Source organism: Sus scrofa, chromosome 12 (assembly GCF_000003025.6).
Source record: "Sus scrofa isolate TJ Tabasco breed Duroc chromosome 12, Sscrofa11.1, whole genome shotgun sequence".
In the NCBI taxonomy this organism is placed as follows: domain Eukaryota; kingdom Metazoa; phylum Chordata; class Mammalia; order Artiodactyla; family Suidae; genus Sus; species Sus scrofa.
The window spans coordinates 23,730,029-23,793,494 of NC_010454.4; the positions used below are offsets into that span (position 1 = coordinate 23,730,029).

The following is a 63,466-nucleotide window of genomic DNA, read 5'->3' on the forward strand; positions in this document are numbered from 1 at the left end:
TGGTTGTTAATTCTGTGGGGCAGGAAAAACAAGACTGCCCTTCGGGGGGTGGGGAAGGGGAGACCTGATGGAGGCTCCTGCTCTGTCACAAGCAACAGTGTGGTCCTAGGAAGTCCCTTGAGCTCTCTGGGACTGGCTTTACCCCTCTATAATGAGACTTTCTTGAGCTCTTTAAGGATGAATAATAGGGTGATTGATGGGGCAGTGTAGGGGAAGCAGAACTCTGGAATTTTTGTTGTTGTTGTTGTTTGTCTTTTTAGGGCCACACCCACGGCACATGGAGGTTCCCAGGCGAGGGGTCGAATCGGAGCTGTAGCTGCCGACCTACACCACAGACACAGCAACGCCGGATCCGAGCCTCGTCTGCGACCTACAGCACAGCTCACAGAAACGCTGGATCCTTAACCCACTGAGCGAGGGCAGGGATTGAACCCACGTCCTCATGGACACTAGTCAGGTTTGTTAACAGCTGAGCCACAATGGGCACTCAAGAGCTCTGGGTTTGAGTCTCAAAGGGAGCTGCCATGTGATCTTGGGTCCGAGTCTCAGAGCCTCACTGTCTGCATCTGTGAAATGGGGATGCGAATATTCAGCACAGGTCACTGTGGGGAAGATTTATTCAGATAACGCACATGAAAAACACTTTGAAAAACTGCCGCAGTCTGTACAGATATCAGTTATGGTTCTGCTGGGCCCTCTTGCCCACCCCTCGCCAGCCCCAATCTCAAGTTCCGGTTCCGCAGCATGGTGTCAGGGGGGTAGAGACAGCTCGAGCAGATTGCCAGGAGCTGCAGCTTGGCCCTTTATCATACCCGTCGAAATTGCTGCCAGGAGGCTGAGTGGAGCAGAGGGGTGGAGAGAGGGGCACAGGCTCATCTGCGGTTGCTATGGCGCCCCGTCCTGGATTTGCCCATCTCTCCTAATGGAGCAAAGGGCAGCGGGAGGGAGGGAGGAAGAGAGAGAGCGACGGGTCCCGTCCCCTCCCCTCCCCTCTATTCCTCTCTGGAGCAGATGTGGGGTAGGGAGTTGGGGGGAGGGAAGAGTGGTGTGCCAGGATTAAGAGGGTTTGCGATGGGGTGCCACACAGAGAGAGGAGGGAGCACAACCCTCATGCCTACGTCCAGAAGCCAGCTGATGACGTTAGAAGAAAAAAACAGGCAAGACAGCCTGAGCATGAGAGGGAGAGAGGAAGAGAGAAGAAGAGGGTAGGAGGCGTGGAAGCAGGCAGCCCCAGACTGCGGCCAGCCTCTGCTCGGGATCTCCTGAGAGCTGCCCTGAGGATGGGCACCTGGGCAGCAGTCATGCCTCTTCCTATGTGGGGGTTGCTGGGCTGCTCTTTCCTCTTTGGCTGGGCTCTGGGGGGTCCGAGGCCCCTCCGCTCCCTGCCTGCTCTGTCCTCCCAAGTCAAGCCAGGATCTGTACCCGTGCGGGTCCCCCCGGAGGGGGCTGAGGCAGCCCTGGCTTTCCTCTACTCTGGAGATGCCCAACAGCTGTCGGGGGCTAATTGCAGTGAGCGCTATGAAGCCCACGGGGCAGGAGCCAGACCACAGCTCCCCCCGATCCTTTGGAGGGCAGCGGGCACCGTTAGCCAGGCTGCCAATTTCCTCAACATGCTGCTACAAGCCAATGACATCCGGGAGTCCAGCGTGGAGGAGGACGTGGAGTGGTACCAGGCTCTGGTCCGCAGCGTGGCTGAGGGGGACCCAAGAGCATACCGGGCTTTGCTGACCTTTAACCCTCCACCAGGGGCCAGTCACCTGCAGCTGGCCCTACAGGCCACCCGGATGGGGGAGGAGACCATCCTTCAGGACCTGTCCGGAAACAGGGTGCAGGAGGAAAGCCCCACCGGGGCCCTGGACACCGCTGACCTGCGGAAGCGGCTGCTGACCAATGACCTAGGGAGCCTTGGCAGCCCCAAGTGGCCACAGGGGGATGGCTATGTGGGGGACACGCAGCACGTGAGGCTGTCTCCTCCCTTCCTGGAATGCCAGGAGGGTCGGCTCCGTCCTGGCTGGCTCATCACACTCTCAGCCACCTTCTATGGACTCAAGCCCGACCTCAGCCCAGAGGTCAGGTAAGTGGGTTTGTGCAAGATGTGACGCTATTGTGGATTTGTGGGGGCAGGGAGGGGGCCCAAGTCCAGTCAGCTCTGCATAGGCCCCTGGGCATGCCCCTGCGTGTCGGGGGGTGGGGTGCAAATGTGCATTCAGCCGTGTGTGTTTACAGTTGACTCTGGGAATCTCTAACTATGTGTTAACCTATACGGGTGTGTGTCTGCCCTGTATCAATCCATTTACACGTAGGTATATTCATGTGTGCACAGATGTGTGCACGTAGCTGGGCCTAGGTCTTGGCCCCCAGGTCTGAGTAGTGGGTACAAGGCAGGAGAGGGCTTGTGTGGATGACACGTTACATGTGACAAGTGACAGCCATGACAGTGATCATCCATGCACCGGCTGCTCGGAGGAGTCAGGGGGGCTCTCCAGGCGTGAAACCCACCGCTCTCTAGCCATCTAGAACTATAAAAGGAGGCTTCTGCGGGGGAAGGAAGACACTTGGTGCGGGGGAGCAGGGGGGAGCTTGGAACCATTGCCCTTTTTGTCCTGGCGTTGGCCGGACACCCAGGGTCACTCCTAATGGCTCTGTTCTCACTTCAAGTCCTGACCCAGAAGCTTATAATTCTCCTCAAATAACTGACCTCCTCCCTCAGCCAAGTGAAAAGGTGATGGGCAGCCCTGATGGGAAGGAGGGTGCAAATGGGTACTGTACTGCCAGGCATTCAACCAGCAACGTTGTTTTCCCAGCTCTGTGTTCCCCATTCATTGTCCCCAGCAGAGTTCCTCTCCCGGCCACAGGCAGCCTGGCTCCTTGCCAGCTGTCTCCCCACTCAGCCCAGAGCAGCTCTGACTCTGGGCTCCTCTGTTTTGTTTTATTTTATTTTATTTTATTTTATTTTTTTGCTTTTTAGAGCCGCACCTCTGGCATATGGAGGTTCCCAGGGCCCAGGGTAGGGGGCAAATCAGAGCTGCAGTTGCTGGCTTACACCACAGCCACAGCAACATGGGGTCCATGTCTCGTCTGTGACCTACACCACAGCTCACGGCAACACCGGATCCTTGACCCCCTGATCGAAGTCGGGGATTGAACCTACATCCTTATGGATACCAGTCAGGTTCATGACCACTGAACCATGATGGGAACTCCTGGGCTCCTCTATTTTATATCTGCTTTGCTGTGATCAATTCAGACCTGGCTTGGGCAAAGAGAGGGGGTGGTTAATAGCTGAGCTTTATGTGTGTGCGTGCGTGCATGCGTGCACATGTGTGTGTGCGTGTGTGTGTGTGTGTGTATGCCAGTGGGTAAGTGTGAAAATGCTTTTCAGAGAGATCATCAGAGCCACAGCACCCACATGTCTTGCCCCCTCCCTTCACCCATTGATAGAAATCGGGAAATGCTAGGATGTTGAAAAGTTGAGGGGGGGCTGGCGGGGCAGGGAGAACCTAGCGGGAGGATTGTTACAGAGGAGACGGTGTGGGTTAACAGCATGAGAAGATGGAACGCCTGTGTGCCCTCTCTCCTGGCATACTGCAGCCACTGTGCTAAATAAAGTTTGTACAGCTTGCATTGCCCCGTGATTTGCGGTCCAGGGACACAAGGCTGCCTTAGCATCCTTCACTATACCCCTAACTGCCAATTCACTGCCCTAGGGGGCAGGTGCAGATGGACGTAGATCTTCAGAGTGTGGACATCAACCAGTGTGCCAGCGGCCCAGGCTGGTACTCCAACACACACCTCTGTGATCTCAACAGCACTCAGGTAAGGATAAAGAGGGTGGAGGTGCTGGGGTCCTGCCTCCCCACCCCATCCCCCCACACACTTCCCCATCACTGCTGTCACTCAGCTCTCAGGAGAAACCGACAGAGGCACACCAGCCTCCCAGGGCTACAGGGGAGTCCCTGTTGATGAGATTAATAGAGATGGGCTTTTAAAAAGTAAGGACAGGGAGTTCCCGTCGTGGCACAGTGGTTAACAAATCCAACTAGGAACCATGAGGTTGCGGGTTCGGTCCCTGCCCTTGCTCAGTGGGTTAACGATCCGGTGTTGCCGTGAACTGTGGTGTAGGTTGCAGACTCGGCTCGGATCCCGAGTTGCTGTGGCTCTGGCATAGACCGGCGGCTACAGCTCCGATTCGACCCCTAGCCTGGGAACCTCCATATGCTGTGGGAGTGGCCCAAGAAATAGCAAAAAGACAAAAAAAAAAAAAAAAAAAGTAAGGACAGGAGTTCCTGTTGTGGCTCAGCGGTACTGAACCTGACTAGTATCCATCAAGATGTGGGCTTGATCCCTGGCCTCACTTAGTGGGTTAAGGATCCAGCATTGCCTGGAGCTGCAGCTCAGATCCTGAGTTGCTCTGGCTGTGGCATAGGCTCAGCTCCGATTCGACCCCTAGTCTGGAAACTTCCATATGCCTTCGGTGTGGCCCTTAAAAGCAAAAAAAAAAAAAAAAAAAAAAAAAAAGTGAGGACACTTACAGCTTAGCCCCATCCCCCACCCAAGACAGCCACCTTCGTTCCTTTGAAATGACAGCGTGCCTCCCTGTCTGCTCTCCCACTGGTACTGGGGCCCCAGGATCACTTCCCAGGACCACCTTCTCATCCCCTTTCCTTCTCCTGGACCACATCCTCCATGTCAACAGAGCTCTGGGCTCCTTCTGGCCCGCAAAGGATGCTCTGTTGGGTGTTTGTTGAAATAAGTGGCATTACTGGTTGGGGTGTAGGAGACTAACCAAAGAAGGAGCTTGAAGAGCTCTGGGACTGGGAGGGATGATGGAATCCAGGCCAGATGCTGGCAAAAAGCAAAGCCATGGATGCAGGAGAATCTGGATAATGGAAAGCAATGGTTGGTAATCCTGCAAGCCCCACTGGGAAACTGGGAGGCCCATGAACTAATCCGCACTGACTAAATTCCTGAGCCGAAGCAAAGCCAAGGCGAGCCCTGCAGCTTGGTGGGAGGTGGGGTGGGTTTGGGCATCTGTTTCTCTTCAGGCCCAGGGGTTTGGAGCTACAAGTCCAGGAATGGAAAAGGACTCCCATTGTCCAGTGTACTTTTAAACCCATTCATATCTCTGGAGATGCATTTGTCTGATTATACAGACGGTGGCAGGAACAGGGAGCTTTCCAGTGTTCTGAGCAGGAGAGGAAGTGGGGCCATGATTGCAGAAGCACCTTATGGGTGAGGTCAGGGGCGGGCTATGGAAGTTCCCTTCCTTTGCCCCTCGGCTGTCTGTTCCCAAGGACTCCCTATAGTAGATCTGACCTCATCCATGTGCTCCTCCTCCCTGCCTGGCTCTGAGGTCGGCTCTGTCCCCTGCTGGGAGAACATCAATAGGCAGAGGTGGAATAAAGAGCTGGCCTTGGCATCCCACCAGCCTGGCATTAGGGCTGGGGAGAGCGGTCCTGCGCCAAAGCCAGACAGCCCTGGGGAAGGAAGCTGCTCATCCGTGGGGGCCTTTTCAACCCACCTGTCTGCCCAAGAGGGAGCCGATGGGGACCCTCTGAAGTAGGATGTAAACACACAGGTGCGGTTGAGTTCAGAGTTCTCCTTGCTTCCACCTCCCCAGCACCTCGCTCTAGCAACTGCTGGGCGCTGGGAAACGGGATCTGTGAGGCTCCTGTCATGGGCAGTCTGAATCAAAGGGCCATCCATCTCCCTACCCTTTGCTTAGAGGTCTCTTGGAGAAGAGAGGCACTGGTAAGGGGCCGAACAAGGTTTCCAGGGAGGGGAGGCATCCCCAGGACTGGGGAAACTTTCTGGTGGATTCTCTAGTGTAGCCCCCAGTGCTGCCGATAAGAAGGTAGAGGGATCCTCTATTTCTTCCCAGAAGGGAAAGCCTCATACGAATCCCTATGGCATTTGTCATCCCCACAGTGCATCCCCCTGGAGAGTCAGGGCTTTGTCCTTGGCCACTATCTCTGCCGCTGCCGACCTGGCTTCTACGGGGCAAGCAGCTCCGGGGGTATGTAACGATGGTGAGGGCCCAGGCAGGTGTGTTACAGGCTGAGCTGATGGGGGTAGGGGTGGGCACCTGGGGAAGAAAAGCAGGTTGGGTGAGATACCGGGAGAAAACTTGTAGGGTAAGGTCAGAAAGTCAAGAGAAGCAGGGGAGGCAGGCTGAGTTGAATTTCGGGGTGTCTGTGCCTTCTGAGAATGAGCCTATAATGTGCCAATGTGATGTAAGCTGACCTTGCAATGGGTCCTAGCCTGGCATCACCTCTGTAACCATGCCTTCCCCTGAAAATACCCACTTCCTATTCCTACCCCTCCTGACCCTATCCCAGGGGCCATGGACCATAGGAGAGGAGGGAGAGAGAGCTGCAGGGACCGCTGGGAGAAAAGGCTGGGGTCTCAGCCATGCCCCTCTCCCCACATCTGTCTTGTTCTTCATAGGCTCAGAGGAGAGTGCTGTCCGGTCTACAGGGCAATTCGGGTCCAATCAGGGCAGCTCCGGGAGGCTGCTGCGGTGCCAACCGTGTGCTGAGGGCTGCACCAGCTGCCTGGATGCCACGCCATGCCTGGCAGAGGAAGCCCCAGTGCTGCGGGCAGCGGTGCTGTCCTGTCAGACCTGCTGCATGCTGGCCGTCTTCCTAAGCATGCTGGCCTCCTACCGCTGCCGCCAGAGCAAGGCAAGGAAGGCCCCACATCTCTCTTCTGCACACGTGTCCTACCCGTCTTGGGTCTCTGGCATCACCAGAGACCAGAGACTACCTAGGACCAGAACTTGGGAGAAAATGGTCTGGTCCTGATTCTTTTTTTTTTTTTTTTTGTCTTTTTGTCCTTTTAGGGCCATGCTCATGGCATATGGAGGTTCCCAGGCTAGGGGTCTAATCAGAGCTGAAGCTGCCGGCCTACGCCAGAGCCACAGCAACGCCAGATCTGAGACACCACAGCTCATGGCAACGCCAGATCCTTAACCCACTGAGCGAAGCCAGGGATTGAACCCACAACCTCATGGTTCCTAGTCGGATTCATTAACCACTGAGCCACAACGGGAACTCCTGGTCCTGATTCTTCATCTAACTTGCTATGTGACATCAGGCAGGTGATGTCATCACCTTAGGTCTGTTTCCTTACCTGTAAAATGAAGGCATCGGACTTGATTCGGAACACCATGGGGGCCCCAGGGGAAATGATCTGAACCCTCACGGAGCTCCTGGTTGAATGGAAGGAGCAGACATGTAAATAAAATGACAGCACAGCAACACGAGGGCCAGGGTGGAGATGTCAGTTGCTATGGCAACTGGGAGGGGAGGACCAATCATCCTGTTTGAGATGGCAGGGGAAGGCTTTCTGGAGAATGGGACATGTGAGCCAAGGTCAACTGACAGAGGATGGAGTTTCTAGAGAAGGAAGCAGTCTGACCCAAAGTTGGAGGAAAGCCTGAGATCCCTTCTCGCTCCAGGAACCTCTGATTCTAGCCCAGGTCTGTAGCAAGGCCCAGGCTGGGACTGGGAGGGGCACGGGGCTGGGGTGGCAGGGGCTGTGTGAACCCTGGGCCTTAGGCTTAGTGCCAGTGGAGCTAAGAGCCTGTGGTAGGAGAGGCTGTGTGGATGGAGAGGGCAGGGCTAATGTTACAGGGCGAAGCTTTTAGCCCAGGGCCACTGAGTGACAACCCCCCCACCGCAAAGCAGGCCCGAGACCCTCCAGCACCACCATCCAGTCTCTGTCCTCTTGCCGCCCTGCTTACATGCCTCTCTCTTTCCTGGGTTTGCAGAGGATCCGGGCATCTGGAGTGGTACTGCTGGAAACCATTCTTTTTGGATCCCTGCTGCTCTACTTCCCTGTGAGTTTGTAGCTAGCGGCGGACCCCATCTCCCCTACAGGATCCCCCACAGTCCTAACCTGGCACCCACCAAACCCCAGAATCCTTCCTTTCTGCCCTGTTGGGGGGAATTCAGAGACCTCGAAATCCCCCTATTCATATCCACAAATGTTAGACTGGCCTAGTGAGCGCTGGAGCCAAAGAGTCCAGGTTTAAAAGAGCTCCATGACCTGCTCTGTGACCCAGGACAAGTTAGCTAACCTCTCTGATAACAAAACTGCTCCTTGGCAGAAAGGAGGCGATGGTGCCTCTATGACAAAGGCCCAGCAATGTGCTTAGCTTGGGCCTGACGCATTAGCGGACGCACAGTGGACAGCAGCTATTTTTGTCCCCTCCCCGCCAGGTCTTCATCCTCTACTTCAAGCCCAGTGTATTCCGCTGCATCGCCCTCCGCTGGGTCCGGCTGCTGGGTTTTGCCATTGTCTACGGCACCATTATACTCAAGCTTTACAGGTAGGGTCTCGGGCAGACCTTGCTCTCTCGCTGCTCATGCCAGGCCACCCCAGCTCATCTAGGGAATGAGCTCTTCACAGCCAGACCCCTAGCAGCTCTGCTCCTCTGTGCCCCCAAGGCCCGCTCCCATCATTATAGCCCTCCCACCCATGCAACCTTTTTGGGGGGGAGGGGGTGGTGGTAAGAGGAGGCAGTGAACCATGGAAGGGATGGGAGGACAGGTCTGAGTGAACAGGAGGGAAGCAATGCACAGAGGCCTCTCCCCTCCCTGCATCCACAACCCACACTCTAACCCTGGCAGAGTGCTCCAGCTCTTTCTGTCTCGATCGGCCCAGCGGGGCCCCCACCTGAGCAGCGGGCGGCTGCTGCGGCGTCTGGGGCTGCTCCTGCTGCTCGTGCTGGGCTTCCTGGCTGTATGGACGGCGGGGGTCCTAGAGCGAGGCATTCAGCACACATCCCTGGTGATTCGAGGCCACACTCCCACAGGCCGCCACTTCTACCTCTGCCACCACGACCGCTGGGACTACATCATGGTTGTGGGTGAGCTGCTTCCACTGAGCCCCGCGTCACTCTGATCCCTGGCTGTGTACCTGTGGGGGTCCCGCTTTGTACCCAGACCCCTGGTCCAGGCTCCACCCCACCCCACACCACCCCAGCACGGCCCTCAGAGAAAAGGGTGGTGTGGCTGCTGGGTGAGGTGGTACGTGGCTCTGTCCCTTCTGATTCCCCCACAGCTGAGATGCTGCTCCTGTGCTGGGGCAGCTTCCTCTGCTACGCCACCCGGGCTGTCCCCTCGGCTTTCCACGAGCCTCGGTACCTGGGCATCGCCCTGCATAATGAACTGCTGCTTTCTGCCGCCTTCCATGCAGCCAGGTGAGGACGGACCCTCCCACCTACCGCTCTTCCCACTCTCTCCCAGGTGAGGGTCCCACCATCCCAGCCCTCCTTGCATCACCTGCTATGCCTCAGCAAGGTGGGGAAGGCCCCCCACCTGCAGCTCTCTCCCTGCCCCACAGGTACCTTTCCTGTACCCCGTGTCACAACCAATACCCAAGAAGAGGAAGCATGCCACACTCCTTCTTTTTTTGGGGGGGGGTGGCCCGAACCTGCAGCATATGGAGGTTCCCAGGCTAGGGGTTGAATTGGAACTGCAGCTGCCGGCCTACACCACAGCCACAGCAACGCGGGATCCAAGACTCGCCTGCGACCTATATACACCACGGCTCATGGCAACGCTGGATCCTTAACCCACTGAGTGAGGTCAGGGATCGAACCTGCATCCTGGATGCTAGTCAGATTCGTTTCCACTGAGTCACAACGGGAACTCCGAGGAAGCATGCCACACTTCTAATTCCTCTCCCATTCCACCCCCACCACTTTCCTCCCAAGACAGACTCCATTCTCCCTGCCTTCCTCCCCTTCACGCCTCAGCCGTCCCAGTAGCAGGCCTGCCATGAGGGTCCACAGGGACCTGGCCCTGTGGTGAAGGCAGAAGCCACCCGCAGGGCTGTCCGTAACCTGTGGTCCTTAGACTGTCAGAGGAAGCCAGCTGGGGAGCTCCCGTCATGGCACAGCAGAAATGAATCCGACTAGTATCCATGAGGATGCGGGTTCATTCCCTGCCCTCGCTCAGTGGGTCAGGGATCCGACGTTGCCTTGAGTGTGGTGTGGGTCACAGCAGAGGCAGCTCGGATCTGGCATTGCCGCGGCAGTGCTGTAGGCCAGCAGCTTTAGCTCTGATCTGCCCCCTAGCCTGGGAACCTCCATGTGCCATGGATGTGGCCTTAAAAAGGAAAGAGAGAGGGAAGGTGAGCTGGAGTAGTCTAGGAGAGCTTCTCGGAAGTGGGGATTAATGTGAGACCTGATGTGGGCCCTATATCCTAGAGAGGGTAGGAAGAAGAGTGCCCTTCTCACTCCACTGAGCACCTCTAGGAGATCAGGGCTGGGACAGAGGGGCAGAGCCTGTGAGATGGGTGAGGGGGTAAGAGGCTGCTCCCACCGGCCTCTGCAACTAACCATCCCTCTCCCGCCTAACCCTCAGGTTTGTGCTGGTTCCCTCCCTGCACCCGGACTGGACGCTCCTCCTCTTCTTCTTTCACACCCACAGCACGGTTACTGCCACACTGGCTCTGATCTTCACCCCTAAGGTGAGGTCTTCCCCCTGTGAGGCCAACCCCAGCCCTTTTGCCAGGGGCACTGTGGCTCTGCTGTAGCGGCAGCGCCCTCTCCAGCTCAGAGTGAGAACGACACCCTGGGGGTGAGTGGGCCCTGCTGGACTTGGACCTAAGCAAGGAGTCCACCTTGGAGTCGGGGAAGAAAGCTCTGTCTCCAATTCCTGAGCAAGGGAAATAAGAGCTAGAGCTGGAGGGGCCCTTGAAACACAACTGGGAAGTTGGTGACCTCTGAAAATCAACTGGAAGCAGGTACACATTTCCTTACGGAGAGACAGGTGAGGAGGCTGAAGGACATGGCTAGGAATTGCAGGAGTGGGGAGTTGAGACCCCAATCTCTGAGCTGGAGAAAATCAACAAAACTCCTTGACTGGAGTTTCCATCATTGCTCAGCAGTAACAAACCCGACTAGTATCCATGGGGACGCAGGTTTGATCCCTGGCCTCCCTCAGTGGGTCAAGGATCCGGCGTTGCCGTGAGCTGTGGTGTAGGTCAAAGATGCGACTTGGATCTGGCGTTTCTGTGGCTGTGGTGTAGGCCAGTGGCTACAGCTCTGATTCGACCCCTAGCCTGGGAATTTCCATATGCCTCGGGTGTGGCCCTAAAAAGACAAAACAAAAACCAAAAACCAAAACCAACTCCTTGACTCCCCAGAATTCCAAATTAGAGAGGGGGGTAAAGATTTATGGAGGAAGTAATTCCACTTATTTATGAGGCAGGGAGCCAGGTGAGTCTTTTTTCTCAATCATGCCCGCCCCCGCCAGTTCCGGAAGCCTGGAGCTCCCCCCCGAGAGGAGATCTTGGACGAAGTGTACGAGGACGAACTGAACCTGCAGCGCTCGGGCTCCTACCTCAACAGCAGCATTGCCTCGGCCTGGAGCGATCGCAGCCTGGACCCTGGAGACATTCGGGTAGGTACCAGTCTCCCCGCCTCCTCTTGATGCTTAGCTTAGGAACGGGACAGCGGGCACTGCTGCCCTGCCCCTTGGGCTGTGTGCTCCTGCGGGTCCTCTCCGCTCCCCCAGCTCTTCCTCTCTCTTAAGATCTGCCTGTCTTCTCCACCCTTGCCCTAAGCTGCTTCCCCTGACTCTCCTCGAAGGAGGCCACACAAGTGGAAAGACCCCCAAACAGCAGAAGCCAGATTCCTGAGGCCCACCTGGCAAGGCAGAGGCAGAACCATGAGTGGAGCTGGAATCGCTCATGTCCTCCACTCCCACTCAGCAGGGCCATCGTGAGAGGCAGACTAAGGAGTCTCTCAGTCTCCAACAGACCAGGGCAGTTAGCGACCTTAGGGCCATTGGGGCTGGGGAGTTGAGGCAGCTAGTGGCCATCAGGGATTCCACACGAGGATCCCCTTTCCCTAGACTGTCAGTCTTCGAGAAAGAAAGTTCTTCCTGAGTCTTACATCAGGAGAGAATCCTTACCTTATTTTTCTGCTTAAGGCTATTTGTATAGTCATGGGAACCCTACGTAGAGGCTAAGACCTGGTGGGGAGTTCCTGCTGCGGCTCAGCGGGTTAAGAACCGTACTAGTCTCTGTGAGGATGCAGCCTCCATCCCTGGCCTGGCTCAGTGGGTTAAGGATACAGAGTTGCCCTGAGCCCTGGTGTGGGTGGGAAGATGAGGCTCCGATCTGGGCGTTGCTGTGGCTGTGGCGTTGGCCAGCAGCTGCAGCTCCGATTCCACCCCTAGCCTGGGAACCTCCATCTGACCTGGGGTCCCACAACGAAAAAGGAAAACCGGCAGGGAAAGGACACAGCTGGTGAGAAAGAGACCCCCCAGAGAATGATGGTCTCAGCAAGGGCCGAGGGGCAGAGGAGCCAGCAGGTGGAGAGGCTTAGCCCTCAAGGTCAGCTCTGCTCTCCGGGTCCCTCCCTGCCCCCAGGACGAGCTGAAGAAGCTCTACGCGCAGCTCGAGGTCCACAAGACGAAGGAAATGGCCGCGAACAACCCGCACCTGCCCAAGAAGCGGGGCAGCTGGCGCCAGGGCCTGGGCCGCTCCTTCATGAGGTACCTGGCCGAGTTCCCCGAGGCCCTGGCCCGCCAGCACTCCCGGGACGCGGGCTCCCCGGGCCGCAGCAGCCTGCCCGGCTCCTCCCGCCGCCGGCTGCTCAGCGCCAGCCTCCGGGAGCCCGCCGCGCCGCCGGGCCTGCGCAAGTCCCGCAGCTCCTGCGAGCCGGCGCGCGAGCCGCGCGCCGAGCCGGCCCCGCCTCTGCTCGACTCGCTGCTGAGGCGGAAGCTGGCCAGGAAGGGCCCGCGGACCGAGAGCCACGAGTCGGTGGCGGCGGCGGCGGCGGCGGCGGCGGGGCCGCCCGCGCTGGGCTTCAGGTCGGCCAGCGCCCACAACCTGACCGTGGGCGAGCGGCTCCCGCGGGCCCGGGCCGCCTCGCTGCACAAGTCGCTCAGCGTGGTGGCGGGCTCCAGGGAGAAGGCCCTGCTCCTGGCCAGCCAGGCCTACCTGGAGGAGACCTACCGGCTGGCCAAGGAGCGCGAGGAGAGAAGGAAGGCGGAGGCGGCCGCGGCAAGCCCCGCGCGGCGGCCGTCAACCAGGCGGCTGGAGCGAGCCCGAGGCGCCCCGTTGTCCGCGCCCCCTTCCCCGGCCAAGAGCAGCAGCGTGGACAGCTCGCACGCCTCCGGAAAGCTGCACGAGGCTGCGAGGAGGCTGCCCCACCCGCCCATCCGGCACCAGGTCTCCACCCCCGTCATGGTCACGTCTGGGGCCGGACTGGGGGAGCCGGGGATGCTGTCTCCCACGGCCACCTTGGCCCCAGCGCTGATGCCAGCTCCCGCCCCCGCCCCTGTCCCGGCACCTGTCCCAGTTCCCCCCCAAAGCCCCAGCCTGCTCAGCTACATCTGCCCCTGGGAGAATGCAGAACTGCCAGCGAAGAAAGAAAAGGTGGCTCAAGAAGGCCCCTCTGGACCGGAGCGGGACACCCACTCGCCCGCCCCAGCTCGGGCCAGGCTCTGGAGGGCCCTCTCTGTGGCAGTAGAGAGAAGGGGGGCTGGGGAGAACGGGATGGATACAGATGCGGGGCGCCTGCCAGGGGAGGCTGCTGATGGGGGTGAGGACAAGCCCAAGACTGTCTCTAAATCCCACAGCCTCAAGGCCCCTGTTCAGCAGGGTTCCATGCGCAGCCTGGGACTGGCTATAAGAGTTCTGACTCGTTCTCGGAGCACGTACAGAGAGAAGGAGAGCAGGGAAGAGAGTCCTGAGGAGGAGAAGGGCCGAGCTTCGGGTGAGGGTGTGGGGGCGCGCCCCAGGTCTCCCCGGCCAGGCCGGCCTGAGGTGGTGGGTAGGCAGGCTGCGCTTGCCCCCTGTGATAATGAGGAGTCCCTGCAGAACCAGCAGAACGCTCACACCAGCAGGCTGCTCCAGGTCTGTCACCAGGAGGGCAGCAGGGAACAGGAAGACAGAGGCAGGAAGACCTCCCTAGGGCAGGGGAAAGTTGAGAGCAGGGGTAAAACAGGGACTGCTCCACTGAAGCAGGTCAGGCAGGGCACAGTTGGGGACCAAATGGCTAAGCAAGCAAAAGGGGCCCCAGTGGGGTGTGGAGAACCACCCAAAGTTGGCCTCCAGCCCCTGGGCAGGGCTGAGCACAGGGTGACAGAAGTATGTCCCTGGGAAGTCACCGAATCAGAAACGTGTCAGCCTGGCAGTAGCAGCAAGGCTGAAATTTGCCCCTGGGAGGTGAGTGAAGGAGCCCCTGAGGAGGGGGCTCTGAGGCAAGATCCAGATGCCTCCCAAGACGAGAGGGGAAAAGCCTCAGAAAAATCAAAGCCCAAAGAGATGTTTGCCGCTGCTCGGAAAAAGCCAGAGAGGCTGGTCAGGGGGCAGGAGGCAGTGTGTCCCTGGGAGGGTGCCGATCCCGGGAGTCTGTACCCTGGATCAGCCCCTCAGGACTCTGAGAGAACCGAGGGCAGGTCCGAGGCAGTGGGCAGTAGGGACCCTGGAGAGGTGGAGACGCATCGTTGGGAAGCTACTGGGCCCAGACCTCAGACACCTGCCATCGGCCAGACAGAGCTCTGTCCCTGGGAGGCAGGTCAAGGAGGTGAGAATGAGAAACCGTCCCAGGAGGGAGTAGAGAAGCTTCCCCAGGAAAAGCAGAAGAGCCCCAAGAAAGCAGTCTTCTGGAAAGAACAGAAACCAGGTGAAGGCTTGGAGTCTCTTTGTCAGTGGGAGAGGACAGATTTCCGCGGCCCTTCAGCAGTCTCTGCACAGGTGCCAGGAACCCCTGGATGCTTGGAGCGTTTGGGCAGCAGCCTTTCTGAGGTGCACCCGTGGGAGGCAGGAGATCCTTTTGCTCACGGGAATGCAGAGATCTGTCCCTGGGAGCTTGGTGACAAAGCAATGGGGAAGGAAACACGGCATCAGGAGCCAAGTAGAGAATCTTTCCAGGAAAAGGGGGAAACCTCCAGCAAAGGGAGCTCCGGAGAGATGGGGGAGCAAACTGGGAAAGCAGTGCCAAAATTTAGCCCACAGCAGGAGTCGGTGTGTCCTTGGGAGAGCACAGCCCCTGGGCACTCCGGCCCCCATCTCGACAATTCTTCATCCAAAACCAGTGGCCAGCTCCTCAGCAGCAGAGGAAGCAGCGTGGATCGGACATGTCCACGGGAGGATCTCAGGTCAGAGGTAAAGGAAGCAACACCTGCCAAGGCAGAAATCTGTCCCTGGGAGGTGGATGAAAGGACAACAGAGGACAGGATGTCGGGACAGGCACCAAAAGGAGGAGAATCGCAAAAGGACAAGGAGATGATGCCTGGAACATCAGCGAGCAAAGATAGCACAACTTGGGAAAAGCCTGAGGGGCAGATCCAAAAGCAGGCAGCAGTCTGCCCCTGGGAGAGCATGAACCCTGGCAGCTTCTCCCTACCGCCAGGTCCTCAAGACACAGATCAGCTCAAAGCCAGTTTCCAGGTGTCAGGCAGTGTGGGAAGCAAAACTGATGAGGTCTGTCCGTGGGATGCAGAGGAACCGCTTCCTGCTGAGAAAGCAGAGATCTGTCCCTGGGAGGTGGGTGATGGAGCAGGGGAGGAAAGGGCTTTGGGAGTTGAGGCCATTAGGCAACTTCCAAACAATACAGGAAAGGCCTCTGCAGACTCCGGACCTGGCAAGATAGCTGCTACTGCTCCAGAAAAGCCAGAGAAGCCGCCGCCTGGAGAGCGAGAGGTGGCCTGTCCTTGGGAGAGCTTGGATCCGGGGGGCTTCTATCAGCCTTCAGACCCTCTGGGCACTGACAAGCCCAAAGTGGGGCTCCAGGAACTGGACCGTGGTGGGTGCAAGACAGCGGAGGTGTGTCCTTGGGAAGCAGAGGGAGTGCCTATCAGTGAAAAAGCCAAGATCTGTCCCTGGGAGGTGAACGAAGGAGCCACTGGGAAGGGCCTGGAACAAGAGGTGGGGACTGATTCAGTGGGGCAGAGGGAGACAACTCTAGAAAAGGAAATACCTGCCTCCCTGGGAGAAGACATACCAAAATGGGAGACAAAACTGAGTCCAGAGCAGGAAGCTACATGTCCTTGGGAGAAGGACTCGAGGGCACCCTCTGCGCAGGCCCCTGAGGGCTCAGACCTGTCCAGCAGCAGGAGGGGCAGGGGGGCAGAGGGGCATTCCTTGCAAGCGAGTGAGGAGGCAGCAGAGAAAGGGGACCTGACACAAGACCTAAAGATGGACTCCTTCCTGGAACACGTAACCCCAGAAAAAGCTCTATCTTCAAAAGCAGGAGAATTTGCCGCTGAAGATGGGGGCAAAGCGAACGATGAGCCACAACCTATCTATCTACTGGAGAGCATGGCCCCAGCAGGCACTTTCTCCCACCCTGGCAGCCAGTGCCCTGCCCAACCTCAGGTCGGCTCTCAGCTGCCCCTCGGTATTGGGGGCAGACTCACTGAGGTCTGCCCGTGGGATGCTCACACTGTGGATGCTCACAAACCCGACAGCAGTGCCAAGATCTGTCCCTGGGAGGTGACTGGAAGAATCCCTGAAGAAGGGGTGTCAAGACAGGATGGAGAAGGGGAGCCTCAAGAGGACAAGGAGAAAGCTCCAGGAAAACCAGAGCACAAAGTTGTGGTTGTTCAGGAAAAGTCAGAGAGGGCGGATGGAAAGCGGGAGGCTGTGTGTCCCTGGGACAGTCAAGATCTGTTTCCACAACCAGCCCCACAAGCTTCTGACAGAAGCAATGGCAGTTCTGAGGCGGCGGGCAGGGCCAGGGCCAGGGTAGCAGAAGTATGTCCATGGGAAGCAGAAGAGGCTCCTTCTGATAAGAAAACAGAAATCTGCCCTTGGGAGGTGAGCCAGGGAGCAGCAGAGGAAGAGGGACTGGAACAAGAGGTGGATAGAGAGTTCCAAGGGCAAGGAGAGATGTTCCAGCAAAAGGCAGGAGCCGGCGTGATGGAAGAACACTTTTCAGAAGAAGTAGCGAAAGTCAGTGGCGAGCAGGAGACTGTCTGCCCCCGGGAAGGTGCAAGATCAGGGGGGCTCCCCCCACAGTCAGAGGCTCCAGATGTTGACCAACCCGAAGTCAGTCCCCACGGGGCAAGTGGTGTGGGGAGCAGGATGGCAGAGCTGTGTCAATGGGAAGTCACAGATCCTGAAGGAAATAAAATAAGGGGGACCATGGCAGACATCGACATCCATCTCTGGGAGGGAACTGGAGCCCCATCTGAGGGATCTGGCCTCCCAGCTTTAAGAACAACTCAGACAGAAATACTTTCCCCCATGGCCCCTGAGAACCCACCATGCCTTCTAGTCCACAGACCTCTGGGTGGCCTCCTTCCAGAAAGCAAAAGCCCCCGCCCCAAAGGGAGCAAGCCAGCCAGTGCTTTTACTCTGGAAGGCGTCAGAGAACTCCAAGTACCTTCAGAACCTGGGCCAAGAATCAGCTTAATCCCAGAGCTAACACTCCAAGAAACTGAGGCTCAGAAGTCTTCCTCCTTAACCGAAGACCAAGGGGAAGTAGCTTCTATAGCTCAACAGGAAGAACTCAGCCCTCCCAGTGTCTATCCTTGGGACAGGGAGTAGCAACTCCCTTGGGTGAGGTCAAACATGGGGTGGCTAGCCTACCAAAGCCAAGGTCCTTTCCAAGGGCCAGGTGTTTCCAAAAACAACTGAATCAAACACACTTCGCCACTTTCCCTCTCCAAGAAGGCCAGACGTCATCTCGTTCCAAAGACAAATTGTACAAGAAGAGTGAAGCTCAGAAATCCCATCCTCTCTTTACCTCCAACTCTCCTTCTTGCTCCAGGGAATAAAGGCTGGACCTTCTACTTCTAATAACACCTCCCATCCAGCTAGAGTTCTCAACACAGGCCACCCGTGACAGGACACTCATTTGTAAAGCCAATAGTGATAAAAGGAAGTCAGTGGTCTGTGTCCAGCCCACATTTTCTCAAAGGAAGACCCATCCCTCTTGGAATTCTACAAAGGACATTTTTTGAAAAGAAACTAAACCACATAAGGTATCGGCAACATAGAGGCTGAAGATTACAGAAGGTTATAAAGGTCACCATAGGGGATGCCCTGGTGGCCTAGTGAATTAGTGGATCATTGTCACTGATGTGGCTTGAATCATTGCTGTGGCATGGGTTCACTCCTTGGTCCAGGAACTTCCGCATGCTACAGGTGTGGCCAAAAAAAGTCACCATAGGAAGTTTAGAAATGATTTAATTCAAGGAGTTCCCATCCTGACGCAGCAGAAACGAATCCCACTAGGAACCATCAGGTTGTGGGTTCCATCCCTGGCCTTGCTTGGTGGATTAAGGATCCAGCATTGCCATGAGCTGTGGTGTAGTTTGCAGATGCAGCTCAGATCTAGCATTGCTGTGGTTCCCCTAGCATGGGAACCTCCATATGCTGCTGGTACAGCCCTAAAAAAAAAAAAAAAAAGAGAGAGAGAGATGATTTAATTCAAGATGAATTGGGTGGGGGGGGAGCACTTAAATGGCTCAAAAGAGGAGCCTGAAATGCCTTAAAGACCTTGTCATTTTGTCTTTGGATCTCCAGTTTCTGCTTTATTGGTCCTCATAACTGTCCTGCTTGACTGCTAAAGTAGAGCAACTAAGCACTCACATCCATAGGAACCGTATCTTCAATAACTGGCATTCGAAGCAACCTGAGTCAGACAGCTTAAAGGGAGAGGCAGGCCCAGGGAGAGCTCTCCCTTCCAGAAGCCCGCTCATGGTTTAAGAAGCATGCCTCTTGCTGGCTTTTTTAGACCATCTTCCCTTCTGCCTGCCCGTCTTTTGCCAGTCTGCAGAGTTCATCCCACTGGCTCATTCTCTTTCTCTTCCTAGCCTTTCAGTGCTGTCATCAAAGGAAACTCTGTTTGTCATCTCTGTTGTCAAATGCAACCAGAAGCAGGGGGAGTTTCTGGTTCTGATGCAAGAACCGCTCCGATTCACTTGCTTGGTAACAAGAGGCCCACATTAGTCTCTTTCCCTAGAAGCCAAAAGAAAGGAGGTCCTGTTTACAGCCAGCACTTTAACTGCCCTCAGAAAGAGTGCTGCGGGGCAGGTTAGGGGCCTGGAGGCCAGGGGAAGGGTAACTACAAAGCCTCCTTTCTTAGGGAGCGCTTTCTTCTTAGATCAGCTCCATTCTCTCAAGTCAGTTCAGGCTACCTTTAAATCGGTCCCAGATAAGAGTGCTAGAATTAGGTGACACTACCCGAGGGAAATGAGGAAGGAGAAAAAACACTGTGTCACAGATGTCCCAGGATTGGCAGGGTGGTAACAGGCAGACCAAACATGGCAGGAACCCACACTCTAATGGGACAGATACAGATGTCATTCAGGAAAAGAAAAGCAAGGGGGACCAGGAGTTCCTCTGTGCTGCAGCAGGTTAAGGATCCAGTGTTGCCACAGCTGCGGCTCCGATTCCAACCCTGGCCTGGAAACCTTCATATGCCTCGGGTGTGGCCAAGCAGGTGGGGTGGGGTGGGGATCAAACACTCAAAGGGAAAAAGATGAGGCTGCATGTAAATACTCTGGGCAGCTATAGGACTTGACAGGAAAAGCAGCAAAGTGGTCCATTTCCAAAAAGGAGAAAGAGGAATGGAGTAACCCATTTCCAGGGGCCAGATGGCCTTGTTCCGGTATCTAGGCCCTCCTCCTTCCTAGGTCTCTTCCCCTTGGCTTTCAGAGCAGTAACGGAAGTGTGTTGTTGCTCTGGGCTCTGCGTTAGCCTCACAGCTTCTGAACCAATGCAAACTCTGCCCTCAGAACAATCTCATTGGGTCTGGACTAGTTAGGAATAGAAAAGTTGGCCCTCTACCCACGGTTGTGAAATAAACCACAAGTTAAAAATAAAGAGTGCTGGAGTTCCCGTCGTGGCGCAGTGGTTAATGAATCCAACTAGGAACCATGAGGTTGCGGGTTCGATCCCTGGCCTTGCTCAGTGGGTTAAAGATCCGGCGTTGCCATGAGCTGTGGTGTAGGTTGCAGATGTGGCTCGGATCCTGTGTTGCTGTGGCTGTGGCGAAGGCCAGTGGCTATAGCTCTGACTGGACCCATAGCCTGGGAACCTCCATATGCCACAGGAGTGGCCCTAGAAAAGGCAAAAAGTCAAAAAAAATAGAGTGCTTTTTTCTTGACTGTGGCAGTTATTTCTAATTTATTCATGATGGTAACTTTCTTTTCTCAATGTTTCTAAACATTAATTGTAGGTTAAGAAAGGAAAGAACAAGGCCTGTTCTAAAGCCACACTGCAGTGAGTTCCCATCCTGGCTCAGTGGAAATGAATCTGACTAGCATCCCTGAGCACGCAGGTCTGATCCCTGGCCGTGCTCAGTGGGTGAAGGATCCAGCGTTGCCATGAGCTGCGGTGTAGGTTGCAGACGCGGCTCAGATCTGGCATTGCTGTGGCTGTGGTGTAGGCCAGCAGCTACAAAGACTAAATAAATAAAGCCACGCTGTGGCCTTCAGGACCGTGGGATGGTCTGGCCAATTCTGCCAGTGCCCAGCTACATGGCGGGCAGTCAATGGTCTCTGCCAGGCCCGTCAAGCCAATCCTGTACATCTGGGCCATTTGCTCAGCTGGATTTGATTCCAAGGGGAAATGAAAACTGCACTTATCCTCTGGCTCCCTGGTGGAAGCTATTGCTTAGCTGCTATTTGGGATTATCTAGAGACCCCTGAGACAGACCGGGGGAATGGGGTGAAACGGCTTATTCAAAACATTGTTTTTTCACATACCCAGAGAAATGAAGGTGTTGTGTCGTCATTAAGTGTGCTTTTCTTATTTCTCTGCTTCCCCACCCTCCCAAGATTCCCTCCCCTTGTTCCATATTCCCCTTTGATCCTACTCAAAGCACTTCCCTTCTCATTTTGCCTTAATCCACAGCTCAGGCAAATAGGATATGAACAAACCTCACTTGGGCAGCAGTGCTGGAAACTGATGTACATTTTAAGCAAAAAGGGTTGCGACTAAGTAGCACGATGAGTGGCTGCTTTGGATTTACCCACCAGCACCGCCCTGCCTCTAAGAACACACACCTTGCTTCCATGGTCAGCACTCGGCAGCTGTTACGAAAACATCAGTTTCCCCCAGTGAGGCCTGGTCTGTTTGCTGCTTTGCTGAGATGGTAGCTTTACAGAGACTGAGGAGTCAGGTTATTCTCAGCCTGATTCTAGTTCCTTGGCCTCTCCTCTTAAGTCAAGGTCAGAACAGATTAATCCTTAACCGAAGTGATAAGTTCCTTAAAAAAAAATTCTAGACTTGAAAAACAGAAACACGAGAATTTAGGTCCTGATTTTTACAGGGAGCCCTCATGGGTGGATCAAAATAACAGTACTGTAAGCCAAGCTTGCTGCAGGGCAGAGTGATTTCCCTGGTCATACCTCCGATGACCCATGAGCATGGAAGGGCCCACATCCTCCTCCCGACAGCCCAGCTGGAGCTAAGGAACAAGGAGGGTAGCTGCACTGTTTGACACTACACAGGTCCATAGTCCGGTACCTTTGCTTCCAGTGCAGTCTGGAAAAATAGCCACCATCTCCAAAAGGTGCTAGAAATCAGGAAACCAAGTCTCACTGATGGATCTTCCAAATGCATCAACACTTCCCTGATCCCTGCCTCCCCCAATGTTTCCTGGGATCACACCAGAATGGAGCTGATAATTAAGAAAAAAATACAGAGTTCCTGTCGTGGCGCAGGAGAAACGAATCCTACCAGGAACCATGAGGTTGCGGGTTTGATATCTGGCCTCGCTCAGTGGGTTAAGGATCTGGCGTTGCTGTGAGCTGTGGTGTAGGTCGCAGACGCAGCTTGGATCCTGCATTGCTGTGGCTGTGGAGTAGGCTGCCAGCTGCAGCTCCGATTTGACCACTAGCCTGGGAACCTCCATATGCTGCAGGTGCAGCCATAAAAAGCAAAAAAATAAAAAAAAAAAAAATACAAAGGCTGAGGGAGAAATGATTTTTTTTGGATTTACACTCATTTGTGAAATACAAATGCTGATTCAGTCAGTATATGAGAAAAGACCCTCTTAAATGATACCATTTTTATAAACACTAATTTTTCCCAAGTCTGGATTTCCTAAAAGTCTCATCACTCACAATTAAGATAACTTCCATTTCTGCCATTTTGAAGGCTAGTCTACTTCCAGCCTGAACTAGGAGAAATGCACAGGACTTATCACAATTTGTCCAACACCTGACAGTGTTTTATTTCAAACTCTGATCCCTGCCCTGTAATGAGAAATGAAAGTTAGCCAGTTTGCTCCTGACAGTTCTTGCTGTGGGAAAAGCTGATAATCAGATGCTCTCTGAACCACATTGTTTCTCATCCAGAGTCAGAAGCTGGATATAAGATTTAAAGAAGAAGAGGGTCCATGGCTGTGCACAGGACCCACCTACCAGGGCCCAGCCATCAGCAGTGGTTACTGACAACAAGACTGCCCAGAAGAGCCACGCAGAGCAAGAGAGAGCAAAGGTAGTTCTTTCTACGGCAGGAAGAAGACAGATGACTTCACAGCTCCCAGGTTCTTAGACTTCACAGCTTCCAGCCATCTCATCACCCAGGCTTCACCTCAGGAGTCATTTCGCCGTCACGCAGGCTGAGGCTTATGGACCTCTCCTTGTGGCTCTTCAAACTCTTCCCAGGGTTTCAGCTGGGGGCCAGGTATCATCACCGTCTGAAAGAGCAGGAAGCTGAGTTATGTACCATCTAAGTCCATGGCTTACCCAGGAGAGATTCAGGCCCACTCCCAACAGGAGGATTCCTCTTCCCTGACCCTGCATCACCCCCTCTCTCCACTAGGCAGAGCCCAGCATGGGTGGCTTAGGATGCCGTGTTGTAAACCACACAATGTACTTTACCTTAAGGATGGGCTGCTTAGGGGGTGCCCATGGGGGAATGATCTTGCCATGCATTCGCCAGCTCCCATAAGGGTCCACCAGGTGCTTTTCAAAGACAACATACTCCAGGACATCCCTGGGCACATCTTCCTGTCCATACATCAACCGGCCAAACCGGTCATAGATGGCCAGAGTCTGCAAGAGTGAAAGTAAATCTAGTCTGTTAGTTCTCAGAGCTTTTTTTTTTTTTCCTCTTTGCCACACAACTATTTTTGAAACAACCAGAACAAAAAAATTTAATGGACAGAAACAAGTGTTTTCAGATTTCTGAATCTAGACTGACGGATCAACCACTGACACTTTACTCTTAGATGGTTTCTGATTGGGGTGAAAGGGTTGGAAGTAGGTGGGAGGGAGTCAGGAAGGGTGGGTTAGAAAAGCCTCACACTGTTGTTGCAAAGCTAACATCTAGCGGCGGGAAGGCGCAGAGAGAGGGCAAGCAAGACCATGGTGAACCTCGGAGTTCCCGTCGTGGCTCAGAGGAAACGAATCCAACTAGGAACCAGGTTTCAGGTTCAATCCCTGGCCTCACTCAATGGGTTAAGGATCCAGCATTGCTATGGCTGTGACGTAGGCTGGCAGCTACAGCTCCGACTGGGCCCCTAGCCTGGGAACCTCCATATGCTGCGGGTGTGGCCCTCAAAATTAAAAAAAAAAAAAAAAAAAAGGCCATGGTGAACCTTTCCTTAAAACTCACGGTCCCGGGCAGCTGTATCCAGGACTCGGAGGCAGGTGCCCAAACCAAGAGTGAAGAAAAGCGGGGAGGAAAGCAGACTGGTGCCTCTACCTGCCGAGTGTGCATGCGGACGGTGACCTGGCCATAGATGTTGCCCTGGTTCATCAGACTCGAACAGCGAACCTGCACCACCTGGGGTGGCTCTAAAGATTCTACGAAGCTCCACCGGACAGTCTTGTATCTGATGTCCCAGACCATATCCTGAGGGCAGAGGAGAAGAGTTCAACTGGATTTTTCCTCCCTGCTAGGAAGACGCTGCTGATTTCCACACTTGCTCTCATTTCTTGCAATATTACAGTCCACATGCAACACTTCCTCCCAAATGCTTTCTGGGGCTTGTTTTCTCTCTCACCTTTCCAAGTTGCACTGAAGCTACTACTCAAGTTCACCTCACAACAACTTTTTTTCATTTCTCTTCTTTTTTTTTGTTTTCTTTTTAGGGCTGCAAAACCATCAGATTCAAGCCGCATCTGCAGCCTAAGCCACAGCTCGATGCCAACACCAGATCCTTAATCCATGGAGCAAGGCCAGGGATCAAACCTGCATCCTCACGGGTACTAGCTGGGTACATAATCAGGTAGGCCACAACGGGAACTCCTCTCTTTTCATTTCTAAGTCACAACTCAAGACCCTTCTCCAAATCAATGAAAAGCACACTCCAAACTACCAGCTTACCTACTATGCCATTACCCCTTCATAACCTGCTCATTACTGCATGCATTTCTGTTGACTGCTCAGGTTTGGGGTTTTGATTCTTTCACCTTTTGGCAGTGAAAGATGGGATTTTATAGGAATATAAAGGCTAACCTGCTAAGACACCGTAAGCTATACTTGTCCCTGGGGAGGTGAGGCAGAACTGACAGAAACTGAGGTTCTTATTCTTAAACCTCTAACTGAACCGTAAAGTCCTCATTCTTGGGGGGGGGTCTCCTAAAGCACCTGGCACCCCGTTATTCTTCTGTTTGTTTTTTGTTAGCCACGCCAGCGACATGCAGAGGTTCCTGGGCCAGGGATCGAACCTGCGCCACAGCAGCATCCCGAGCCACAGCAGGGACAACACCAGATATGCTGAGCCATCAGGGAACTCCCCTGGCACTCCTGTTATCACACAATGTAGGCCTCATAAATATCTGTCAAATCCTTTCTGGCTGAAAAGACATGGGCGGGGCTGGCCTAATGTGGCCCTGTACCCTGATCCCAGGACCTGGAGCCTCAGGACTGTCTGCTGAGGGACTTCCGCTTCCTTCATTTGCATGGCCCTTACAAGACTCCATTTCAAGTCTTTATCATGCAGCCAAAAATAATCAAACTTCAACTTTTTGCTTTAAACTTCCTGCACTTTCAAAACCGATCTTTAAGAAAACCAGAGGTGATATCTAGACAATGTCTGCTCAGGCATCCCACAGTTTTAAGAAGCATGAGAACCTACCGGAAAGCAGTTTTCGGTTACCAAGGTATGAAGCCGGTCATGGTCTGAGCTAAAAAGGAAAAAGATATATATCACTGACTCTTGCTCTTTTTTTTTTTTGGTCTTTTTAGGGCTGCACACACCCTAAAATTTTTAAGGGAGTTCCTGTTGTGGCTCAGCAGGTTAAGAATCCAACTAGTAGAGCTCCCATCGTGGCTCAGCAGTAACAATCCCTGGCTAGTATCCGTGAGGACGCAGGTTCCAACCCTGGCCTCGCTCAGTAGGTTAAGGATCTGGCATTGCTGTGAGCTGTGGTGTAGGTCGAAAATGTGGTCGGATCTGGCATTGCTGTGGTGTAGACCAGCAGCTATAGCTCCCATTTGACCCCTAGCCTGGGAATTTCCATATGCTGCAGATACAGCCCTTAAAAAAAAAAAAAAAAAAAAGACAGAAAGGCTGGAGAGAAAACACGTGCACACACACATTTTAAAATCTCCAGATGCCAGAAAGGAAGTGGGAAATAAAAGCAGAAGGGAAAAAACACAACCTGATACCACAGCAGCATAAGAGACGCTTAAGGGATCCAGAAATAGGATCTGCTGGCTAAAGTTTGACTTTTCCTGAAACCTTGGACACTGGAAGGACAGAGAGTTGGAACTGAGATCCCTGAATGACCTCCAAAAGAGTCCTGTACTGGTGTTCCCATCATGGCTCAATGGTTAACAAATCCAACTAGGAACCATGAGGTTGTGGGTTCGATCCCTGACCTCGATCAGGGGGTTAAGGATCCAGCGTTGCTGTGAGGTGTGATATAGGTCAAAGACACGGCTCAGATCCTCCATTGCTGTGGCTGTGGTGTAGGCTGGCAGCCGTAGCTCTGATTAGACCCCTAGCCTGGGAACCTCTATATGCCACGGGTGCAGCCCTAAAAAAAAGACAAAAAGCCAAGAAAAAAAAAAAAAAAAAAAAGGAGTCTTGCACCTATGAGAAAGGGAACCTAGAAAAATAGTCTACCAACCTAGAGAGAAAGCTTCCCTCTGTCTAGAGATCTTGAGGAGTCGGGGAGTGGGGGGGATCTAAAAACAACCCCCCCAAAATTAAAAAACTAAAGCCCTAAACCCACATTATCCACAGATATGGACACAGAATTTATCTGTGGTGCAAGAATTCGTAAGCCAAGGAGTTTCCCAGTGGCTTAGCAGTTAAGGATCCGTCATTGTTACTGCTGTGGCATGGATTTAATCCCTGGCTTGGGATTTTTGTATGCTTTGGGCACAGCCAAAAAAAAAAAAGAATACCTAAGCTAAGAAATTAACTGATACCTGGGAATGATATCCCTTGAGTATCTGACAGAAACAAAACCTCTCTAGAAGCATACTCCCATCTTAAGTTGTTTGGAAATCCCTCAGAAGAAACACTCTCCACTAAACCAAAGTTTACAATGAAACATTACAAAGTGTTCTGGACTCGATCTAGCAAAACCAAAGACAGAGACATTAAGCAAAACGACAGAGCAGGAAGCACTGAGGGTAGATCCCTCCACGGAAACAACTGATCAATTAGAAAAAAATGATCAAAACCACAATTTCAGGACTCTGGATGTTGACTAGATATTTATGAACAACTAGGGCAGTGCTTGAAGGGAGAAACCAGTGACCCTGGATTTAAGGACATGTGCAAACCTGTCCTTCTCCTTCCCTCGGCCCTGCCATGTTCCTGGAGTGGATGGCTGGTGCTAGGGCAGGTACTGGGGGCCTTGCCCTCCAAAATTCTGAGCTGCACATTTTGGTCAGTCTAGTTGGATCACAAAGAGACCAGAGCAAATGCTGCCCTGGTTTCAGCCCTGCTGGCTACAGCAGCTTTTCCCCCTGACATCAAGCAGAAGATTTAAAGGGATAAAGGGACAAGAACACCTGTTTTGTTTTTATTCAGCCAGACAATTTAGGAAATTTTTGTCAGGTCACTGGGCTGACTGCAGAGATAATAGGACAGAAACTTCAATGACTACCCCCAACAAAGAATGCATACTTAGCAATGTTAGTTTAGAAAAGTCACAAATGGATGGCAGCGGCACTAATGAGCAAAGTCAGCAATTCCTGAGGAGAGGAGGAATCTGACTTCCAGAGTTACTTCATGATATTACTCAGAATGTCTAGCTCTCAAAAGAATTTTACAAAGTAAATAAAGATACAACTCAACAGCAAGAAAACCAACAATCCAATGGAAAAATGGGCAAAAGACCTGAATAGACATTTCTCCAAAGAAGATATAAAGATATCTGGCCAACGAGCACATGAAAAAATGCTCAACATCACTGATTATTAGAGAAATGCAAATCAAAAGTACTATGAGATACCACCTCACACCAGTTACAATGACCATCATTACCAAGTCCACAACAAATGCTGCAAAGGATGTGGAGAAGAGGGAACCCTCCTACACTATAAACTGGTACAACCACTATGGAAAACAGTATGGAGGTGCCTTAGAAAAGTAAATATAGAACTATCGTATGACCAGCAATCCCACTCTTGGGCATACATCCAGACAAAACTTTCATAGAAAAAGACACATGCACCTGTATGTTCACTGCAGCACTATTCACAATACCAAGACATGGAAACAACCTAAATGTCCATGACAGATGATTGGATTAAGAAGACGTAGTATATATACACAATAGAATACTACTTGGTCATAAAAAAGAACAAAATAATGCCATTTGCAGCAACGTGGATGGAACTACAGACTCTCATACTAAGTGAAGAAAGTCAGAAAGAGAAAGGCAGGAGTTCCTGTCGTGGCACAGTGGTTGACGAGTCCGACTGGGAACCATGAGGTTGCAGGTTTGGTCCCTGCCCTTGCTCAGTGGGTTGAACCGGTGTTGCTGTGAGCTGTGGTGTGGGTTGCATTCGCAGCTCGGATCCTGCATTGCTGTGGCTCTGGCGTGGGCTGGTGGCTACAGCTCCGGTTCAATCCCTAGCCTGGGAACCTCCATATGCCACAGGAGCGGCCCAAGAAATGTCAAAAAGTAAAAAGAAAAAAAAGGAAGAGAAAGGCAAATACCATATGACATCACAAATGTGGAATCTAATATGTGGCACAAATGACCCTACCCAGAAAAGAAACTGATGTGACTTGGAGAACAGACTTGTGGTTGCCAAGGGGGAGGGGGAAGGAGTGGGATGGACTGGGAATCTGGGGTTAATAGATGCAAACAATTGCATTTGGAATGGATAAGCAATGAGATCCTGCTATATAGCACTGGGAACTATATCTAGTCACTTATGATGGAGCACGATGGCGAATAATGTCAGAAAAAGAATATATATATATGTGTGTGTGTGAGACTGGATCATTTTGCTGTACAGCAGAAAACTGACAACACTGTAAACCAACTACAACAGAAAAAATAAAAATCATATTAAAAAAACAAAGTAAAAAAAGAAACACGAAGGCATGACCTATCCACAGAAAAAAAATATTTGACAGAAACCATACCTGAGGAAGCCCAGACACTGGAATTATTAGTCAAAGATGTTAAATCAGAAGTTCATGGCTCAGTGGTTAACAAACCCTACTAGCATCCAGGAGGACATGGGTTCGATCCCTGGCCTCGCTCAGTGGGTTAAGGATCTGGCGTTGCCATGAGCTGTGGTGTAGGTCGCAGATGCAGCTCAGATCCCACGTTGCTGTGGCCGTGGTGTAGGCCAGAGGCTACAGCTCCGATTCGACTTTAACCTGGGAACCTCCATACACCACTGGTGCAGCCCTAAAAAGACAAAAAAAAAAAAAAAAAAAAAAAAAGGTGTTAAATCAACTATCCTACTTATACTCATTGAGATAAATGAATAAACGAAACTATAAACAAAGAACTAAAGAAAATCAGAAAACAATGTACAAAATAAGAATATCAATAAAGAGATAGAAATTATGAGAAAGAACCAAATTCTAGACTTAAAAGTATAGTAAATGAAATTAAAAATTTACTACAGGGAGAGTTCCTACCATGGCTCAGAAGTAATGAACTCAACTAATATCCATGAGAACACAGGTTTGTTCCCTGGCCTCACTCAGTGGGTTAAGGATCTGGAGTTGCCGTGAGCTGTGGTGTAGGTCGCAGATATGGTTCAGATCTGGCATTGCTGTCACTGTGGCTGGCAGCTACAGCCCCAACTGGACCCCAAGCCTGGGAACCTGCACATGGCGTGGGTATGCTCTTTTAGACCAAAAAAAAAAAAAACCCAAAAACCTATAGGCCAAAATCCCTTATGAGGATAAATCAACAAAATACTAGCAAACCAAATTTCAACATCACACTAAAAGGATTACTCATCACGACCAAGTAGGAGTTATCTCTAGAATGCAAGGGTGGTTTAACATAAGAAAATCAATGTAATACACCACATAATAAAATGAAAGGAGAAAACCAACATGACTATCTCAGCTGAAGATGAAAAGCATTTGACAAAATCCAACACATTTTCATGATAAAAACATTCAATGAACTAGGACTAGAAGTTACCTTTCTCAGAGTTCCCGCTGTGGTGCAGCGGAAACGAATCCAACTAGGAACCATGAGGGTGCGGGTTCGATCCCTGGCCTTGCTCAATAGGTTAAAGATGTGGCGTTACCGTTAGCTGTGGTGTAGGTCACAGACACGGCTTGGATCTGGCATTGCTGTGGCTCTGGTGTAGGCCGGCAACAACAGCACCAATTGGACCCCTAGCCTGGGAACCTCAATATGCCGCAGGTGCGTCCTTATAAAGACAAGACACACACATACAGAAAAAAAGAAATTACCTTTCTCAACATGATAAAGCCCTTTTAAGAAAAATCCCGGAGTTCCATCTTGGCTCAGTGGAAACAAACCTGACCAGTATCCATGAGGATGCAGGTTCAATCCCTGGCCCCACTCAGTGGGTTAAGGATCCAGCGTTGCTAGGAGCTGTGGTGTAGGTCACAGATGCGGCTTGGATCCAGTGTGGCTGTGGCTGTGGCAGAGGATGGCAGCTGCAGCTCCAATCACACCCCTAGCCTGGGAACTTCCATATGCTGTGGGTGAGGCCCTAAAAAAAAGCAAAAAACAAAAACATACAGCCTTCATATAAATTTTTGCAATACATTAAACAATGCTGTACGTTGTTTATTCATATGTATACATGATGAAAGTATAAAAATGTTCATGGGAGGAGCTCCTGTCATGGCGCAGTGGTTAATGAATCTGACTAGGAACCATGAGGTTGCGGGTTCGGTCCCTGGCCTTGCTCTGTGGATTAAGGATCTGGCGTTGCTGTGAGCTGTGGTGTAGGCTGCAGATGGGGCTCGGATCCCACGTTGCTGTGGCTCTGACCTAGGCCAGTGGCTACAACTCCAATTAGACCCCCAGCCTGGGAACCTCCATATGCCGCAGGAGCAGCCCAAGAAACGGCAAAAAGACAAAAAAAAAAAAAAAACCAAAAAAAACTTCATGGGAATGATAGGATAGTGGTTCTCCCTAGGAAGGAAAAGAATGGGGAGGCTGGGCCTTTAGCTATAAAGCTTTATCCTTGTCCCCTCCCCTAATCAGGCATTCAGATATGGCAAAATGAGCCTGCTGTATAGCATAGGGAACTATATCTAATCACTTGTCATGAAACATAACAGAGGATAATGTGAGAAAGAGAATATATGTATGACTGGGTCACTTTGTGGTACAGTGGAAATTGACGGAATACTGTAAATCAAATAGTGAAAAAAATTAAAATCTTAAAAAAAGAAAAAAAAAGATATGGCAAAATGTAAACATCTAGTACCTCGAATGGCACTTTTTTATATGTACCCAATATTTCACATTTCTTTTGTTTGTTTTTGTTTTTTAGGGCCACATCTGCAGCATGGAAGATTCCAGTCTAGGGGTCGAATTGAAGCTTCAGCTGCCAGCCTTCATCACAGCCACAGCAACGCAGGATCTAAGCCACGTCTACGACCTACACCCCAGCTCATGACAACACTGGACCCTTAACCCACTGAATAAAGCCAAGGATGGAACCTGCATCCTCACGGATGCTAGTCAGATTCGTTTTGGCTGAGCCATGACAGGAACTCCCAAAATTTCACAATTTAAAACGTTTTTTAAAAGAAAAGCAAAAAGGTAGTGCCTGTAATGGCTCATGGAAATGAACCTGACTAGCATCCATAAGGATGCAGGTTCGAATCCTGGCCTCACTCAGTGGGTTAAGGATCCGGCATTGCCGTGAGCTGTGGTGTAGGCTGCAGATGCAGCTCAGATCCTGAGTTGCTGTGGCTGTGGTATAGGCCTGCACCTACTGCTCCAATTCTACCCCAGCCTACGAACCTCCATATGCTGCAGGTGTGGCCCTAAAAAGCAGGAAAAAAAAAAAAAAAAGATTATTTCAGGCCCCTCGTGTTGATTTTCCAACTCTCTAGCAGCCTTGACTTCTCTCCTGGTTAGATCAAGAAAAAGTCGGAAATTTTTTTTTTTTTGGTCTTTTTGCCATTTCTTTGGGCCGCTTCCAAGGCATGTGGAGGTTCCCAGGCTAGGGGTCCAATCGGAGCTGTAGCCACTGGTCTACACCACAGCCACAGCAACTCGGGGATCTGAGGCACGTCTGCAACCTACACCACGGCTCACGACAACACCGGATCCTTAACCCACTGAGCAAGGCCAGGGATCGAACCCAAAACCTCACGGTTCCCAGTCGGATTTGTTAACCACTGAGCCACGACGGGATCTCCAAGTTGGGAATTTTATTTTATTTTATTTTATTTTTTGTCTTTTGTCTTTTTTGTTGTTGTTGTTGCTATTTCTTGGGCCGCTCCGCGGCATATGGAGGTTCCCAGGCTAGGGGTCTAATCGGAGCTGTAGCCACCGGCCTACACCAGAGCCACAGCAACTCGGGATCCGAGCCACGTCTGCAACCTACACCACAGCTCACGGCAACACCGGATCATTAACCCACTGAGCAAGGGCAGGGATCGAACCCGCAACCTCATGGTTCCTAGTCGGATTCGTTAACCACTGCACCACGATGGGAACTCCAGGGAATTTTAAAAGAAGTGTATTCAAAATAATTAAGCAAAGGAAATGTACATTTACACAAGGTATGAACACAAAAAAGGTCAAGATGAATTAGGAATTAGATGGGATGAAAATAGTAGCAGTTCAGCCGAGTCCCAACACCTGCTGGTGAAGCTAAGCCAGACCGAATGGTAAAAACTCCCAGAAGCCATGAGAGGAGTCAAGGATAGCTCCAGGCTCCAATTATTTCCCACAGAGGAAGTGCTCCCACTCTAGAACTCTTATCTGAAGGAAAGAAAACTCTGTGCCCAGAGCAACAGCTGCTCAGAACATAACCGGTATAAAACAGGGAGTTCACGTACTTGTTTAGACACAGGTGCGCTTCAATGAAGATATCCTTGGCTTTTTCAGGGAAGTCCTTAATTTTAAAATTAGGATCACTTTCTCTTATCTTGCGGATTCTGTAAAATTAAACATGAGAATTTATTCTAAAGAAGACAATGCCAGCCTACACCACAGCTCATGGCAACACTGGACCCTTAACCCACTGAGGGAGGCCAGGGATCAAACCTGCGACCTCATGGTTCCTAGTCGGATTCATTTCCGCTGTGCCATGACGAGAACTCTCTATCAGATACATTTTTTTAAAATCAATAGCTTAGATGGTTATGTAGTTGGGAAAGATAATTATTAGAATGGATGATAGAAGGAAGATTTAAAAGAATCTTACAGAAAGGCAAATATTCTAAGATATCACTTATATGTGAAATTAAAAAAAATGATATAAATGCACTTATTCGGAGTTCCCACTGTGGCGCAACGGAAACGAACTTGACCAGGATCCATGAGGTTGCGGGTTCAACCCCTGGCCTTGCTCAGTGGCTTAAGGATCCAGCATTGCCATGAGCTGTGGTGTAGGTCACAGACACGGCTTGATCTGGTGTTGCTATGACTGTGGTGTAGGCTGGCAGCTGCAGTTCCGACTTGACCCCCTAGCCTGGGAACCTCCATTATGCCACGGGTGCAGCCCTAAAAAAAACAGAAAAAGAAGTAGTAAGAATATGTGTACAGTTACAATTATAACAAAGGCAGACGCAAAAAGACCCCAGGAAGTCTTTTTGAGAACTTTAAGAGAAAAAGACATTTTCAGGCAAAAAAAGGATATGCCAAGACACAGCACAATTGCCAAGGAACTGGCAATTAGTTTTTTTTTTTTTTTCCCTCATTATAGTTGATGACAATTAGTTGGGAAATGCTGAAGATTAGTTTGAGAAAAAGAAAATAAGGAGAGAGATGATGATTTTGGAGAGGAAGGTAAGAGACAAATTATGAAAAGCCCTGAATATTACTAACGAAATCTGGATTTGGGCGTTCCCCTTGTGGAAACGAATCCGATTAATATCCATGAGAAGACAGGTTCGAACCCTGGCCTCGCTCAGTGGGTTAAGGATCCGGCGTTGCCGTGGGCTGTGGTGTAGGTCACAGACGTTGCTGTGGCGTAGGCCAGCAGCTGTAGCTCCAATTGGACCCCTAGCCTGGGAACCTCCATATGCTGCAGGTGCAGCCCTAAAAAGCAAAAAAAAAAAAAAAAAAGAAATCTAGATTTTATTCTTCAGGTTAACAGGGAACCACAAAGGAGTGTGAGGCAAAAGAGTTGATGAAATAAGATCTGTATTTAGAGAAATATGCTATGGCCACATGAATAATTAACACTGACTCAATATACTTGTGCACAGAAATCTACATATGACCCTAAAGAACCTATAATTTAAATACTGTCAGGGGCATTCCCGTTGTGGCACAATTGAAATGAATCTGACTAGGAACCATGAGGTTGTGGGTTCAATCCCTGGCCTCGCTCAGTGGGTTAAGGATCCAGCGTTGCCGTGAGCTATGGTGTACGTTGCAGATGTGGCTCGGATCTGGTGTTGCTGTGGCTATGGTGTAGGCCAGCAGCTGTAGCTCCAATTCAACCCCTAGCCTGGGAACCTCCATATGTGGGTGCTTTTTAGGCCTGCACCCCTGTGCGTGCAGGCCTAAAAAGCACAAAAAAAAAAAAAAAAAAAAAGGAAAAGAAAGGAAGAAAATATTGCCCAGTTATAGCCAACCCAGTTAGCCCAAGATGGCCTCTCCGGAATAAAATGATGATTAAGAAATTTTTTTTTTTGTCTTTTGCCTTTTAAGGGCCGCACCTGAGGCGTATGGAGGTTCCCAGGCTAGGGGTCCAATCCTATGCCACAGCCACAGCAATGCCACATCCGAGCCGAATCTGCAACCGACACCACAGCTCATAACAATGCCGGATCCTCAACCCACTGAGCCAGGCCAGGGATCGAACCCGCAACCTCATGGTTCCTAGCCAGATTCGTTTCTGCTGCACCACGGTGGGAATGCCAAGAAATTTTTATTCTAATAGTGACCCCCAGCTATCTCAGACACTTACGACAATTGTGAGGCCACATTCTTCTTCAGTCGCTCAGCTCTCTGTGCCAGTCCTTCCTTAGAAAGAGATGATATCCGGGCATCACCCTCAGGAGGAACATAGGCATCAAAGATACCAGCTGTAAAGAGAGGAGAAAACTAAGAAAGCATTGAAAGATTGAGAAAAAGTCATCTTGAGGTCATAAAAAAAATTGGGAGCCCTTCTGGATACAAAACAGACTAATGAAATAGACTTCCCGTGTAGAAGGTTTTATGCTGCATTAGAAAAAGTAGAATAAGGTAATTTTAGTCTTCTCTCAGAGCTTCTTCTTATACAAAATGGAGAAGTTTTACCCGCCAGGTAAAAGGCCACTTCAATGAATAATTTAAAAGCACAGTCAAAGATAACCTCATAAAATGTAGTGTATGTTAATTATTGAAGCTGAACTTAATCTGTGGTTAATTAAATGCTCTCAATCATAGCCCAAATAAGGAGTTCCCGTCATGGCTCAGTGGCTGACGAATCTGACTAGGAACCATGAGATTGTGGGTTCGATCCCTGGCCTCACTCAGTGGGTTAAGGATCTGGCATTTCTGTGAGCTGTGGTGTAGGTCGAAGACATGGTTCAGATCCCGAGTTGTTGTGGCCCTGGTGTAGGCTGGTGGCTACAGCTCTGATTCCACCCTAAGCCTGGGAACCTCCATGTACTGCAGGAGTGGCCCAAGAAATTGCCAAAAGACAAAAAGCCAAAAAAAACAAAAAACAAAAAATCATAGGCCAAATCATTCTACTCTCCAAGAAAATCTCTGACAAAAGGGGACTGGGTCTGGGTCTCAGAAATACCATGTCTCACCTGTACAGGCTAGATGTATGGGGCGCTCCAAACGTTCATGAGGTATGACCAGTCCTGCTTTCCGGGCATGTTCTACAAACTCCTTCTCTGATTTGTACTTGGGTTGATAGGTAGGGGGTGTGAAACGTTTTTTAGTTCTCACTGGAACTACTGCTGTGGACTGAGTCACCAAGACTGGCTGGAGGATAGCAGAAAAAGGTTAGATAATCAATCTTGCACAAATTCTAAGCAGAGATAGAAAGGGCACATCCAAAAAATGACTTAGGAACAATTATAAAGCCACATGTCACAAGGGGAAATGCACTACTATCTTAACAATTATGGCTGTCCCTTACTAAAAGGCAGTAAGTAACTTTACTAACACAACCCAATGTTTACGCATGGCTTTCCTTTAGTACTTTCCATGGCACAGGACTATGCCAAACCCCTGGGATGCAGAGTTGATGAAAGCAAGGCTTTTGCTTTCAAAGAACATTCAGTCTGATGGGGAACTTAAACACCAACTCTTTGGTATCTCCTCTACATTTACTCAGATTACATTCTATTGAAAGCCTCACTGTAAACTTTACTCTGTCGCTCTAGCTCCTAAGTGATCAATAACCCTTTCAAAGGCCAGGTTTCTTCTCTCTGATCATGAGGTTTCTTCAGGCAGGTACGAGACTCTCTCCTGTACAGCCACTGTGCAATTGAAATATTTATAAAAATAAAAGGGAAGCGAGCCCACCTTCCAAACCATTCTCTCCCCTTTAACACCTTCACGCTCGTCTGACCCAGACTTAACGGGAGAAACCTTAATCCTCGAGAAACTGCTCGCTCTCATGGCCATACCGAGGCTCTCACCACTCAGCCACACAGCTCAGTAGCTGTGTCCCGTTTACCTCAACTCTTCCCTAGCCTAGGTACGACTCATATCATCCAAACTCACGAAGGACAACTGCAAAGCGAGTATTTCTCTCTACTCTCTCCTACTCCTCCAGCCCCAAGAGTCCTATCCACCCCCGTCCCTACCCACCTGCCGAGACCACCATCCTAAAACCCTGGGTAAGCAAGACAAGCCCCGTGTTACGGGGGCTGCCATTTTGCTCGCGCAAAGGCAGCTGGGATGGAGACTGAAAGTGATGCGCCTGGGGCAGGAAAGAAGGCGCAAAGGGTGGAGCTAGCGCGGCCGTGGAATTTTCCAGGGCGCGCGCCCTCCTCCAAAGTGCGAGAGGCGCGAACGCGCACGTGCACGTCTGGGAGGGGGGCGGGGTGGGGGAGTGGAGTAGGGCTGCGCCTGCGTGGTAAGACGGCGTTGGGGGCAGGGGGAAGCACGGTTGTCACGCGCCAAGCGGAGGGCGCGGAGCCAGAGCTGCGCTTGCGCACCAGGCGTTCTGGCGGCCGGGAGTTACTCCCTTCCTGTAAAATTGGCACGTTGCTGCACCTTGCTTCTAGTCCGTGAAGAATGAGAAGCTGTTTCTCTTCTGAGACAAGTGTTTTTCTTCAGTGCCTACTTGGATCTTAGGAATGGCAAAAATGACTGGGTTCTGGGTCTGGGTCCGTCCTCGGACAACCTTAAGGCGGAGTTAACAATATAGTATTTATATGGAATAATATAGTTTTCCCAATCTGTACCGTGTGAAGGATAATAGTCTTTCTTACCATCAAATTAAGGTAGTTAATGACTATTGTGTTTATTGAAACAAAAGACGCATGGACTGATAAAAACATCTGTCTTTTTGGGACGGAGGTACAGAGGTACCTGTAGCACTTGCTTAGGCATTGCCAGGCAATTCGCTAAGCATTTTACATTTATTTACTCAATCATCAACGTAGGAGTAATACTCGTTTACATATGAACTTGGGCAGCACAGAAATTATGTAATTTTTCTAAGGTCACACAGCTAAGAACTAGAAGAATTGGGATTCACGTTCAAGCAGTCTAATTCTAGAACCCATTCACTGACTGCTACCTTGTACTGCTTCAGTAATCATTGCCGAAAGGCAAACACTTTCTATACTTAACTTTACGGTTTTATCTCATTTTGCCAATTAATTTTTTTTTTTTTTTTGTCTTTTTTGTTGTTGTTGTTGTTGTTGCTATTTCTTGGGCCGCTCCCGCGTCCCGCGGCATATGGAGGTTCCCAGGCTAGGGGTTGAATCGGAGCTGTAGCCACCGGCCTACGCTGGAGCCACAGCAACGCGGGATCCGAGCCGCGTCTGCAACCTACACCACAGCTCACGGCAATACCGGATCGTTAACCCACTGAGCAAGGGCAGGGACCGAACCCTCAACCTCATAGTTCCTAGTCGGATTCGTTAACCACTGCGCCACAACGGGAACTCCTTTTTTTTTTTTTTTTTTTTTTTGGTCTTTTTAGGGCTGCACCTGCAGCATATGGAAGGTCCCCCGCTAGGGGTCGAATTGGAATTGGAGCTGTAGCCCCTGGCCTATACCGCAGCCACAGCAACACCAGATCCAAGCTGCGTCTGCAAACTACACCACAGCTCAGGGCAACGCCAGATCCTTAACCCACTGAGTGAGGCCAGGGATCGAACCTGAAATCTCATGATTCCTAGTTGGATTCATTTCTGCTGAGCCATAATGGGAACTCCAAACATGAACTTTTTTCTCCACTGGTTTTCCTGACAAAGCGAAGAAATTCTACTCCGTGACGAATGGTTATTAATATGGAACACTGATATAGTCTATCTGGGATTATCTGCTTCACTGTTGAGTTTTATGTTTGATTTACATGGTAGCCAACACATCCCATATCATCTTTGCCTGCCCTCTAATCAATTTTTCAGGGAATGAAGACTTGTTCCATATCAACCTGAATGAAATAAGGGGAGTCAATCTCGGTTAATTCATTCTGAGATGAATTACAAGTGGGCTTTATTAGCTGCTCTTTTGGAAAATTCATATTATCTTCCCATCTCATTAACTCCATGGACAACTGGGAGCTGTCTGCTGGGGACGTGACACTAAAAGAATATTTCTTGGAGTTCCTGTCATGGTTCAGTGGTTAACGAATCTGACTAGGAACCATGAGGTTGCAGGTTTGATCCCTGGTCTCGCTCAGTGGGTTAAGGATCTTACTTTGTTGTGGCTGTGGTGTAGGTTGGCAGCTACAGCTCCGATTGGACCCCTAGCCTGTGAACTTCCATATGCTGTGGGTGTGGCCCCAGAAAAGCCAAAAAAAAAAAAAAAAAAAGAATATTTCTTAATCCTACAACCCCAGTAGCTCACTTTCAGGAGAAGCAAGGTAAGAGCAAGAAAAGGAAACCCACTGTGTCATTAGAGGAAGGAATAAGGTGGTTAGGGCTCAGCCTTGCAAAGAACAGTCTTGCACGTAGTAAATAGTCAAATATTTATTCAATAAATAGATCACTAGAATCCCAGATAAAATATGGTTAGGCAGAAGGCAAAGTTGATTTCCTGTTTCTCTAAATACAGGGAGTTCCTGGAATCTTTTTGTCTTATTGAAATTAAAGTGGATCCAAAGAAAATAGGATAGCCCATGAGCAGTGAGATATGTGCAATATTTGCACTCTCCCCCCACCTGCCCTGTGGCAGATAGGATATCAAAAATTAGAAACTCTGAAATTCTGCCTAGTAATTGACATTCTAGGAGAGGCACAGTTCATTTGTTTATTTATTTTTGCTTTTTTTTTTTTTTTTTTGTCTTTTTGCCTTTTCCAGGGCCGAACCATTGGCATATGGAGGTTCCCAGGCTAGAGGTCTAATCGGAGCTGTAGCCACCGGCCTACACCACAGCCACAGCAACTAAGATCCAAGCTGTGTCTGCGACCTACACCACAGCTCACAGCCACGCCGGATCCTTAACCCACTGAGCAACGCCAGGGATCAAACCCGCATCCTCATGGTTCTTAGTTGGATTCATTAGCCACTGAGCCACGACGGGAACTCCTTATTTTTGCTTTTTAGGGCCGTACCCTTGGTGTATGGAGGTTCCCAGGCTAGGGGTCCAATCAGAGCTACAGCTGCTGGCCTACATCACAGCCATAGCAACGCGGAATCCTTAACCCATTGAGTGAGGCCAGGGAGCGAACCCACCATCTCGTGGTTCCTAGTCGGATTTGTTTCCGCTGAGCCAAGATAGGAACTCTGAGGCACAGTTGATTTAAACAAGGAAAATCCTTCTGGAGAATTGGAAGAATCTGATAACAATATGTTTATTGATTACAATAAACAGTACGAGGAGCTTTCTGGTGGCCTAGCATTTAGGGATTCAGTGCTGCCATGCTGTGGCTCAGGTTTGATCCCTGGCCCAAAAACTTTTGCATGTCGAGGGCAGCGCCAAAAAAAAAAATCCCCCAAACAATGCAGCGACAGTATGATACTTGGATTGAAGCAAATAATAGGCTTGCCATATGTTTATATTGTAGTTCCCTCCCTTGAGTGAGAGCATGAAGAGGAAAAGAAGTGAATTGTCCGAGATAAGGTGACATAGAAGAAACCAAGAATTTTGACTTTCTAAGAAATATCCTCAACTGATCTTTAGCTAACAATGTTAGCAGAGCTTCTTTGCCCCTAGGAGAGTTGACTCTCTACGGCTCTCTCCTAGTGGTTAAGAATGTTATGGTGCATGGGAGTTACCGTGGTTGCTCAGCAGTTAATGAACCCAACTAGGATCCATGAGGATGCTGGTTGGATCCCTGGCCACGCTCAGTGGGTTGAGGATCTGGTGTTGCTGTGGGCTGTGGTGTAGGTCACAGATGCGGCTCAGATCTGGCGTTGCTGTGGCTGTGATGTAGGCCGGTACCTGTAGCTCCGATTGGACCCCTAGCCTGGGAATCTCTATATGCTGTGAGTGCGGCCCTAAAAAGCAAAAACAAACAAACAAAAAAGAATGTTATAGTGCATGAATTTACGTCTTAGCTCCACCTCTTTTCTTCACTAGAGAAAAGGAGTAATTGGGAGTTCCCATTGTGGTTCAGTAATGAACCCAGCTGGTATGCATGAGGATGCCAGTTTTGCCCCTGTCCTCATTCAGTGTGTTAAGGATCTGGGGTTTCCATGAGCTGTGGTGTAGGTAGCAAACTCGGGTCGGATCTGGCGTTGTTGTGGCTGTGGCATAGGCCAGACGCTTCAGCTCCTATTCGACCCCTAGCCTGAGAACCGCAGGTGAGGCCCTAAAAAAAGAAAAAAAAAAGGAGTAATTAAACACAGGGAACAATATCTGATCAGTTGTGATACATGATGGAGGATAATGTGAAAAAAAGAATGTATATGGATGTATGGCTGGGTCACTTTGCTGGGCAGCAGAAATTGACAGAACATTGTAAATCAACTACAATTAAAAAATACTAAAGAAAAGAAAAGGAGTAATTAAGTACCTAATTCATAGACTTGTTATTAACTCATTAAGGGAGTTACCACATGTTCCCATTCTGGTTAGTCATGGTAACTGCTTTCAAGCCTCATGATAGCCCTGGAAGGAATATATGTGGAGCCTAGCAGAGTCCTAGTAACTGTTCTTTGTGCTGGACACAGATAACATCCATGACCCCGGAGTCCACCCTAGTGCGGTATCCTTGCAGCAAAGAACCGAAAATCCTCAGGAAGCCCTGTGTGTTAGCTCTCTTCCCCTAGGGAGCCATTCTCACCTCTGTTGAAGCTAAAACCATCGAAATGCAGGCTCTTTCCATGCCCCAAAGTATTCCTTATTTCTGGGCTGTATGACTTTCTTCTAGTTGCCCTTCCGTCTCATCCATCCTTTCATTCATCCCTGCTGCTGAAGACGAAGACTTTTTCCTTTATCTTTGGCTGCCTGCCTCAGACTCTTTATTTGTAAAGGTATGTTTAGGAAGAGATATTGTTCATCCTGGCTCAGCCAGAAAAGAAGCCCATGCATCCCACTGTTCAAGCGAGGTCTGCAATTAATGCCTCCCCTCTTCTTGCTCTACTTTCGCCCCAGCTGGCTAAATCGAGAGATAATCCTAAAAGGGAATTTCAGGCTATTTGTGACTCCTCTCCCCCCCTCCCCCCGCCCCGTGCCACATTCAGGGAGGAGAGAGCAAAGCCCTTGGATCAGAGTAATCTGTTTCTAACCCACTTCCATTGCCAGGGATTACCTCTGCAGGAGGAGGGAAACAGAAATAAATCTGACATCTGGGCACTGGGAACTTGGGGAAGAAACTCCAGGAGTGCCTGCGGGGCTGTAGGCATGGGGTTCAGGAGACTGGGAGCTTGTTCTCATAGGCTGGGATACCCAGGAAAAGGGTCTCCGAACTTGAAAAGCAAAGCCTAGAGTCGTGTTTGGTGATCAGAGGCATTCTATTCATGTGTTGAACAAAAGAATGAAAAGTGTATAGACTGTGGGCAGATGAATGCAAAAACAATTCCTTGGAGCAGGTTTGCTTGTGGCACAGAGGGTTAAAGATTCAGCGTTGCCACACCTTCGGTGTAGTGTGTAGTTTGCAACTGCAGTACACATTTGATTCCCTGACCCAGGGAACTTCCACATGCCACAGGCACAGCCAAAAAAAAAAAAACCAAAAACCGAAAAACAATTTCTGGAGTTCCCGTCGTGGCTCAGTGGTTTAACAAATCCGACTAGGAACCATGAGGTTGCAGGTTTGATCCCTGGCCTTGCTCAGTGGGTTAAGGATCTGGCGTTGCCATGGACTGTGGTGTAGGTCGCAGACGCGGCTTGGGACCCACGTTGCTGTGGCTGTAGCATAGGTCAGTGGCTGTAGCTCCAATTCCTAGCCTGGGAATCTCCATATGCTATGGATGTGCCCCCCCCAAAAAAAAAATTCCTTAAAAAAAAAAAAATCACTCTCTAGTGCCTCCAAAACCCACAGTGCCATGTGATATGTATTGAGCTCGTACTAATAATGCACAGGAGCTCCCTTGTAGCTCAGCGGGTTAAGGTCACTACAGTGGCCTGGATTGCTTCAGTGGCGAGGGTTCAGTCCCTGGCCTAGGAACTTCCACATGCCACAGGCGCAGCCAAAAAAAAAGCACAAAAGCCGACCAGGACTTCCTTGGGGGATCCTTGTGAGCCACATGCTCCCCTCTGGTCTGTATTCTTCCTCTACCTGCCTGACATAAGAAAAGGTATCTTCTAGTTGACCTTCCTTTGGGGTTGCTCTCCAATGGCTGGGCGAGGACTTCCTTTCTAGCTCTTTGGGGTGGAAGCCAGGGAACCTTTGTGAATGCAGGAAACTTCCACTAGAGGGTACCCAGGTTGCACTGGGATCTCAGATTGCAGGGAGGCCTATGCAAACCCAACGATTCCAGGGTTTTTAAATAGCTATTATATATATTCAGCGATTTAGAGATCTCCATTCATTTTTCCTTACCTGGACCGCTCCTGGAAGGCTTATGAAGCCTCTACTATTTTAATTCGAATAAATTAGTCTCTAATTATTTTGATTTGAATGGACTTCAAATCAAAAGCAGCTTAGTATAGGGGCAACTAATGGAGCTCTGGCCAGGTCCAGTGTTTCTAAACTCTATGGGCAGGAGTTCCCGTCATGGCTCAATGGTTAAGGAACCCCACTAGTATCCATGAGGACGTGGATTTGATCCCTGGCCTTGCTCAGTGCGTTAAGGATCCAGTGTTGCTGTGAGCCGTAGTGTTGCCATGAGCTGTGGTATATGTCACAGATGCGGCTTGGATCTGGTGGTGGTGTGGCTGTGGTGTAGGCTGGCAGCTGCAGCTCCAATTGGACCCCTTGCCTGGGAACTTCCCTATGCCACAGATGTGGCCCTAAAAAGCAAAAAATAAATAAATAAAAATAAAGAATAAATGAATGCTCTGGGGTCTACAAATGTTTATCTTCTGAGTTCCAGGGTACCCATCTGTGAATCAGGGATGATAAAACTTACCTGTAGGGCTGTTGGGAGCACTAAGTGAAATCCTATTTGAAAACACGGGACTGGAATGTGGTAGGTGCTTAAAATTGTTTTTTCACCAGAGGAGCATTCTCACAACCATCCCAAACTGGGAATGGTGTTAAGGAAAGAGAGGTGGGTTTGTAAGAGCTGGATACCTCTAAACAAGAACTGTGATTTTTGCCATTTTGCCTTTGAGCCGTACAGGTTTCCAGCCTAGTTCTGCTTGGCCCAGCTCAGCCTTGGCCCCCCCTCTTCTTTCTATTCTCTGGGTCAGCCCCGCCATGGCCCTCTTCCGCCCTTTTCTTATCCTGGTTTCCTGGAGGTGAGTTTAGGTTCTACTTCCTCCTCACCTCCTGGACAAAAAGCTCCTTGTATTTGGTCGTGCATTTTCTGGAGAGCCACCTCTCCACCTGGTTCTGTGCTTCCCTTCTCCTCTCATCTCTCCTTCTGGGGTGGAATGTGCCATCTGTTTCTGAGATGGAGCAGAAAAGTTTGGGAAAGGGGGAGGGAGAGCGTGTCAGGGCTTGCGTGTCAGCAGACACGTTACAGCTGCAGGGCAAACCAGGGTGAAACCACAAGCCAGAGGCCCCAGGGCAAGCAGGCCGGGAGGCCCGCCCCTCGGCTCCTCTCTCATCTCTGTCTCAACCCAGAGGTTTCCTGGCAGGAGTGGGAGAGGTTAGTGTGGAGTCCTTGAGCCCTGACTCATTCCCTGACCTAGTTGGGTGTTACCCAGTTATCTTTCCAAATCTTTCTCCAGAGGCCTTTGGCCTCCCAGAAGACAGCAGACCACCTATTTATTCCATCCCTATCTGAGGATCCCAACAACAAATAAGAATTTGACATTGTCCTTATACCGCCCGGGAGGTGACTTAGAGGGGTGATCAAATGAACAAAATTGTCTCCCGATGCCACACAAAGAGATGAGCTCTTTCCCGGTTGCTTAGTAGGAACAATCACGCTTGCCTTTCTCAAGACGCCACATTGTCATTTTATTTCACTCGGGCAGGGGAAGGGGCTGGAGAGAGGGTGGATGGGGCCCTGGAACCCTGAGCCGGGAAGCGACCCAGCCGTTATCATTATCACATAGTGAGTCAGGGGCCTATCTACTGATTCACTCAGGCTCCTTAACCCCACCCCAGATTCCATTGTCTTGGCCTCAGTCTAGAAGAAATATTCTGGGCCTTCTGGACCGCACAAAATCCTTAAAATCTCCAGATTCCTGACGGCTCAATAGGAAATCAATTGTGCTAAGCTTCTGGGCTTCCTTCTCGTCCCTTTCATTATATGTCCTGTGGAAATGTGTGATGTGTGCCTGTTGCCTCCTCGACAGATTGCCGCAAACACTTTCGAGTTATTTAAGATTCAGAGAGGACCGGTGTAGTAGTCTGCGTGAGCTTAGATCTTAGACACAAGAGATTCCATTTTTAAATCAATGTGCATGTGCTCATCCTACTATCCTCACGCGTCACTGTACCAGTGGATGCTGCAAATTATTTCCTTACCTCCCCGTTACGCAAAGGTCCCAGTCTCTTCCTAACTAGGGTCATGCTTCCTAAAGATGTTAGCTGGTTTCCAAGAAAGCAGATTTCAGCTTTATCCCTTGGCAGAGAGAACGGAGCCATTGCACACAGGCCAGAACATTCTTTCTGCCAGAGCTTCCCATCTGGAAGAAAAGAGAAAAAGAGTCTCAGAGTTTCCATAAGGGCTGCCTAAAAAAGGGGAGGAAGGAAGAGTGAGCCATAGAGAGGAAAGAAGAAAGCTACAGGGCTGGAACCCCAAGCTACGTTATCAGAAAGAATACCGGATTCAGCAGGCCTAAAATCCTGCCCTCTGCTCCCCACCTTCCTCCTAACCCTTAGCCAGGATTTACTTTGCCCCTCATTCCTTTACCTTTTTTTTTTTTTTCGGCCTTTTGTCTTTTGAGGGCTGCACCCAAGGCATATGGAGGTTCGAATCTTAGCTGTAGCTGCCGGCCTACGTCACAGCCACAGCAACTCGGGATCCGAGCTGCATCTGCAATCTGCACCACAGCTCATGGCAATGCCGGATCCTTAACCCACTGAGCAAAGCCAGCGATCGAACCCTCAACCTCATGGTTGCTAGTCAGGTTCGTTAACCACTGAGCCACGATGGGAACTCCTCATTCCTTTACCTTTGACACAAGGGTGTTTTTTTGTTTTGTTTTGTTTTGTTTTGTCTTTTTAGGGCCACACCCACAGCATATGGAGGTTCCCAGGCTAGGGGTCGAATAGGAGCTGTAGCCACTGGCCTATACCACAGCCACAGCAGCACCAAATCTGAGCTACATCTGCGATCTACACCACAGCTCATGGCAACACCAGATCCTTAACCCACTGAGCGAGGCCAGGGATTGAACCCTCAGCCTCATGGTTCCTAGTCAGATTCATTTCTGCTGTGCCACAACAGGAACTCCTGACACGAATATTAATCTACTCTGCCTATCCCATCTCAGAATGTTCCCTCTTTTCTTTGCTCTTTATGTACCTCCCTTCCAAATTGCGCTTTCGCTTTGGACCACTCTGAGATATTCCTAGACTACTTCTTAATGCATCTTACAAAAATAGGATTGCAGAATTAGAAGGAACTTTCTCATCCCCTATGAGGTACAGAAGGGCTTTAGTGAGTCTGGGGAAACTCTGAAGTTAAATGTCAATTTAGGGCTTAGATGCATCTTTCTGGCAAGAAGGCCTATGGTTTCCATCAAGTTTTCATGCCTTCCATTCAAATCTCTGCTCTTGATCCTGCAGTTCAGTGTGTTTCAGTGAACGGCTGGGAACCCAAGCTGATTTTGGAAGCTAGATCATGACTTCCATTTTTGTTTTTGTTTTCTGGCAGCACCCACAGCATGCAGAAGTTTCAGGGCCAGGGGATGGGACCTAGGCCACAGTAGTAACAACACCAGATCCTTAACCTGCTGAGCCACAAGGGAACTCCTTAATGAATATTTATTGGGCGTCTATAGCTATTCCTCTAGTCACTGGGAATAGGGAAGATGAAAGAGACATGTTTCTGGCCCACAAGCAGCTCATATTTCATAGGAAAGAGAGAAGTACGCACAAAAAAAGTTGTGAAAGAACAGTAAGCCCCACTGCAGAAGTAAACACAAGGTACAGGGTATCAAAGAGAGTATGACAGGCCATTTAGGGAGTTCAGGTGGGGCCACTCTTGAGTTGTGTTTGGAGAGATGAGTAGGAATTTGCATTGTGGCAATTAGTCCATAAATAATAATAAAAAAAAACTTTGCCTGTTTGCATAGTAAGGAGACATGAAATTCTAGGCAAGGGGGCTGACATGCACAAAGACAGCAATATGAGACAACACAGAACTTCCCGTTGCGGCTCAATTGGGTGTCTATAACGAACCCAATTGGTATCCGTGGGTTCCATCCCTGGCCTCCATCAGTGGATTAAGGATGCAGTGATTTCGTGAGCTGTAGCATAGGGCGCAGACACAGCTGGGATCCCAAGTTGCTGTGGCTGTGGTATAGGCTGGCTGCTACAGTTCCAATTTGACATCTAGCCTGGGAACTTCCATATGCCACAGGGGAAACTCTAGGGAAAAAAAAAAAAGATAACAGAGGGCATTCCCGTCTTGGCTCAGAGGCAACGAATCTGACTAGTATCTATGAGGACACAGGTTCGATCCCTGGCCTTGCTCAGTGGGTTAAGGATCCAGTGTTGCCCAGAGCTATGGTGTAGGTCGCAGACGCACCTCGGATCTGGCATTGCTATGGCTGTGGCGTAAGCCAGCGGCTACAGCTCCAATTTGACCCCTAGCCTGGGAACCTCCATGTGCCATGGGTGTGGCCCCAAAAAGACAAAATAAAATAAAATAAAAAAGACAGCACAAGATGGCTTGGGTGACCATAACTCTGGTCTTGTGTGTTGCCTCTGTATTCTAGAGAGTTTGGATACTGAGGCCAGAGCATACACAGTCTTCCACTGAAGGCCAAAAATTCTAAATACCCCTAACAGACTGTCACCAAGCTCTGTCTGGGCTCTCTCAATGAGAGGGGACCTAGAACTTATAGGCAGTTCATTCTGTTCTCTTTTTTTTTTTTTTTTTTTTTTTTTGTCTTTTTGCCATCTCTTGGTCCACTCCCGCGGCACTTGGAAGTTCCCAGGCCAGAGATCTAATCGGAGCTGTAGCCGCCGGCCTACACCACAGCCACAGCAACGTGGGATCTGAGCCGCATCTGCAACCTACACCACAGCTCACGGCAACGCCGGATCCTGAACCCACTGAGCAAGGCCAGGAATCAAACCTGCAACCTTATGGTTCCTAGTCAGATTTGTTTCCGCTGCGCCACAACGGGAACTCCTCATTCTGTTCTTGAGCATCTCCTTGTAACAAATTCCTTCCTCTGTTGATATAGTACCTGCTTCCCTCTTTCAACCAATGATTCTCATTTGTCCTCCAATGAATCTGTAACCTCTTCTCTTAGGTTAAACCAAATGAAATTGCATTTTTACAGGTCAAAATACTTAGGTATTGGCAATTTTGTGTTGTTATTCTGTACTTGAAAAAAAAGAGCTATTTGAGGACAGCTATTATTTATCCACCTTAGTCTTTTTTAATATTGTTAAACTCCCATCAAATTCTTCCTCACCTGGTAAATTACTAGAGCCTTTTCCAGCCTGATCTCTCACTGGGCCTGCACTAGTTCATCAATATCTTTTTAAATATGAAGTCTCCAGAACAGGTCAGTTTAAAATACAGTTTAAAAAACATTGTCTCTTTTGATTTGGCATTGTGTCTTTTCATGAAACTGACTGCATTGGGTTTGGTGAGTCCTAAACCTTCTCTGCATAAAATGCTGTCAAGCCAGTCCCACTCCTTCCCATACAAGCAATGTTTTTTTTTTTTTTTTTTTTTTTTTTGGCTGTGCCTGTGGCATGTGGAGGTTCCCTGGGCTAGGGACTGAAGCTATGCCACAGCAGCAACCCAAGGCACTGCGGTGACAACACCAGGTCCTTAACCCACTGCACCACAAGAGAACTCCTTTTTTTTTTAACCTAAATATGGGTCTTCACTTTATCCCTGTCAAATTTCATCTTGTTAATTTTGGTACTTTGTTCTAATCTGTCACAATGATTTTTTTCTTTTCTTTTTTTTTTTATTACTCAATGAATTTATCACATCTGTAGTCATACAAGGATCATCACAATCCAGTCAAAATGATTTTTTTTTTATTTTATGGCCCTGCCTGTGGCATATAGATGTTCCCAGGCCAGGGACTGAATCTGAGCCATGGCTGCAACCTACACAGAAGCTGCAGCAATGTGGGATCCTTTTAACTCACTGCATCAGGCGGGGGACTGAACCCTTACCTCTGCAGCAACCCAAGCCTCTGCAGCAAGATTCCTAGCCCACTGTGCCACAGCGGAAACCCCAAAGGGATTTTATTTTTAATTTATTTTTATTGAAATACAGTTGATTTATAGAAATTCCCTTGTGGAATAGCTGGCTAAGGATGTGGTGTTGCCACAGCTGTCACACAGGCCGAGAGTGCATGGCAGCAGGCTCAATCTCTCACCCAGGAACTTCCACATGCCATGGCTTCCACCAAAATAAAAGTTTAGTCAATTTACAATGTTTCATATATGACAATAAAGTGATTCAGGAGTTCCCATCATGGTTCGGCGGGTTACGAACCTGACTAATATTCATGAGGACGCAGGTTCCATCCCTGGCCTTGCTCAGTGGGTTAAGGATCTGGGGTTGCTGTGGCTGTGGTGTAGGCCAGCAGCTACAGCTCCAATTTGTCCTCTAGCCTGGGAACTTCCATATACCACAAGTGCGGCCCTAAAAAAAAAGTGATTCAGTTTTATGTATATATAATATACATATATATTTCAGATTCTTTATCATTATAAGTTATTACAAGATATTGAATATTGTGCTATACAGTAGGCCCTTGTTGTTTATTATTTTATGCATTAGTGTGTATCTGTTAATCCCAAATTCCCAATTTAGCCCTCCCCCACACTTTCCCCTTTGGTAACCATAAATTTGTTTTTTTCTATGTCTGTGAGTCTATTTCTGTTTTGTGAATAAGGGCATTTTTTTTTTTTTTTTGAGGGCACACTTGTGGCATATGGGGGTTCCCAGGCCAGGGGTCGAATTGGAGCTGTAGCTGCTGGCCTACAGCACAGCCACAGCAACGTGGGATCCGATCCTCGTCTGCGACCTACACCACAGCTCACGACAACACCATATCCTTAACCCACTGAGCAAGGCCAGGGATCAAACCTGCAACCTCATAGTTCCTAGTCAGATTCATTTCTGCTGTGCCACAATGGGAACTCCGAATAAGTGCATTTATATCATTTTTTAAAATTTCACATATAAGTGATATCATAGAATATTTGCCTTTCTCTAAGATGCTTTTGTGTGTGTGTGTGTGTCTTTTTGCCATTTCTTGGGCTGCTCCCTTGGCATATGGAGGTTCCTAGGCTAGGGGTCGAATCAGAGCTGTAGCCGCCGGCCTACACCAGAGCCACAGCAACATACCACAACTCACGGCAACACCGGATCCTTAACCCACTGAGCAAGGCCAGGGATCGAACCCACAACCTCATGGTTCCTAGTCGGATTCACTAACCACTGAGCCGTGACGGGAACTCCTGGAAAGCAGCTTTTAAAATCAATATCCCTTGAGGTCAAATGAAAAGCTAGTTTAAAAAAATCTATATAGGAGTTCCCATCATGGCTCAGGGGGAACAAATCTGACTAGCATCCATGATGATGCAGGTCAATCCCTGGCCTCAGTCAGTGGGTTAAGGATCCGAAGTTGCTGTGAACTGTGGTGTAGTTCACAGACTCAGCTCAGATCTGATGTTGCTGCGGCTGTGTTAGGCCATCGGCTGCAGCTCCGATTCGACCCCTAGCCTGGGAAACTCCATGTACTGTGGGTGCATCCCTTAAAAAAAAAAAAATAGAACAACTATATAACTGTGATTATCCATCTACAACTTCCCAGCCTCATTTTTTAGCCCCATCTTCCTGTGCCCATCTTCCTGTGCCTTTACTACTTTCTTTTTCTTTTTTTTTTTTTTTTGCCTTTTAGGGCTGCACTCAGGGCACATGGACGTTCCCAGGCTAGGGGTTGAATTGGAGCTGCTGCTGCCTGCCTACTCCATAGCCACAGGAAATCGGGATCTGAGCCACATCTGTGACCTACACCACAGCTCACAACATTGCTGGATCCCTAACCCACCCAACGAGGCCAGGGATCAAACCCTCATCCTCATGGATAGTAGTCACATTTGCTTCCGCTGCACCGCAGTGGGAATTCCCTGCTCCTTTACTACTTTGCTCTGATCTGTCCCTTGTTAAGCAAACCAAGATTCAGGCACCGCGCAACTACAGATTTCTGTAAGGGACCTACCAACACCTGCTGTTTTCAAAGGCGTCATCAAGGACCTTTCCACTTACTAATTCTCCACCTTCTCTCATGGTGATCTTCCCTCCATGCAACTCTGAGGAGGATCTGTGATTCCCAACCCATCACCCCCACCAGCCACTCTATATATGATGACTCTCTATTCTGCTAGGATATAGACTCCAGTGTGGACTTTGGCATGGCTCCTCCAATTGGCTCTTGTTGTTCACCTTCTGCCTACAATAGAACTCTCTTTTTTTGGCTTGGCTATTATTCCATAAATAGTATGTATAACTTTGCCTCAATCTTTTTTGGGGGCAGTGCCGTGCCCATGGCATGCAGAAGTTCCCAGGCCAGGGAGCGAACCCAAGCCACAGCAGTGACCCAAGCTCCTGCAGTGACAACTCCAGATTCTTAACCTGCTGCTCCACAAGGGAACTCCCATCTCAATCTTTTTAATGGCTACATAGTATTCCATTGCACAGATTATACTACTAGTTAGGTGGTTCCCCAAATTTTGGCATTACGAAGAGGCCATGAGTCTGTTTGCAAGTACCAAGGTAGGATAAATTCATGGAAATAGAATTGAAGGATCAAAAGATATGTATTTTTTTATTTCAATAGGCTCAAACTGCTCTCCAAGTAGTGGTACCATTTTATTTTAGTGGTGCTTTAGAGCTTAGCAACATAAATGATTTCAAATTAAATACACTTATCCTTAACTATTGGAAATTTTACTATTACACTATTGGAATTTTTTTTTTTTGTCTTCTGTCTTTCATCTTTTGTCTTTTTAGGGCCACACCCATGGCATATGGAGGTTCCCAGGCTAGGAGTCTAATCAGAGCTGTTGCTGCCAGCCTACGCCAGAGCCACAGCAACACCAGATCAGAGCTGAGTCTGTGACCTATACCACAGCTCTCAGCAACGCCCCAGATCCTCAACCCACTGAGAGAGGCCAGGGATCGAACCCACAATCTCATGGTTCCTAGTTGGATCCTTTCCACTGAGCCAAGACGGGAACTCCTACACTAGTGGAAATTTGATTTGCTTTTAATTTTTCCCTTCTCCCTCATTTCTCTTCCTTACTCTTTCCTCTGATTGCTCCCGCACCCTGAACTCTCAATTCTTCTCACTTATTTGTACAAAGTAATTCAGACCCTAATTAGTAACTCTACTCCAGCCCTGCATTTGCACATACAAACCTCAGCCTAGTCAACTTGCTGCTATCCAAAGCCATTCTCTCTAGTATTAACAATATTGAACACTAACAGGTATTAACTGAGTTAATCCTTTCAACCACTTTGTGACGCAGGCACCTTTATTATCCCAACTTCATGGGTGAGGAAATTGATACAGAGAGGTTAAGCACCTTGTCCAAGGTCATGCAGTTTCAAAACTGCACAGGGAGTGTTCCCATTGTGGCTCAGTGGAAATAAATCTGACTCATATCCATGAGGATGCAGGTTCAATCCCTGGCCTCACTCAGTGGGTTAAGGATCTGACGTGGCCGTGAGCTGTGGTTAGGTCACAGATGCGGCTCAGATCTAGTGTTGCTGTGGCTGCATAGGCCGGTAGCTGTAGTTCTGATTTGACCCCTAGCCTAGGAACCTCCACATGCTGTGGGTGTGGCCCTAAAAAGAGAAAAAAAAAAAAAATTGCACAGGGGAGGTCCTGTGGTGGCACAGTGGAAGTGAATCCAACTAGTATCCAGGAGGATGTGGGTTCAATCCCTGGCCTCCCTCAGTGGGTTAAGGATCCCGTGTTGCTATGGCTGTGGTGCAGGTCAACGGCTACAGCTCAAAATGGGCCCCTAGCTTGGAAACCTCCGTATTCCGTGGGTGTGGCCCTAAAAAGACAAAAAAAAAAAAAAAAAAAAAAAAGGCACAAATACTATTTGAACCTAGATAGCAGGTCCCTAGAGATCACACACCTAACCCCTACAGACAGCTCTCTTGAGAGATCAGTCCACTTAGATTCCCATCAAATTCTAACCTTTCTTTTTTTTTTTTTGTCTTTTTAGGGCCGCACCCGTGGCATATGGAGTTTCCCAGGCTAGGGGTCAAATTGGAGCTGTAGCCTCCCGCCTACACCAGAGCCACAGCAACTCGGGATCTGAGCCCCGCCTGCGACCTACACCACAGCTCATGGCAACGCCGGATCCTTAACCCACTGAGCGAGGTCAGGGATCAAACCCGCCACCCCTTGGTTCCTAGTCGGATTTGTTTCCGCTGCACCCCGATGGGAACTCCCTAACCTAACTTTCTTAGTGATTCCTATGATCTAATTCAGGCTCTGATCTCTACCCTGATCGCTATCTAGCACATAATATGTTCTATTTGCAGCTCTGTCCTTCTGTCTGGAAAAAAACAAGTTTCAGGACAACCTCATTTTGCCTGAGACAGAGGAACAAGTGTGGGGTGGGATCGCAGGCAGAGGGGGACCTCGGTCAAGCCCCCGCCCTCTGCAGAGGTGCGGCCTCCCTGTTCTGATCTCTGGGTGGGTCTCCCCAGACAGGAAGGGAGCAGTTGGCTTAGTCAGTCTAATTTACCCGGGAACTCAGTGCACTGTGAAATTCAGGAGGTGCCTGAGGCCAATTTAGGCAAATTCTATTCAACCAACATTCACTGAGTCCCCACAATGGGCCAGGCACACTGCTGTGTAACAGTGCCACATAAATAAGTCACATGCTCCCGAAGAATGCTCCTGTGAAGATAAGCACTTCTATTACTAGTTCCTACAGTGTGATAAGTGTCTCAATAGTTAGAACCTTGAGTGCATTGTTTGGAGTCGGGGAGGGGAAGAGGAGAAAAGGAAAAGGGAAAGTATAATAAATTGCATGTCCCTGGGGGTTTGAATTTTAAGGAAATAATCCAGATTAGGGAAAGAAATCATAACTCAGGCTCAGTAAACCTGTTTGGCACCAGAGAGGCGCCTTCACAACACCGAGGTCTTCCCGTGCAGGTGAGGTCAAATACCTTGCCTGTTTATCTGGACTGGTGTGGGAAGGACGGTATGAGAGCAAAGGGCAGCCAGGAAAAGTTCCAAGATCCATAATAGTGGGGGGAGGGGTTCTATGAAACATTAATTCCTACTTTTTCTTGGCAGCTTTTCTGGAAATTGTGATGAGAGCTGGTGGTGGGGAAAAAAAATCACTGAAATCACCAGCAGTTTTCCTGTGTCTCGGTGGCTGGCTATCACCTAAGCCATTCCAGATGGATTGGAATTCTTTCTTTCTTTCTTTCTTTCTTCTTTCTTTCTTTCTTTCTTTCTTTCTTTCTTTCTTTCTTTCTTTCTTTCTTTCGGTAGGAGGAAGAAAGAGAGAAATTCACTTTTCTTTCTTTTTTTTCTTTTTTTTTGTCTTTTTGCCATTTCTTGGGCCCCTCCCTCAGCATATGGAGGTTCCCAGGCTGGGGGTCTAATTGGAGCTGCAGCCGCTGGCCTACACCAGAGCCACAGCAATGCCGGATCTGAGCCGCTTCTGCAACCTACACCACGGCTCACGACAACACCGGATCCTTAACCCACTGAGCAAGGCCAGGGATTGAACCCCCAACCTCATGGTTCCTACTCGGATTTGTTAACCACTGAGCCACGATGGGAACTCCAGAAATTCATTTTTCAAGAGCAATGAATACGGAAGCCGAATGTTCTACATTAACTAGATAACTTTTTTTGGGGGGGGTCTTTTTAGGGCGGCACCCATGGCATATGGAGGTTCCCAGGCTAGGGGTCCAATCGGAGCTATAGCTGCTGGCCTACAGCCACAGCCACAGGAATGCCAGAACGGAGCCATGTCTTCGACCTACACCACAGCTCACCGCAACGCTGGATGCTTAGCCCACTGAGCAAGGCCAGGGATCAAACCTGTGTCCTCATGCATGCTAGTCAGATTCTTTTCCTCTGAGCCTTGACAGGAACTCCCTAGACAACCTCTTGTAGAATAAAAAGTCCTGGCCAAGAGACTCGGTCAGCAAAGAGACCCAGTTTTTAGTTTTAGCTCTGGTCCAACTTACTGTGAACTTTGGAATTTCACAGTGTATCTGTGCATGAATTTCTCACTTGTGCTATGGGAATAGTAAATTCTTGTCTCTCAATGATATTGCAAAAAAGGCAAGAAAGGAATAATAAACATTTAAAGGCCTCAGGAAATAGTACTCAATAGAGACGCATTTTACTGTTTTTCATAATTTCTTCAATTGTTTCAGTAAAGTAAAAAGACCGTGGTTGATATGCCATTTTATTAAATGGGTGCTGAGTGTTGCTAAGGAGCCTCTCTTGAGTAACTTCCTCTACTTAATTGGGACAGAAATTCTGGCTGTTGACAGAAACATAGCAGGGCCAAAATAGAACTCAACTGTTCTACAACTTCTGGTTCTCAATAGACTCCATTTAAGCATTTGGTTCTATTTCAAAGCCAAGTTCTTAAAACATGGGCCAGTTCTGATGAAGAGCATACTTATGAAGAAATACGGATAACACAGAGAAAGAAAAGGCAAGGAAAAAATACCCACTGATGAACTACAAGTGACCGTAAAAATCTGGAAACATCGGTGAATACAAATAATAAAAGTTTTACAGATATTATAATATAATACATGCTATGCTCAATAACATTACATAATATATTCCTCATTAGGGACGCTCAGTTCAGTACTATGGGGCCAACCCATAGTGCAGGCAGGGCTAATGCAGAATTTCTACCATTCCTTGCAAACGAGCCTGTGATGCCTTGTTTCATAAAATATATCTCTGATTTTCATTTTCCTGTAATAAACATACCTATCCCAGATGAAATCATCGAGGTGTTTGGTTTGTACAAATATAAGCTGTTAGCTATGTTTCCGGACTTTATGGCTATCTTGTAGTTTCTGTAGAGATGAACATAGAAAATGGATACAAAGAGAATGGTAAAGTGTCTAGAGAAAGATAGAAGTTAAAAGTAGTAACACAGAGGATGACCATGGAAACAAAACTGGGGGCAAATATCCGCAACCAGGGAACAGAGATAGAGAGACACAGACAGAGATCCATGGGAAAATAATGCAACATATCAAGGGGACAGGACAGTGGGAAGGAGAGAAAGGCAAGTCAGAAAGGAAAAAGCATTCTTTTTTTTTTTTTTTTTTTTTTTTTTTTGGTCTTTTTGCCATTTTTTGGGCCACTCCTGTGGCATATGGAAGTTCCCAGGCTAGGGGTTGAATTGGAGCTGCAGCCGCTGGCCTACACCAGAGCCACAGCAATGCGGGATCTGAGCAGTGTCTTTGACCTACACCACAGCTCACGGCAACGCTGGATCCTTAACCCACTGAGCAAGGGCAGGGATCGAACCCGCAACCTCATGGTTCCTAGTTGATTTGTTAACCACTGAGCTACGACAGGAACTCCGAAAAAAGCATTCTTAAGGGGAATTTCTTACACTTCACAAACTGTCTTCCTTAGCCACAGCTGATGGATGTGAGCATATTCTTTCCATAGAATACTAGTAGAAAAATATAATTTAAGAGCTAGAAGGACTCGGCTGGGATCCCGCGTTGCTGTGGCTGTGCTGTAAGCCAGCAACTACAGCTCTGATTAGACCCCTAGCCTGGGAATCTCCATGTGCCTTGGGTGTGGCCCTAAAAAGACAGAAAAAAAAAAAGAAAAAAAAAAAAGCTAGAAAGAACTTCAAAGGTTATCTAGTCTAATACATAATTTTACAAATGAAGAAATTAAGGCACTGACAGTTACTAAATGCAGATAAAGGATTTGGGTGGGAGTTCCCGTCGTGGCGCAGTGGTTAACGAATCCGACTAGGAACCATAAGGTTGCGGGTTCAGTCCCTGCCCTTGCTCAGTGGGTTAAGGATCTGGCGTTGCCGTGAGCTGTGGTGTAGGTTGCAGACGCGGCTCGGATCCCGTGTTGCTGTGGCTCTGGTGTAGGCCGGTGGCTATGGCTCCAATTAGACCCCTAGCCTGGGAACCTCCATATGCCGCGAGAGCGGCCGAAGAAATAGCAAAAAGACAAAAAAAAAAAAAAAAAAAAAAAAGGATTTGGGTGGTCCTGTTGGAAAGGCAGAAGAGTCTGAAAACCATCAAGAGAAAATGATGTCTTTTCACAGTGCTCAATATTTATTTATTTATTTAGCTTTTTAGGGCTGCACCTGCCACATACATAGGTTACCAGGCTAGGGGTCAAATCAGAGCTGCAGCTACTGGCGTCCACCACAACCACAGCAATGCAGGATCTGAGCAGCATCTGCGACCTACACCGCAGCTCATAGCAACTCCAGATCCTTAACCCACTGAACAAGGCCAGAGATCGAACCCCAGTCCTCACAGGTACTAGTTGAGATGTTTTCTCTGAGCCACAACAGGACCTCCCACAGTTCTCAATTAATATTTAAATGACACAGGTGAGGGAAACTAGTCTGCTCTTGAGTGGACCAAGTATGCACCATGTGTTGAGAAGAACTAAATGCTCAAGTTCTAGAACTTGGCATGTTCCAGCCGTTCTTTGGGTCAAACGCCATCAGCCCTGCAGTTTACAGATCATGGGGAGACTGAGCTTTGAGGAGGAAAGGGTGCCTCTTCTGTGTCAGGTTGACCTGGGTTCTTGCACTGGCTCTGCGTTCCTAGCCACTGAGATCCCAGGCAAGTCAATTCATTGATGCATTTGTCAGTTTTCCAAAATGAGAATAATACCATCAGCTTCATGTGGTACTTGGTGGGGGGTGGGGCGGGGGGTGGGGTGAAAGAAGAGTGAACCACTGCATAGTATAAAGTGCATAGCAGTTCACTAAAGCACTAAAAATGGCCAATGTTAAAAAAGAAAGGGAAAAAAATGTTCTTCTTAACCAGGAATCAAAGAAATGCAAATAAAGTGCAAGGGGATCCACTTTCACCTACCAAACTGACAAGAGTAAAAGAAAACAAAGCTAATGTCATAATGCTGGAGGGGATGGAAGCAGATTTTCTCATATTTTGCTCAAAGGAATGTAAATTGGTACATTTCTGGAGTCACTTTGGCAACCACGTGTTAAGAGCTTTAAAAATGTTCATGCTCTTTGATCCAGCATTTTACTTCTATATATCGAGCCTCAGGGAACAATCACATGTAAGGGAAGAAAGATAGCTACCTATCTTAATCTGTGTATCTATATACGTTTTTTCTGTTTTTTGTTTTTGTCTTTTTAGGGCCGCACCCAAGGCATATGGAAGTTCCCAGGCTAGGGGTCCAATCAGAGCGGCAGCCACTGGCCTACAACCACAGCCACGGCATCTGTGACCTACCGGATCCCTAACCCAATGAGAGAGGCCAGGGATTGAACCCACATCCTCATGGATACTCGTTGAGTTAGAACTCGCTGAGCCACAACAGGAACATCCATAAAGGTTCTTTATATGATAGAAAAAAATATGATGATTATGAATTTTCATAACCTTCCTCTCTCCCACAAGGCAAAAAGAATGTTTTGCTGTGGAGTTCCTGTTGTGGCTCAGTGGTACCGAACCCGACTAGTGTCCATGAGAATGCAGGTTTGATCCCTGGCCCTGCTTAGTGAGCTAAGGATCCTGAGTTGCTGTGAGCTGTGATGTAGGCCAGCAGCTGCGACTCCAATTAGAACCCTTGCCTGGGAGCTGCCAATGCCATGGGTGCAGCCCCCCCAAAAATATAGAGAGAATGTTTTGCTATGAAAATTGGTTAAATGAGGGTACTGGGAGTGTCCATGTGGTGCACTGGGTTAAGAATCCAGCATGGTTACTGCTGTGGCTCAGGTCAGAGCTGTAGTGGGGGTTTGATCCCTGGACTGGGAACTTCCACATGTCAAGGGTGCGGCCAGAAAAAAGAAGAAAAAAATGAGGGTACTGGTTCTGGTAGAAAACAAAAACAGGGAGTTCCCCTCGTGGCTCATTGGAGACAAACCCAACTAGTATCCATGAGGACATGAGTTCGATCCCTGGCCTTGCTCAGTGGGTTAAGGACCTGGTGTTGCTCTTAGCTGTGGTTAGGTCGCAGATGCAGCCCAGGTCCTGCCACATTGCTGTGGCTGTGGTGTAGGCCAGTAGCTGCAGCTTGGATTCAACCCCTAGCCTGGGAACTTCCATATGCCGCAGGTGCAGCCCGAAAGAAAGAAAGAAAGAAAGAAAGAAAGAAAGAAAGAAAGCAAGCAAGCAAGCAAGCAAGCTTCAATTTAATTTACATTTAAAAGGCAGATATTTACAGAAAAATGAGAATAATTTTATCAGAATGTTTGGGGTGGGGGGGACAAAGGGATAATGGGAAAAGGAAGGAAGGGGAGGGAGGGACTGGAGGAACCAGCAAAAGACCGGCTAGCTGGGAAAAAAGTTTCAAAGCGCTGTCCTCTGTTAAGTACCAGGAGAAAGGAGAAGAAAAGACTGGGAAGCTTTGCTATGTCTCAGTGGAATCTCCTTTTGGTTTTATCTTGAGTAAGCAGAGATTTACTGTTCCGTTTCTTTCTTTTCTTTTCTTTTTTTTGGTCTTTTTTTTTTTTTTTTTTTTTTTTGCCATTTCTTGGGCCGCTCCCATGGCACATGAAGGTTCCCAGGCTAGGGGTCAAATCAGATCTGTAGCCATTGGCCTACACCAGAGCCATAGCCACACCAGATCTGAGCCTCGTCTTCGACCTACACCACAGCTCATAGCAACGCCAGATCCTTAACCCACGGAGCAAGGCCAGGGATTGAACCCACATCCTCATGGACACTAGTTGGATTCATTTCCGCTGTGCCACAATGGGAACTCCTATTTATCTTTTCTAAATTAGGAGTTCCTGGAGTTCTGGTCATGGCTCAGCAGTGACAAACCATGAGGTTGCAGGTTCAACCCCTGGCCCTGCTCAGTGGGTTAAGGATCCAGCACTGCCGTGAGCTGTGGTGTAAGGCTCAGATCCCACGTTGCTGTGGCTGTGGGGTAGGCTGGCAGCTACAGTTCCCATTCGACCCCTAGCCTGGGAATTTCCATATGCCACAGATGTGGCCCTAAAAGGACACAACAAATAAATAAATAAAAATAAAAATTAGGAGTTCCTGTTGTGGCTCATAAGTAATGAAACCGACTAGCATCTAAGAGGAATCTGGGTCAATTCCTGGCCCAGTTCAGTGGATTAAGGATCTAGCATTGCTGTGAGTTGTGGTTTAGTTCACAGACTTGGCTGGATACTGCATCGCTGTGACTGTGGCATAGGCCAGCAGCTGAAGCTCCAGTTCTGCTCCTATCCTGGAACTTCCATATGCTGTTGGTGAGGGCCTAAAAAGATAAATAAATATATATATATATATATTTTTTTTATGGCCGCACCTGCAGCATAAAAGTTCCCAGGCCAGGGACCAAATCCTAGCTGCAGCTATGAGCTACACCACAACTGTAGCAACGCTGCATACTTTAATCTACTGCTCTAGGCCAGGAATTGAATCAGCACCTTGACCCAAGCCATTGCAGTCAGCTTCTTTACCCACTGTGCTACAGTGGGAACTCCAATAAACCTGATTTTTATTTTTATTTATTTATTTGTCTTTTGTCTTTTTAGGGCCACACCCATGGCTTATGGAAGTTCCCAGGCTAGGGGTTGAATCAGAGCTGCAGCTACCAGCCTACATTACAGCCACAGCAACTTGAGATCCAAGCCCTATCTGTGACCTACACCACAGCTCACAGCCATGTTAGATCCTTAGCCCACTGAGCAAGGCCAGGGATCAAACCTGCAACCTCATGTTTCCTAGTCAGATTCGTTTCAGATGCACCACAACAGGAAATCCAATAAACCTTATTTTTAAAAGTGAGTAGCAGTTCCCATTGTGGCTCAGGGGGTTAAGGACACAGCATAGTGTCTGTGAGGATTCCAGTTTGATCCCTGGCCTGGCTTACGTGGTTAAGGCTATGACTTTGCCGCAAGCTGCATTATAGGTTGCAGGTGCAGCTCCGATTCAACCCGTAGCCTGGGAACTTCCATATGCCAAAGATGTGGCCCTAAAAAGAAAAAAATAAAATGAGTAGTGCAAGAACCATACAGCTTCTAGAAAAAAATATGGAAGAATATCTCTGTGACATTGAAGAAGGAAAAGATTTCTTAGTAGGACACAAAAAGCACTAGCCATAAAAGAAAAAAATTGAAAAACTGGGCTTCATCCAAATTTTAAAAATCTACTAAAACATCACTAAGAAAATAAATTAGACAAAAGACAGACTGGGAAAACAGTGTTCATAATATGTGTACTTGACCAAGGATTCATATCCAGATAATTTAAGGAGTGCCTGTAAATTAACAAAAAATGAGCTACCCAATTTAAAAAAATGGGCAAAGGACTTAACAGATACCTCACAAAAAAAGAGGCATAAATGGCCAATGAGACGTGAAAAGTGCTTGTACTAAATGCTATGATGGGCCACTCTGATTCTCCTTTTTTTGTTTGTTTATTTGTTTTTTGTCTTTTTGCCTTTTCTAGGGCCGCTCCCTCAGCTCATGGAAGTTCCCAGGCTAGGGGTCTAATCGGAGCTGTAGCCACTGGCCTACACCAGAGCCACAGCAACACGGGATCTGAGCCGCGTCTGTGACCTACACCACAGCCCACGGCCATGCTGGATCCTTAACCCACTGAGCAAGGCCAGAGGTCGAACCGACAACCTCAAGGTTCCTAGTCAGATTCATTAACCACTGAGCCACGATGGGAACTCCCTGGTTCTCCTTTTGAAATGAAGGCCTTATTCCTCAAAAACTGGAAGAGCTGCCCGCAGGCAGCCCTCAACTGTCAGTCCACTTGAGTGATTGCCTCGCTGAAGACCACTGACTTGCCCAAGGTCATTCTCTCTTCTCCCAGTGGCCTGCATTCAATGACTAATTAACATGGGAGAACGAAGGCCCAGCTGCTTTCAGAACATTTTCGAAGGGTCATCCTAGTTTCAGTGCTCTTTGTAAGGTCAGCTGAGGCCTCTGACACTACACAGTAGCTCAGTTTTTTCCTTTGTCCAGTCGTGCTTCTGACTCTTCCCTTCCACAGATGATAAGCCCAAGTGCATGGCCTACAAAACCCTCTTTCAACTAATTTCCCAATGAGTTTGCTCCTAAGGGAGTTCAATCTGTGACAATGATCAACATCAGAAGTCATTAGGAAAAGGCACATTAAAACCATAAGGAGATACCTTTCCACATATACTAGAAGGGTTAAAAAAAAGACTTACCACACCAGTTTCTCCACATCTTCACCAATTCCACTCCCTCCCTCTCCCCCTTGGCAACCACAAGTCTGTTCTCCAAGTCCATGAGTCTGTTTCTTTTCTGTAGATAGGTTCATGTGTGCCATATATTAGATTTAGGATATAAGTGATGTTATACGGTATTTGCCTTTCTCTTTCTGACTTGCTTCACTTAGTATAAGAGTTTCTAGGGATTTCCCATCGTGGCACAGTGGTTAACGAATCCAACTAGGAACCATGAGGTTGCGGGTTCGGTCCCTGCCCTTGCTCAGTGGGTTAACGATCTGGCATTGCCCTGAGCTGTGGTGTAGGTTGTAGACGCCGCTCGGATCCCGCGTTGCTGTGTCTCTGGCGTAGGCTGGTGGCTACGGCTCCAATTAGACTCCTAGCCTGGGAATCTCCATATGCCGTGGAAGCAGCCCAAGAAATAGCAAAAAAATAAATAAATAAAAATTAAAAAAAAAAAAAAAAAAGAGTTTCTAGCTCCGTCTACATTGCTGCAAATGGCATTATTTTGTTCATGGTGGTAGCTTTTTTTTTTTTTTTTGTCTTTTTGCCTTTTCTAAGGCTGCACCCACGGTGTATGGCGGTTCCCAGGCTAGGGGTCTAATCAGAGCTGCAGCTGCCAGCCAGAGCCATAGCCACAGCAATGTGGGATCCGAGCCACATCTGTGACCTACACCATAGCTCATGGCAATGCCAGATCCTTAACCCACTGAGCAAGGCCAGGGGTTGAACTTGGGTCCTCATGGATACTAGTCAGGTTCGTTGACCACTGAGCTGCCACAGGAACGCCTCCTTTTCTTTTTTGAACCCGTGCCCAGTTGCGGCCTGCACCACAACTAAAGCAACACTGGTTTCTTAACCTTCTGCACTATAAGGGAACTACCAAAATGGTTAAGTTTTGGTATCTACCAAAGTGGCAGAATCCAGTCTATAATGTCTGTCTGCATCATTTGCAGGTGAGTGGAAATGCTAAAAGGATATTAAGATAGAAACGGTGGTGAGAGAAAGAAATTAAAAAAACCATCATTGGTTTCCCAGTGTGGCAGATCAGCATTTGGCTGCTGTTCCATATCATCTTGCCAACATCGCTCTTAAAGTAATTTCTCTTATAAAATACGGCACAATCACCACTCTATTTTGAACATGGGTTTTTAATCACAGAAAAAGTATTTAAAGTATTTGAAATATTTGAAGAGAGAGACAAGCTGATTTTTATGGAGCTAGTTGATATCAGCCTATGCTTGTTTCCACTAAAGTTATTACATGGGGGTATATGAAAATTAGAAGAGCATCAGAATCCTTTTAGGGGGTTCATAGCCTAGAAAACTAAACGTGACAGAATGCCAATGACACTCGAGAGAAAGATTTTTGCAAACACACAAAGCTATTTTAAAATTCCCTTTAATAAAATCAAATAGTTCAAAAGCTACTGGCTGCCATCTAACATCTGAAAGCAGGCTACTGGTGGAGTTGCCAGATTTGGCAAATATAAATACAGAATGTTCAATTACATTTGAATTTCAGATAAACAATGAATAGTTTTTAGTGTAAATATTACCCCCAAATATTGCAGAATTTTCGTATGAGCATGTCCCATGAAATATTCGAAATTATTTATACTTAAAAAAAACCAATTTATTGGAGTTCCCTGTCGTGGCTCAGCAGTTAAGAAACCCAACCAGTATCCCTGAGGATGCGGATTCCATCCCTGGCCTCATTCAGAAGG

At 48.9% G+C, this 63,466-nt stretch overlaps 2 protein-coding genes across 2 annotated transcripts; one reads left to right on the top strand and one right to left on the bottom strand.

The window, feature by feature from the left end:
• On the top strand, nucleotides 859-18,244 carry GPR179 (G protein-coupled receptor 179). Its single transcript, XM_021067078.1, has 11 exons — nucleotides 859-2,074; nucleotides 3,708-3,816; nucleotides 5,929-6,016; nucleotides 6,448-6,683; nucleotides 7,772-7,840; nucleotides 8,223-8,332; nucleotides 8,634-8,872; nucleotides 9,067-9,205; nucleotides 10,374-10,479; nucleotides 11,268-11,414; nucleotides 12,388-18,244. The coding sequence occupies exons 1-11, from the start codon at nucleotides 1,281-1,283 to the stop codon at nucleotides 17,515-17,517; spliced, it is 7,167 nt and encodes a 2,388-aa protein (XP_020922737.1). The 5' UTR covers nucleotides 859-1,280; the 3' UTR covers nucleotides 17,518-18,244.
• MRPL45 (mitochondrial ribosomal protein L45) lies at nucleotides 21,893-36,448 on the bottom strand. The gene is made up of 8 exons (XM_021067079.1): nucleotides 36,300-36,448; nucleotides 35,288-35,465; nucleotides 34,456-34,573; nucleotides 32,375-32,473; nucleotides 25,013-25,061; nucleotides 23,635-23,784; nucleotides 22,809-22,982; nucleotides 21,893-22,624 (listed from the first exon to the last, which is right to left on the bottom strand). The coding sequence occupies exons 1-8, from the start codon at nucleotides 36,363-36,365 to the stop codon at nucleotides 22,538-22,540; spliced, it is 921 nt and encodes a 306-aa protein (XP_020922738.1). The 5' UTR covers nucleotides 36,366-36,448; the 3' UTR covers nucleotides 21,893-22,537.

What these genes read in the sequence shown, in the direction of transcription:
- GPR179 (XM_021067078.1), top strand. Translation starts at nt 1,281, where the DNA reads ATGGGCACCTGGGCAGCAGTCATGCCTCTTCCTATGTGGGGGTTGCTG. An exon ending in GACCTCAGCCCAGAGGTCAG is followed by an intron (nt 2,075 to 3,707) that starts GTAAGTGGGTTT and finishes TCACTGCCCTAG; the next exon opens with GGGGCAGGTGCAGATGGACG. An exon ending in GTGATCTCAACAGCACTCAG is followed by an intron (nt 3,817 to 5,928) that starts GTAAGGATAAAG and finishes TCATCCCCACAG; the next exon opens with TGCATCCCCCTGGAGAGTCA.
- MRPL45 (XM_021067079.1), bottom strand. Translation starts at nt 36,365, where the DNA reads ATGGCAGCCCCCGTAACACGGGGCTTGTCTTGCTTACCCAGGGTTTTA. An exon ending in AATGTGGCCTCACAATTGTC is followed by an intron (nt 32,474 to 34,455) that starts GTAAGTGTCTGA and finishes TTAATTTTACAG; the next exon opens with AATCCGCAAGATAAGAGAAA. An exon ending in TAACCGAAAACTGCTTTCCG is followed by an intron (nt 23,785 to 25,012) that starts GTAGGTTCTCAT and finishes CTCTGCCCTCAG; the next exon opens with GATATGGTCTGGGACATCAG.